The 61896-nt window shown below is 36.9% G+C and overlaps 7 protein-coding genes and 1 non-coding gene across 16 annotated transcripts; 3 read left to right on the forward strand and 5 right to left on the reverse strand.

Annotated features, from left to right (window-relative positions):
• Positions 1–1371: 1371 nt before the first annotated feature.
• On the reverse strand, positions 1372–13190 carry LOC133301527 (uncharacterized). Of its 4 annotated transcripts, none has more exons than XM_061501167.1 (17): positions 13083–13190; positions 12773–12887; positions 9935–9980; positions 9694–9851; positions 9397–9514; positions 9106–9188; positions 8083–8142; positions 7626–7868; positions 6909–7005; positions 6713–6763; positions 6544–6624; positions 4831–4902; positions 3298–3360; positions 2952–3104; positions 2011–2068; positions 1860–1912; positions 1372–1768 (listed from the first exon to the last, which is right to left on the reverse strand). In XM_061501167.1, the coding sequence occupies exons 2-17, from the start codon at positions 12871–12873 to the stop codon at positions 1691–1693; spliced, it is 1515 nt and encodes a 504-aa protein (XP_061357151.1). In that variant the 5' UTR covers positions 12874–12887; positions 13083–13190; the 3' UTR covers positions 1372–1690. The 4 variants fall into 4 exon arrangements, with proteins under 4 accessions (XP_061357151.1, XP_061357150.1, XP_061357153.1 ...); XM_061501166.1 differs by having other exon boundaries at positions 13005–13083; XM_061501169.1 differs by lacking the exon at positions 9935–9980 and having other exon boundaries at positions 9694–9727.
• Positions 13191–14245: 1055 nt separating this feature from the next.
• On the reverse strand, positions 14246–16372 carry LOC133301535 (pentatricopeptide repeat-containing protein At2g22410, mitochondrial-like). The gene has a single exon (XM_061501182.1). The coding sequence runs from the start codon at positions 16346–16348 to the stop codon at positions 14486–14488; it is 1863 nt and encodes a 620-aa protein (XP_061357166.1). The 5' UTR covers positions 16349–16372; the 3' UTR covers positions 14246–14485.
• Positions 16373–19590: 3218 nt separating this feature from the next.
• On the reverse strand, positions 19591–26406 carry LOC133301532 (uncharacterized). Of its 5 annotated transcripts, XM_061501179.1 has the most exons (6): positions 26321–26406; positions 25208–25348; positions 24220–24307; positions 20355–20421; positions 20212–20272; positions 19591–19797 (listed from the first exon to the last, which is right to left on the reverse strand). In XM_061501179.1, exons 2-5 carry the CDS (start codon positions 25314–25316, stop codon positions 20219–20221), a joined length of 318 nt encoding a protein of 105 aa, XP_061357163.1. In that variant the 5' UTR covers positions 25317–25348; positions 26321–26406; the 3' UTR covers positions 19591–19797; positions 20212–20218. The 5 variants fall into 5 exon arrangements, with proteins under 5 accessions (XP_061357163.1, XP_061357159.1, XP_061357161.1 ...); XM_061501175.1 differs by lacking the exon at positions 19591–19797 and having other exon boundaries at positions 19943–20272; XM_061501177.1 differs by lacking the exon at positions 19591–19797 and having other exon boundaries at positions 19943–20272; positions 25208–25351; positions 26321–26382.
• Positions 26407–39001: 12595 nt separating this feature from the next.
• Positions 39002–40359, reverse strand: LOC133301520 (uncharacterized). The gene is made up of 2 exons (XM_061501155.1): positions 39751–40359; positions 39002–39559 (listed from the first exon to the last, which is right to left on the reverse strand). The coding sequence occupies exons 1-2, from the start codon at positions 40357–40359 to the stop codon at positions 39002–39004; spliced, it is 1167 nt and encodes a 388-aa protein (XP_061357139.1).
• A 5437-nt stretch (positions 40360–45796) lies between these two features.
• Positions 45797–47127, forward strand: LOC133301529 (probable xyloglucan endotransglucosylase/hydrolase protein 32). The gene is made up of 4 exons (XM_061501171.1): positions 45797–45995; positions 46086–46186; positions 46294–46511; positions 46761–47127. Exons 1-4 carry the CDS (start codon positions 45797–45799, stop codon positions 47125–47127), a joined length of 885 nt encoding a protein of 294 aa, XP_061357155.1.
• Positions 47128–48588: 1461 nt separating this feature from the next.
• On the forward strand, positions 48589–48679 carry TRNAY-GUA (transfer RNA tyrosine (anticodon GUA)). Its single transcript is given in 2 exon segments — positions 48589–48625; positions 48644–48679. It is a non-coding gene; the product is annotated as a tRNA-Tyr (tRNA).
• LOC133301531 (uncharacterized) lies at positions 48667–52313 on the forward strand. 2 transcript variants are annotated; one of them, XM_061501174.1, is made up of 4 exons: positions 48667–48845; positions 48935–49012; positions 49131–49226; positions 51986–52313. In XM_061501174.1, exons 1-4 carry the CDS (start codon positions 48843–48845, stop codon positions 52055–52057), a joined length of 249 nt encoding a protein of 82 aa, XP_061357158.1. In that variant the 5' UTR covers positions 48667–48842; the 3' UTR covers positions 52058–52313. The 2 variants fall into 2 exon arrangements, with proteins under 2 accessions (XP_061357158.1, XP_061357157.1); XM_061501173.1 differs by having other exon boundaries at positions 48686–48845; positions 51983–52313.
• A 1699-nt stretch (positions 52314–54012) lies between these two features.
• Positions 54013–56344, reverse strand: LOC133301521 (NAC domain-containing protein 37-like). Its single transcript, XM_061501156.1, has 3 exons — positions 56266–56344; positions 55013–55340; positions 54013–54037 (listed from the first exon to the last, which is right to left on the reverse strand). Exons 1-3 carry the CDS (start codon positions 56342–56344, stop codon positions 54013–54015), a joined length of 432 nt encoding a protein of 143 aa, XP_061357140.1.
• Between the last annotated feature and the right edge of the window lie 5552 nt (positions 56345–61896).

Consider the following 61896-nt stretch of genomic DNA (forward strand, 5'->3'; position numbering starts at 1 on the left):
AGAATATGTACTGTAAATGATGCCTACTTGAAATTCAATATATGCATGCTTGTTATGTTTTAGGTTATTGAATTGGTTGGGCTGAGAATCAATTAGGTACCTTTTGTTTAAATTGGGAAACGTTGTGAAAACAAAGGTTATGCTGCCCAAATTCTAGCTAAATCTCATGAGGAGAGGTTGGATGAGTGCTAGGATTAAGTTTTGAGACATGAACAACTGGGGTTTGGATTGGGGATACATTTTCCCCTAGACTGGGACTTGAAAAATGAGGGTAATGGAATTCCCTGGCAGCGCGCTTTAGCGCCCTGCTGCCCATGTGAGAGCCAATGCTTTCGGCCTCCTCGCGCTGGAGCGCCCAGGGTTGCGCGCTTGAGCGCCCTTGGCCGCTGATGGAGGAGATGCTTCTGCCTCTGCGCGCTAAAATGTCCCAAATGGGGGCTTAAGCGCCCAAGACAGCACGCTTGAGCGCCCTGGTGCGCGCTTAAGCGCCCATTTATACTGAAAGACCTGATGCTCCCTGCCTCCGTGCGCTTAAGCGCCCAGATGGAGGCTTTAGCGCCCGATAACGCGCGCTTGAGCGCCCGGTAGCGCGCGGGGCCTGTGATCAACACTCTCTTGTGTTGCTTCAAATTGTCATAACTTGGGCTACAATGCTCCAAATGAGGAGCGGTTTGAAGCCACGCGTAGCTAATGAAGAGATCTACAATGTAGTAGAAGTTGGGAAATAAATAAGAACATGATGTTAAGCTTGATTTATCTAATTCCGCAAAGTAATATGGTTATAATCACGCAATTGGATATTTTAAATTCGGCGTCGTTTTAAAAAGAAAAATTTATCCGGATTTTTAATTGAGCCAATGTGATTGTAACTGCGCTTAATATCATAATGCGATGTTAACAAACCGGTTTTAGAACGGGGTGTTACACAATTACTCTGAACACAAATTTGTTTCAGAAAAACTTTTGTTCAAAAATAAAAAAGTGTGCTACTCCTGCATCCTTAATCAAAAAGCAAATGTACTCAGTCTTCAACAGCACAAGCCATGTCTCCGGTATTGAATGGTAAAAAAAAAAAAAAAACCTTTACTAAACGGTTCCAATTATCGTATAAAGTGAACAAATAAGCATGTGTTTATTCTTGAACTTCAGTACGTTAAGATTATATGCACTTTAAATTAAATCAAGAGTGAATACATTGTTACTCACTTTAGAGACAAGTTCCCTTTTAAAAGAATTTTGTCCTATGACATTTGGATTGCTGTTAGCCAATGCCAACCACAGTAAAGAATATTTCAATCAAAATCAGGGAAATAGCAGCCAAAATTGATTTAGTTTTTATCAGTTCAAAAGCCTATAAATTTGTAAACGGTTCTATAAATTCAGCTAATCAGATAACAATTTAATAACAATCAATTGGTTATCCAAGTCACTTGAAGCAGTTAAAACTACTGTGAAATCCATTCCCTATCACAAAAGAATTGAAGCTTCTGCCATCTATTTGTACCTTCGTTCTGTCTACTACTACCAAGATAGAAGCAAACTTGATTTTCTTCCTATACTATCTTCATCCCAATCATCAAGCGTCATTTATTTCTGGATTCCCCTAATGAGAATGATATTGTCCCAACAACTAAAATCTTGAATATGTTCTAATAATCCAGTAGAGAGGACCATGTTGTAGAATATCATACTAGCCCATCTCCATGAAAGAACCAGGTTGAAATTTATTGTGTAATGCTTTTATAGCGGATTCAATGCGAGCTTGGTCCTGTAACAAAATAAAAAAGGCTGGTCTCTAGTGGTAGAACTTACATGTGACTTATCAAAACAAAGTTTAGAATATGGAATTTTCATTGTACCTTTCCTTTGAAACATACTATAAGAGATCCATATCTGGATTTGCGGAAACACCCTTGATGTTCCAAAGAAGAAACAGTTTTTTTATATTAAAAAAAAACATGAATAATGAGTCATTTACTACTAAAAATCACTAATTCATAAACTTCATACCAATGTGAAGGTCTGGAAATTCTAGGCAAAGCTTTGAAAGAGGTGGAGCAATTTCAACCTGCAGTATAAATATCCCAATATGAAAATGAGATTGAGGCTATAGAGGGGAAGAAAATTAAAGAGAGAAGATGGCACACAAACCCTTAAATACCACCTAGAGAAAGCATGGAAAGAAAGTTAGTTTCACACAATGCGTAGTGATTCTGCTGTCTGCTGGGGTTTTGATTTCAAAACTGCCATCAACTTTCCATGCTTTCTCTGGGTACCATTAAGGAGCATTTTAGAAAGTCTTTTGCTGTGAATTTTTATTTTATTTTTTTTGGATTTCATGACCCTAATAATCCCTTTGGGGCGAGTTCAGTCCTCCGGATATCCTCACAACCCGAGCGGGGAAAGGGGCCTGCACGGGTACGTGACTAATTTTGAGTCAAGCAACATTGCAAATATCCAGTTCTGGCCCCAAAGGTTTTCTCCGCGATTCGAACCCGTTCTCTTTTGGCAGTTCATTTGTCCTGTGGCTCATATTGCCACTTAAGCTAAACTTCACGATTTTTGAAGATATTTTTCAACTTCGATATGAATTGCATCGAAGATTTAAGGGGAAAAAAAAAAGGCCTTATCATTACATCAGACTGCTAGTCATGAAATATTTGAATCCAAGAAATTTTTAACCACTGTATACATCATTTATGCTTCTGATAACATTTTTTATTTCATGAAAGTCACAAATAAAATGAAGCATACTTGCATAAATACATAACGAGTCTACCATATAGAAATATACACAAAGCTTACTTGAATTCATTATAAGTAAAATTTAAGCAACAGAAAGCATCATATTATAAGTATATAAAAGCAAAAATCTTCAAGCTGAAGGGAATAAAATCATGCCCGGTGCACAATCAGTGATAGTGGCATTGGAAATTAAATTTAACACATACATCTGAAAGATTTGTTGTCACAAGCTTTGATACATATGGTTCCAGCAATGCAAGCAGGTCAATAGATCTTGTTAATTCAATCAAACAGTCCCACTGCTTTTCTAGCTCCAACACATTTGTTGCACTAAGAATTATTACATTTTGGCACTTGATCTGCACAAAAAAGACATGAGATATCAAACATTTAACCAAAATACCTCAATCACATAATATACAACACAGAAATTGGTCAAAACAAAAAAATACAAATCAAACTTGTATAAGTTGCTCCTCAATGTGAAATTGAACTTCTGGCAAAATGAAACATGGGGAAATATAATTTTGTTGCTGAACTCCCGACACATACCAAAGGTACGGACAACTTGTTATGATGCAATAATTCAGTTATGCCCTCTGGCAGTTGAGCCATCTGAAAGGTGAAAGACAAGATGGATAAATTTCATACTATAACTGTCATCAGTCATCACAGATAAGTATATTATAAATGGCGAAATTTAATCGGAGTGTGCAAATTGGCCTATTTCACAGATACAAAACGAAGAAGCACTGGAATCACCATATAATGATGCCTTCAGATCTTTTTATTGGGATATAGGATTATGCTTCTGATAAAAAATAAATTCAGCCCCCCTCCCCCCACCCCGGGAATACGATATAATAATCCAGTAATTAAATCAATTTTTTGGTATATTCCAACCAGATAAACAGGCCACAGGTACCTGTTCTACAAGGGTTGGACCTTGTTAAAAAGTTATGATCTTGCAAATTTTGTGTGTGAGAAAATGATTGTGTTGAGATATATAGTCCCACATTGGTTGTATGAGCAACTAATATGGAGTTTATAAGGTCTTGGACACTCCCACCCTTTGAGCTAGTTTTTGGGATGGTGTATCCCAAGGTTCTTTACATGGTATCAAAGTCTCGCCGCCCCCAACTTTCTCTTGTGGCGTTTCTTAGCACAGGTAGGCTGGGCCTGTTGCATTGTCCCCTCTTCAAGCCCAATGGGCTCTCGTGTGAGGGGGCGTGTTGAGATATATAGTCCCACATTGGTTGTATGAGCAACTAATGTGGCCTTTATAACGCTTTGGGCACTCCCACCCTTTGAGCTAGCTTTTGGGATGGTGACCTCAAGGTTCTTAACAAGGTATCAGAGCGTTCGAAATCTCACCGCCTCCCACTTTTTTTGTAGTGGAATTTCCACATGTAGGTGGGCTTATATGTTGTCCACCCTTCAAGCCCAGTGGGCTCACGTGTGAGGAGGCGTGTTGAGAAATATAGTCCCACATTGGTTGTATGGGCAACTAATGTGAGGTTTATACGGTCTTGGGCACTCCCACCCTTTGAGCTAGCTTTTGGGGTGGTGTATCCCAAGGTTCTTTACATGGTATCAGAGCCTCATTAGGCTGGGCCTGTTGCATTGTCCACTCTTCAAGCCCAATGGGCTCTCGTGTGAGGGGACGTGTTGAGATATATAGTCCCATATTGGTTGTATGTGCAACTAATGTGGAGTTTATAAGGTCTTGGGCACTCCCACCCTTTGAGCTAGCTTTTGGAATGGTGTATCCCAAGGTTCTTTACAAATTGTAATTGGAGCAGAGATAAAGTTGCTCTTGTGCGATTGAAAGATTATGGGTTAGAATACAGGAAACAAGGATAAGACTGCATAGAATGATTTCTCTCTCCTACCAATAAAACAGCTGTTCAATACTTTACAAGGTTACTGTAAAACTATATTTAAAAAAATATAATATTTCTCACCTCTCTCCTTCAATTTATTAGAATAATCAAATGGTTCTCTCTTAATCACAAGATTCACAACACCATGACTTATAATTAAAAGCAAAGATAAGTTAAATAACTTGCTATTCTACAAAATAACCTCATTCTGGTCACCAGTACAGTGATCACCAATAGTATGCCTGAGATATTCTTCAAATTCTTCATCAGGAGCCTACATCAGAAACGGATAGGAAACTGATATAAGTTACTGTTATAAAATCAAAAGTAATTAATGACGAAAGGTATGCCATATACAAACAGCCCAGGTATAAAGTAAGATTGATTGCAAAAGGGTTCAGTCAAAAGCAAAGCATTGACTTCAATGAGATCTTTTCTCCATTTGTGAAAATGTCATCCATTTGAGTGGTTTTAGGCTTAGCTGCTAGCCTAGACTTAGAGATTGAGAAAATGGATGTGAGGACAACTTTTCTCCATGGTAACTTGGAAGAGGTGATTTATATAGATCAGCCAGAGGGTTTCATAGTGAAAGGAAAAAAAGACTATGTTTGCAAACTGAAAAAAAGTCTTTATGGCTTGAAGTTGAAGCAAGCACTAAGGCAATGATATAAGAAATTTGAGTCTGTTATGGGGGAGTAAAACTACCAAAAGACTAATTTTGATCATTGTGTATTCTTCCAAAATATTTCTGACGATGATTTCATTATTTTGTTGCTCTATGTTGATTATTGGTAGAATTTTTTCTAGAATTGGAACATTGAAGAAGCAATTGAGTGAGTACTTCGCTATGAAGGATTTAGGGCCAGAAAAAAAAAAAATCTTGGCATTTGAATTCATCGAGAGAGAAATGAGAAAAAGTTGTACTTGTCACAGGAGTAATACATCAAGAAGGTTTTTGATAGATTCAGTATGAGCAATGGTAAAGTGGTTAGTACGCCTTTTGCTAACCACTTAAGTTAAGTGCTCAACATAGCCCTTCTAGTGAATAAGGAGAAGGAAGATATGGCTAGAGTGCCATGTGCCTCAGCAGTAGGAAGTTTGATGTATGCTATGGTTTAACACCAGACTAGACATAGCCCATGAAGTTGGCGTTGTTAGCAAGTTCCTTTCTAATCCAAAAAAGAAGCATTGGAAAACGGTTAAGTGGATTATGAGGTATCTTCATGGCACTTCCAATTTGAGTCTCAGATTTGGGAATGGCAAGCTGGAGCTTATTGGTTACACGGATTCAGATATGGCAGGTCATATGGATACTCGCAAGTCTACTTTGGGGTATATGGTTACATTTGCACGAGGTCCCGTTTCTTGGCAATCAAGATTACAAAAGTGCATTGCACTTTCTACATCAGAGGCAGAGTTCATTACAGCAACCGAAGCTTGTAAAGAGTTGCTATGGATGAAGAAATTTCTGAGAGAATTTGGTTTCACTCAAAAGAGATATGTCTTACTTTGTGACAACCAAAGTGCCATACACCTGGCCAAGAACTCTACCTTCTATCAAAGATCCAAACATATTGATGCAAGGTATCATTGGATAAGAGATGTGCTAGAAGCCAAAGAAGTAGAGTTTGAGAAAGTGCACACCAGTGACAATGATTCGGATATGATGACAAAGGCATCTCCTAGAGAGAAGTTTGAATTTTGTTGGCTTGTTGCCGACATGGGTTCCACTTGATGATTGATACTAAGTCAGTTAAGTCAGCAGAAGCTTGACTAAAGTCAAATTTCATCCTTCAAGAAAGTCGGTCATACTACTTAACAACCAATAAATATGTGCAGGTGGATGCGGCATATCTTGGAAACGGTTATAATAACATTAAAATGAATAAGACAACAATTGAATGAAGCAACTCACCAAACGAACACCAAAAGCTTTTGCAACACCTGCTAAGGTCACATCTGAATGCAGCGGACCTACACCTCCATATATAAATACCTACAAGAACAAGGATAAATGAATAACCTGAGCTATCATTTGTCAAGAAATGTAATGCAAAGGACCTTCTAAGCAAATTAGTATTTACCATATCACTTGTAGATTTCTGTCTCTCAACTTCTTCTGCCACGGAATCTATCTGTATTAAAGATGCATGTCATGAACCAAAAAATCGTAATATGAGGTGCGCAAAGCTTAAATAAGAGTTTGAATATGATTTGTTATCTGCTGGTTCATAACAGTTGATATACGCTCAGTTAGGATTTTTTCAGAAATGAACTCACATTGTTGTGGACAACAGAAAGTTGTAATAGAGACCAACCAATGGAATGAAGCTTCCTAGACAACGAAGGTCCCAACTGATCCTCAACAATGCCAAACCTGAGCTATGGAACAGAGGAAAGGAAAAGGGGAGCATCACCAAAAACAGTTGAGAATAGGACCATAGAATTAATCAAGTGCAGTGCACTTCACAGCATGACTTAATTGCTGAAATTAATCTCCATGTCATTTTCATTTAATTTATTCTGTCCGCAAATGATTACTGAAATTAATTTCCATGTCATTTATTTCACATTTTAATAAATAATTTTACAAAGTTATAAAAAAATTAATAAAAGAGGTAACTTGAACTTCCAACACACATATCACACAGGCTTATAAATAATAGTTTCAACATTATCTGTAAGGCTAAATATATCAAGATTCAATATATAATATGGATACTTTGATAGGAAATTGCAAATAAAGATGATATTAACACGAATAACTTAATGAAACTGCAAGTCATTCAGCATACAATCAGGAAGTTCAGAAATAGGATAAACCATTTCATATTGAGACTCCAAAGCTCGAAAACCGGGTAAATAATCCAAATGTTTAATAAGTTGTGAAACCTCCCAATGGTAAATTATAACGCAAAAGACATTAGTTCATAAAGGATGCAATTTCCAATATAGCCCACATAATCCAATTATCCAAGCGATAAACAAGGTACTTACAGAATCTCATCTCCCACAGCAATGACCGATGCTGTGAGCATACTGTTGTGCAAATCCAAGTTACTCAAGCCATTGTTATCAGCAGGAAGTTGACCACAAGTAGAAGATAACTTTTTAACCCTTCCTGCCCTCTCTAATCTTCCATCAGCAAGCAAATATGCAGGTTTGAATTTATTGGAAGAATTGCTAATGCATAATAATGAATTGGGAACCGTGTCATATATGCTCCCAATTGAAGTATAACTGCAGAAATATAGAAATAATCATACACCAGATTTCTTGAATGAACACAAGCAAGTAGAACTTAATGTGAACTATGAAGGACCAGTAATTAAATGTTGCATCAGAGATACCATTGAGGTTATTCGGTTGAGTTATTTTATTCTGATAAAAAAAAAAATGGGCATGCAAATATGTTCAATCCAAGTTAAGGTTCAGCAGATCTACAGAATATTACCCTTGATCATAAAGACTGCAATATTTCACCTTGCAAGTTAAAAGGAAGGCCCACACATCTCTGCCATAAAAAAGTATAAGCCTGTCAGACCATCAAATTTGTTCTAGATTGAAATTAAATGAAGCAATTTACATTATTAAATTTGAAAGGCATAACATAAACAATCATGGAAAGAAAAACAATGTATTTCCATAAACAATCATGGAAAGAAAAACAATGTATTTCCTATTAAGAGTGCAATCAAATTAACACGCCTAGTGAATGAAGGGAACCAAATAATTTCCGCAATTTATTTAGCTACTTTGTAAAGAGGAGGTGTGAACAATTGACAGAGTTTTAGGGGAACACGAATTTAAAATTGAAGAATGCAGTAAAAAAATTTACCCTTTGAAAAAATTCTGACTACTGAAATTATAAAAAAAAAAAAAAAAAAAAAAAGACAGAGCAAGTTTTAAAAACTAAAATAAATAAAAATTTAGTTGTGATGCATCAACCAGCTATCGTTTGGCTTTTACTAATGATTTCCAGTTTTCTCAGTCTATTCAATTACAAGGTTAAACAAATACGTAAGCCATAACTTTATGCATCTAAGGACAGGATTAAACCAGAAATGCAGCTATGGCATTTTTCAAAAGGATGTGTTTAGATAGATAATTTGTGGTTGAAAGGGGGGGCTAAGAAATATATTTGGAAATAGGGTTGCGGCACTGCTCACACAACTCATAATCATAGGTTTTTTACCTCTGCTAACTACTTTAGGGACAATTAGCATCTTGTCCAACAAATAGAACACGTAAATGTGAAATTTATTTATTATCATTGGAAGAGTTCTTGGATAAGTTAGCACCAATATTTATGTATTTAAAAGAGAACTATATTTCTTCAGATCTTTATCATTTTTCGCAGTTAACCTGGTCAGATAAAACTCTAAAATAAATAGAGCAGGCACCAGATATAACTTCAGGTTATGATTCATTTCAACAAAAAGTAGTATGGAGAAACAGATATAACAAAGAAGTGAACCTGTATGACCAATCTAAAATGGGATTCACTCTCATAAAAGGTGGCCACCCAGGTGAACTTGGGGAGAATTGTTCTTGGCCAACCTGCAAGGTTGGAGCATACGTGTATGAATAGAAGTATCCAATATTCCAATTTTCATTAAACAACATGCAGTTTGGAAGAAAATTCACCGTTAAAAGAAAGGTATCTCATTTTAATTTTCATAAAACAACATTGAGTTTGGAAGAATAGCAGGTCACAAAACATGTATTGTCAAAAAACAGTCATCTCATGGTTAAGAAACAAGGATACCGCGGTAGGATCCCCAATTCGAACTCCAAGGAAAATAGCTCGAATTGGCTTATCCTTCAGCAAAGCCTCCAAGCCGGACTTGAAATCTGAGCGAATAATGTCAATTTGCAAACCATAGCTGCTCAAGCAAGATAATTAGTTAGTTGCTGCATCCTTCAGTGAGAACAAGCCTCAAAGTTTAAAATTATAAAAGAATTCAGAAAGAAAGGAGGAAAAAACATTTTTCCACGTTATCTAAACTGTGGTGACAATGAAGAATTAATTTAAATGTAAAAAGGTGTAAGAATTTTCACTCACGTGGCAGCTGCATCATACGTAAATGAGTTGATCTCTGCAAAAGCACAAGGACTCTCAAAATATATTGTTCGAATAGGAAAATCTTTTAGATTCTCATTGGCACTATTATCCCCCCTTTTATGCAAGAAATAGCCAGCCCTGAGTAGGTGCAACAAAACCTACAAGCCAAAGCTCAATGTTGCCATCAATGACCTTGAAGATACATACAGATACTAAAAGATTACACTCTGTTAAAACTTACCGTTGAATCCTTTCCACCATTAAAACTGAAGGCAACCTCCTCAATACTGTAGGAAAGAAATACATTTAATACATTTTTCCATAGATTGTAAATTCTTCTATATCATTCTTTCCAATTTATTTTCCTTGACTTTCCCCCTTTCTTCAGTTAAAACAAAGGCAATTGAGTTTGAGAAAACTGATAATCAGTTCATAAACTAAGATGTATATACAATTTGCATTTATAATTAATACAGGCATGACAATTAGAGCAAATGAAACAACAAAAATACCCCAAAAAGTAGGGAAAATCACTTTGCTAAAGATCTATGATCTTCTGCAGTCACTTGTTGAGAAATAGTGCTCCTAGGAAACATCAAAAGTGGTTAAGTTGTCTATAATAGATTGCCACTCAAAAAACAATGACAAATAGCCGCTCATAATGTCTTTCTTCAAAAACCAACACATTAATCTCAGCATAAAAGCAGTTTCTATTTTTCAGCCAATAGCACCATTAGTATAACACAGTTGAGGACTCCAACAACTTAGACCTAGTGAAACTTCATTTACAGGCTTCCTCATTTACATCTTTGTTCCAAGGGAATTTTCTGCAGTTATCTTCAACAAATCCAAACATATCTGGAAGGCATTGTAAGGATCAGAGTAACCACACACACAATCAAAAAGTAGAAAAAGGAGAGAAGAGTACGAGACACGATTTACCTTGATCTAGGAAGTCTATCACCATATTCTCCTCACCGCACTCATTACAAGAACTCAACTACAAGAGAATATAAATAGGCTCAGAAAACCCTAAGCCGCAACAACTATTCATGGACTTAATCCCAAACTACTAAACAAAGGGAATTACAAAGAAACCCGAGGCCCAAAGTGTACAATGCCTTTATAAGCACGAGGGCGCTACCCCCTGCACCCCCCTTTGAGGCGACCATTGGCTTTATCTGTGTCAGGGGGACATGAGTCGTCGACTAGATGCAAAGTAAGAGTCATATTAAACAAGCATTGCCTTGCCTTTAAAGCAGCAAACATATTGTTTTGAACTGGTGGTTTGGGCCCTTTATGCAGCACAATACAACTCACTGGACAAAATGTCCCGATCACCGATATCCTCTTAATTCACCCATATAACAACCTCCATCGATCCTTGCATGGTGCACATCCAAGCAATATTCACCTGAAACCACTCACTCATCACACACTCCAGAATATTCTCTATAACCTCCTATATATGCAATACTCGCGCCCTAGGATATGGACCTTCAACCTTTTACTTTATTCGGCCTCTTGCGAACACTAGCTAGAGCATTAAAAACACAACCACCTTTTTTCCACCACACCACCCCATTTTCCACCCTAACACACGACAAGGCACCCACTTAAGCACCTTGACCAAACACAAAGAAACTAGATTCAATCAGTATCCGGTCATTCCATCTCAAACTGTAAAGTAATTGAACTTGTATGGGCCATAGGTGGCAGTTCAGGTCGACACGACTCGATACAATATGACATGAATTCGACACGAACACGACTTACTTATTTTGCGAGTTGACTCAACACGACATGAATAACCCGCAAACTTATAGTGTATCGCTTATTACGCGGGTTGACACGATACAACATGACATAAATAACTATCAAACACAAATTGTGTTAGTTATTATGTGAGTTGACACAACATGATAAGACACGAATAACCTATTTATGACACGACACAACACGAATGACCTGTAAGAAAATTAATACGGGTCAATTTCGGATATGCCGGTTGACACGCTACACAACACAAAATTTTTCTGGTCAGTTTTTGAAAATGGGTGGGCCCGAACACAAACGAATTTTTTGTATCGTGTTCGTGTCGTGCAAGCAGGTCGTGTTGAAAATTGCCACCCCCATATGGGGGTAGGAAGATTGAAGTATATCAATGTAACATTGACTCGGTAATGCAATAGTATGAACTATAACTCAGTGGAGGTCACTGTGAAGGTCCCGTCTCACGCAAGCTGAGAATCAAGGAGCAGGTGTTTGAACAAGGTTATGGCTAGTGAAGAGTGATTTCAGCTGAGTAACAACAAGGTGAGCAATGGTTAAGAAGATGATCTCTCACAGGATGAATGTAGTTATATATAGTGAATGGAAAGGTTAAGCATGAGAAGTGTGAGGCCATAACCGTTTTCAGCCTAGTGGGTCCTATTGACGTGTGAGGCTGTGTGACTCCTCACAGTCATGTATGCGTTGGAGTGAGCGGGAAATCAGGTGTAAATGGACCATTTGTCCTTTGATGAGTTATTGGGTTGAGCCTGCCAGACTGTCCAATCATTTGGGGCTGAACAAATATCATTCAAATAGATCTGTTGAGATATATAAAATCATTAATGTAGCCTCACCCAATAGCTTAAGCTTTTGGGTTGAATTCGTTCTTTACATGGTATCAGAGCCTTGTGTCCCGGGTTCAAACCTCGCTGTCCCCCACTTTCTCTTGTGGAATTTCTTAGCACAGGTAGGCTGAGCCTGTTGCATCATCCACTCTTCAAGCCCAATGGGCTCTTGTGTGAGGGGGCATATTGAGATATATAATCCCACATTGGTTGTATGAGTAACTAATGTGGAGTTTATGAAACTTTGGGCATTCCTACCCTTTGAGCTAGCTTTTGGGGTGGTGTATCCCAAGGTTCTTTACAAGATCCAACATAACATTCTTTTTCCTCCTCCAATTCACACAAAGCAACAGAAAACTGAAAAATGAATTCGATTCCACATGCATTAAAGATTCAAAGGAGTTCATGCAAAGGTTTAAGACAGCAAAATATCCCACAAAAGTAGATAAAGACCAACTTACGAATACAAAGCCAAAGCTCTCTGAATAACATAGACAGCATTGATGTACTTGGTCTGGAGTCTTCGATCGTCACACTCTCTAATTGCTTTGTCGATCTCCATGTTACCCTGGCACCCTGCACACACAAAAATATAAGAAGAATGAACAAAAATAAATAAATAAATGAATTTGAAACCATGTCAAATGGGGTATATAAAAATTGCAAATTTATGTCGTTTTCCACAAACCCAACCTGGGTTTCGTCAAAAAGATTTTGCTTTCGAATTGGAAAGGGTATTGTGATGTGAGCAAGGAATTATCTGTAGTGTACCTAAAAGTGAAGTGCATTAAATGAAGGATTGTTATATCATTCAGGAATAGCTGCTTGTGTGTTTGGCGAAGGTGAGCTGAATGGTTAACCTTTTTTTCATTTATTTTTTTCTTAAAATCAAATGAATCTGTAAGAGATAATCATAATTTAATTTGGAACAATAGTTGGATAAGAAATTTAATGGCACAGGTGGTTATCAGAGCAACAGAGACCATTTGATTATGAAAATATAAATAGTCCTATTTAATTATTTCATAAATGATAGATTTGATACTTTTTAATTATATTAAAAAAAAATTAAATTCTCTTTTGTTTTCTTTTTTAAAACAAATTCTCACCCAATCATGCACTAAGAATATTTGCCCCCCTAAACATGCACTAAGTTTTAGCATTAAAGAATATTCGTAAAGGATTCTCAACTATTTTGAGGATTTTCTTCTTTCACGGAAACGTTACTCTTTTTTCCCCCACGTAATTTCAGAATAATGAACTTGACGAAGAAAACTAAGAGAGATAAAAGAGAAATAATAATGATGATGATAATGTTACATATGGAGAAAATTGTGTGAAAATAGCATAACTCTTTCAGTGTTAATTTGATTTATTTAAGGGATTAATGTTTTTCATATTATAAGAGATAATTTTATTTCTTAATATACATAAAAAAGTGTGGATGCATTTTTTTTTTTTCTTCATGAATCCTACACACTTTTATGTGTGTAGATGATGAAATTATCTCCTCCACACTTTTAAACTAGAGATTTAAAAGTTTATACGATTTCGGCTTGGACATGGATGGAACCTCCTCTTTCACACTAAATTCAATATATAATCATTTGAATACGGTAAGCTGCAACTTGTTTTTCCCCAAAAATAGGTCAACATCTCCATTGGCAAATTATTTGCTAATAACTCCAAAAAGTTTTGGATAGGATAATAAACTGATTAATGGATGTGCATTATTAGAATGAGCGTGTTATGTTGGGAGTAAAAAAGTAGCCTTCATCCTGATTATTGATCCAGAGAAAATGAATGGCCATTGCAAGAAGATCGAATGAAAGACCACTAATCAATTTAAATTTAGTTTTTTTAAGTGCTTTTTCCCTGCGATCAGTTTGTGTAACATTTCTATTTTCAGGAACCACCTTGGTAGGTATCTGAATATCAGCATCTCAAGAAAAGTCATCTGTTGATGATACTAACTCTGAGCAGCCTTGGAACTCCCCATCAGCAAATAAGCTTTCATTCTCTTTGCAATCATACTTCACATGATCTTGAGAAACCGTTTGGTCATATTCAGATGTTGGGTTCCACTCAATATTGCCTGAGGATAGACTCCTGAACCTTGTAATCTGTTTCTCAGAACAACCCAAAGTCATATTCCAACCCAAAACTTTCTCGAATTAATCTATATCAAACACCATTTTTGATGCACTGATAACATGGTCAAAAGATTTCAGTCCCATATTAATGTCTCTGAGCATCATCTCAGTGGCTTTGGCTGCTGGGTGAGACTTGTCGCCTGCCAGAAACTTGTGAAGAGCTCCATTCATTTCCACATAGCTCCAACCAGGTGGCTTCTGAATGCCAACATTATTTATTGCTTTTCTCACACTTGCAGCTTCGTCACGCTGATTTATGTCACTTAGCATATTAGATAGCATCACATAATGGGCTCCATGATCATTCTCCATCGCAAGAAGCTCTAGGCTAGCAAGTTTAGCCAATGCTATATCTCCATATACCTTGCAAGAACTTAACAATGCTCTCCATATCACAGCATTGGCCTTAAATGGCATGTTCAGAATTAAATGATATGCTTCATTCAGATGGCCAGCCCTTCCGAGAAGGTCAACCATGCAGCCATAATGCTCCATTTGAGGATCGATACCATAAACAGTCAACATGGATTCAAACAGCTTCTTGCCATCATCAACTAAACCACTATGACCACAAGCACATAAAAGTGCTACAAATGTGACCTCATCCGGTCCTAATCCTACTAACCCCATTTCTTCAAATAAAGCTATAGCGTATTCACCAAGGCCATGATGAGCAAGACCAGAGATAAGGGAATTATAGAGAAAAGTAGATTTTAGATCATTACTTGTTTTACTGAATATATCCAAAGCAGTATCTATGCTTCCACACTTAGCATACATATCAACAACAGCACAAGTGAATCCCCCGTTTTTACCACAAGGCCAATTCTCAGCAGCATACTTGTGGTGAATCCTTCTTCCTAACTCAAGGGCACCTAGTCGCGCACACGCAGAAAGAGCAGCAACTACAGCATACTCGTCTGGTTTTATACCCAAACCCTCCAACTGTACAAACAGATCCAATGCTTCCTGAAAATATCCAGCATGAGAGTAACCATTAATCATGGCTGTCCACAAAACTACATCCTTTTCATCGATTTGGTCAAACAATCTTCTAGCAACCTCAACTTCTCCGCGCGAAGCATATGCACTCAATACAGAAGTCCAAGCAGCAACAGCACTCTTGTCAGTTCTCAACCGACTCACAACTCTCTCTGCCGTCTCCAAGCACCCACATTTTGCATACATATCAACAAGCGCGTTCATCAACAAAACATTGGAACCTAAACAACCCAATTTCCTGTACACCAAGCTATGCACCTGCTTCCCAATGCTACGATCCTCCAAAGATGAACAAGCAGACAACAAAGCAACTAGCGTATACTCATCAGGCTGAATGCAAAACCCCCTCATCTCCCTAAAAACCCGCAGAGAACAACGAGCACGACCAGCATGCACAAACCCATTAATCATCGTGTTAAAGGAAACGCAATCTCTAACAGGAGTTTGTTCAAACACCTTGCACGCATTGTGGGCATCCCTGAAAACCCAATAAAAATGCAAGAGAGCATTCACAACATAGATATCCGACTCAAACCCACTTTTCGTAACGTGGCAATGAACCTGAAGACCGAGTTTAAGACGCGATAATTTGGCACACGACTTGAGGAGTAAGGGGAAGGTTAAGGTATCAGGGGATGCAGAGGAAGAGAGCATTGACTTGTAGATAGAAATGGCATGTTGGGGCGCGTGGCTGAGAGAGTAGGCCCTGATCATGGCATTGAACAAGCCCTTTGAAGAAGCCATAGCCAAAAAGGACATGAGTCCAGTCACCACCATTTGAGCATGGATTTGGAGGGTTTGTTGCACGCTTTTGCATGATGCTAAGAATTCTTTCAGCGATTCATTTCTTGATAATAATACTATATGGTTCCTCATCCTCATCGTAGCATAACTGGTTCAAAGTTGCTTTGCTCCTCAACGGGATCAATAATATTATTGGCTGCACAAACAATGAAGGTTATCAAGTATATATAATTTTAGATTTCTTGGTCCCTTCATCGAATAATCAACTAAACCCGAATAATCTGATTGGAATTCTGTGTGATTAATGTGAAAGGCGCTAATCAAATATATGGGTTATGATATAAGTTATGTCATCTTAAGAAAGAAATAGACAAAAAAAAAATAAAAATTATGGGAGAGAGAAAGTGGATGATTTTTTTAATTTAAATTTTAAATAATTTTTTTTATTTTGTGTCTATTCCTCTCTTAAAATTATGTCATTTAAAATGACAAACACTTTTCCCCAAATATATATATACATTTGTTGTGTATGACTTAAAATCCTTATTTTATATCAGATTTATTGATTTTCGTCTATTTAATGATTGTTATTTATTTAAAATTAATAGTTAATTAATTGATATAATTTAATAAATTATAATCGTTAGATAAAAAAAAAATCAATCGTTAAGATAGAGAGTAAAACTTCAAACCTTATACCGGAGTCAAAATATCTCTTCATATATATATGGGAAAAACATATATCTTTTTAAAGGATATAATTTTGTATCCTTTTAGATCTTAACTGTTGATTTCCGTCCATCAACGGTTATAATTTATTGGGCCAAATTTATTATTAATTAATTAATAATTTTAATCCAATAAATTATAACCGTTGATAGACAGAAATCACCGGTTAGGATCTAAAAGGATATAAGTTTATATCCTTTAAAAGGATAGATGTTATTCCCTATATATATATATATATGGGGAAAACGTTTGTCCTTTTTAAAGAATATAATTTTGTGTCATTTTAGATCCTAACCGTTAATTTATGTCAATTACCCGTTAGGATTTATTGAGTCAAATTTATTAATTAATTATTAATTAGCAATAAAATTCAATAAATCTTAACTGTTAATTGACAGAAATCAACGGTTAAGATCTAAAATAACACAAAGTTATATCCTTTAAAATGACAAATATTTTTCAATGTATATATATATATATATATATATATATATATATATATATATATGCGAAAAATATTTGTGTTTTAAAAGGAAGTAAGTTGTGTCATTTTAGTTTTTTACTCTATGTACTCCCGATAGTACATAGTTATAAAATGAAAAGTTACATTAAAAGGACACAACTTATATTCTTTTAAGGGGATATGTTTATTCTACCTACTATTTTTTCACCCACCTTTGCCTACTACCCTCCAACATAGTTAAATCAGAATCTTAACTAACATTTATCTTTCTCTCTCTTCTTGAGATTCTGATCTAACGATGTTGGAGAGTGGTAGACAAAGGTAGGCAGAAAAAATGATACGTATAATAACTTATCCCTTCTTTTAAAGCACAAATAGTTTTCGCATATATATATATAGGGAATTACTTTTCTTATGTTATATAAAAAAAAAAATTATCTCCTACACTCACATTTTTCAAATAGGTCCCACAAGATTTTTTTTCTCTCACCTCCAACTTTTTTCTAGATCCTAACTTTTGTTTGAGCATGAGATAATACTTCTCTTATGCAACATAAGAGAAGTATTACCCATATATATATATATATATATATATATATATATATATATATATATATATATATATGGGAAAAATATTTCTCAAGCAGCTTGAGATAAGTTTATCTCCGACCACCCCAAAACTATGTCATTTTATTTATTTATTTTCTTATATTAATTGATTTACCTTTGAATGGTTATAATTCTTTTTTTCTCTTTCTTCCTTTATTATCATTGATTCATTTTTGTACGGTTATGATTTAGTAGCTGGAGATAAAATTATCTCAAGCAGCTTGAGAAACGATAACTCTTATATATACAACTTCTTGGATTCACTTGTTTAGAAAAAAAAATTGAATCATAATTCGATACTATTCTAGAGAGACTAAAATATAGTAGCAAGCATTATCCGGAATGATTGGGCGTAAAACGTCTGAAGGTGGCTTAGAATTCAATTCAGATGTAAGATACCTATCCAGAAATTTTCGCAACTCAATCATGTATCATGGAATCATCAAAGAGTTGCTCTTTGGAGAGCACAGTACAATGAAAGTTGTAAGCTGTGTTCAGGGGTTGAATCATATAATTTTTGGATTTGTTCTTTCCAGTTCAAAGGTTGATGTGACATCCCACTAATATAAATTCTATTAGTGGATGGCCAAATAAGCCTTGTTCTTTGAAAGATCTATCTCGTGTCTGGTAGTTACCAAAGGATATACTAGCCGGGGGAAAAGAAGACCGTTTTAGCACATGCAGATTTCATCGAAATAAAATATATAAAATTGATTGAAAAATTAATATAACTTGACTCCTTAAATCAATAAAATGTGAGTTGAGGTTCTGATTCAACTTGAATTGAGCTAACTTCAAAGCATTTTGAGGACTAGTTTTTATTTTTATTTTTTAGTACGAATCCGAAAAAGTCAATCAAATTATCCTAATTTCATATTCAAATAATTTTACAGCAAGATAATTTTTTATTACTTTTAAGAACGCGAATCTAAATAGCTAATGTGTGTGGTGCAATGTGTAATCTCTAATCAGAAACTCTTAAAAGAGGTTCGTTCGGAAATCTACTAACCCCACCAAGAATTTTATGGAAAAAAAAAAAAACACTGATTTTAAGCAAGATCACTTTATCTCATAATTCTCACCTTTTTCTTTATATATTTCCAATTTATCTGTTATTTACTTAAATCAATTCACATATATTTTTTCTAACTTAATATGACTGATTGCCGGGATTCTATGTATTAAAATAACATTCCATGTCACCCTTTTCTTTTCTTTTGATTTTTTTTTTAAAAAAAAGCCCAAAAAACAATGCAATAGTATCCCCATAATAGAAAGGGAAATACTTGTCTTATATTGTAGGAAATTAATATCTCATATCATAGATACAAAATATGTAAAGCCCACTCATTTATTTATTTTTTTACTTTAAAAAAAAAAAAATGAATCTCACACACTTTGTGTCTATGACATGAGATACTAATCTCCTGAAATTAGTATTTCCCTAATAGAAAACAATGAGAATAATCAAGGAACAGTGTTGAAACTATTCATTAGAATTCAGAATATCTTAACAAAACTTAAATTTAATGCATAAATTTAACATCAAACTCTTACAAGAACAAATAGTTAGCTTCCAAAGCCAAGGTTTACATACTTAAATTTCTAAAATATTTTGGTCAATCCAAACCACTAATTAATCAGACAACTGCAAGGAGCGACGACACTAATTAGATTGTAAGCAACTCGTCAATAGCATTTACTCATTCAGACTTAAGTATCGGCAACCTGCGTCCATGGCTATGTATGCATCGTAAAGCCATTTATTTACCAGCAGGATTCAAGACTGAATGCATACAAATTATTATTTTGTAATAAGCCCACCGGCAATCATAACTATCATTTGTATAATTTGAATACAACTTTATTAAACAGCATTAAACTTTTGTTTCAAATTTCATTAAAACATATGTTGTGACTTGAGAGTGCCCAGTCAACAACATGAAGAATCCGTTCTGCTACAAAATTTTGGTTTGATAGTTAAATTCTTAACAGCATTAGCCACAATATGATTTATAGATCTTTAGGTATTTCAGATGTAAATTGCAATGAAGTTTGTTTGTATTTCCAAGGGAATCAACTACACTAAAATTTAATCGATCCTAAGGTAAATGGTCTGTCCACCAATGAGTTTGCCTCAGCATCAATCTGCACAAACAAAACCGGGCAAGATTCTTGCTGAAATTTACAATAGAATTACCTGTCATCTAATCATAGAGACCTTCCTCATGCCAAGAGTCCACTAAAAAATCCACCATCTCCTGCATTAGCATAATCCATCTTCTTTTCACATAATTTATCCCCAAATTTAAAAAGGAAGCCTGTGTATCTTAAAGAACTTACAGCTAATGGTATTGGTTGTTGAAAAGGTTCAGTAGATAAAAGCAGATCCTCATAGCTTGTTGCCAAACTGCAAGAGATGTTCAGATTACTGCTGGTAAACATAACAAGTATGTATATGGTTTCATAAACACTATAAGTATGCATATAGAACAACCGTATGAGGATGGATCACAAGCCAAAAACTATAAAGTTGCATATAGGACCTTCCCTTTATAAAACCAGGAGTTGGTGCCACTAGCCCACAAGACCAATGGATTATTGCTTACATTTACTAAAACAAAATAAGCATCACACATTTGTATATAAATTGTAACAGTTTCTATTCTAACATTGAAACCCCACAGTTAAAATCAAGATATACATGTGTAATGAAAATTTAGAGACATGGTATAAAGAATTGTCTTTCATTTGTCAAAATATGTAATAAAATCATAAAGGGGTCAATAAATTTGTTACAAACTTCCTCGTGATAGTTGTTTTTTGTCTATTTGGTGTCTATATTTCTGTAGCACAATGACATTCAACAGACTGGCATGCATAAAAGACTGAATACATTTGAATAGGTACCCAATCCTCTTCCCATATTAATATAAAGCTTCGAACTTGTATGTCAGATACATCACGAAACTTATATGCAAAAGGCCATGCCCATATATTTGACTCAACAATGCAAACAGCAGATAGGAAAGTCATTGAGTAATCATTTGCCCATGACCTACTCCATGATTAAGGGAAGAATTCAGTTGTTAATGACAAAATATATGACTCACCATAAAAGGACATATCAGGGTTCTGCCTCTAATTTTCTAACAAGGTAATACATCAATCAAAGTCAATCTTTTTCTTTTATTGTGTATATATTTTTTCATTAACATGATCATATTTGAATGGCAACAACACCTATTCATTTTTGGTTTTCCTTCTCTATAAAGAGTACATCTGCATAACTTATATTAAAGGTATAGAATTCTCTGATGGGATTTTAATTATTAATTATAAATGTGGGACATATGGCAGTGTCCTAATCCCTTGCCACAGCTCAATCAAACTGAGCTGTTAAAGTAGGATTTTAAGGTCTAGGTTGTCCACTCATAAAATTCAAAATGTCGATTTTCCAGCTAGGGAACTTTCTGCACATAGTAGCACTCAGCCAAGAGGCATATGTATTCATAATGAAGCTAGAAAGCTTCATTTGGATATTGGAAATTCTTAATCACTTCAAGATACAATTTCATCATCCAACCAATTACATATGCAACATCTACACCTTATCTATCCAAAGCTATTCATAAAATCTCTGTCATCAGGGAACTAACAGAGAATGGAGGTGGTTTCCAGTCCTCCCTCAAATTACAATAATTAGTTATCAACCCATTATGGGTTCAGAAGTTCAGTGTCTGGCAAACGGAAATGCTCATTCCTTTGTCCTTGAGCCTCATGATTCACTTATTGCCTCACCCCCAATCAAGGATTCAATTTGGGGCTAATCATTTCTTATGATTTTGTTAACTGCAATAAAAATAAACTGTTAGGATACCATCTCTTAAGCAATATTCTAGAAAGAAATGTAAAGAATCCGTCACTCAAGGCACTCATGCTGAGTCACCAAGGCAGTTAGAGGGACAATATTCTGGAAGGGAAATTCTGTTAGAGGTAATGAAGGGGAGTTACATGTGGAACACAGGAATGAGTAGCATAAATAGAAGGAAAAGAAGGGGAAGGAGGCTGGAAATTGGGACTATTTTGGGACTTGGGAGAGACCCAGAGCACTTTCAAATTTGCTCTGAACCTATCTTACTTTTTCTTCACTTTCTTGTATTTTCTTAGTTCTTTCATTACAGAGTTGTTACTGGTTATTTCTGTTATTTGATACTGTATCAAGCTTCCACATCGATATTAATTCCCTTCTGTTCGTTACAAATTTGTTTGGTGAAATGTTGATCCCTATCATAAACAAATAAGCACACCTAGTAAACATTAGCAATCCCAGTGAACTAGATATAGGACCAATTGCATACATGAAGCTTTTTTCTGCATGGATGGCCACAAGGTTTTATATAGATGCTACAGAGTGCCAGGGACACCGAGATATATTTATGAATTGTGTAACTTTGTAATAAGAATAGTGATACAACCCGGCCCAAGCCCAATCAGGCCTATAGGAGGGACGAACACAGAAGGATTTGGGCTTCAGCTAAAAGTGATCAAAGTCCAACCATCACTGAACCAATGGGTGACTCAGCAATTCTGTTGCAACAGAATTAGGGAGCGCGACACCACGTGAGCAAGGGAGGATAAAAGAACGTTGGTGATGAGAGAGAAGGTATCCAGAATCTAAAGAGTGAAATTGAGACTTTGGAAGAGAGTGGAGCCTCTCCAATTGCTTCCCATTATCTTTCTTTTTCTGCATCGTTTAGTTTCCATTGTTGCATTGTTTTTTGTATGTGAGAGGAGCTTAATTGACACTGTTCGTCAATTTGCCTCTGTAGTTATACTTGAAGTTGTCCTTGGAACTTATATTTCCTTATTGTAATACAGATACTGATAGTGTTTCATATATAAAATTGGATCTCGTTTCTTTCTTTTATTTGATTTCTTGTTAATTGTTGTTGGTCCGTATCAAATAGCTATCTAGTAAACCATTCAATAAAAGCTGTCTATTTGTTGTCTTCCTAATTTCGTCAACTTCAATTAACACAAAACAAAGAAAAAATTCTGCAACACATCCTTACATTCAACAAAACACGTACAATATAAACCTTTCCAAGGAGCATTCTCCTTCACTAACTTCCCTTACATAAACCATAACAGGGAGTAATTTATCCACTTATTACTATATAGTAACTGTCCTAAACTGCCCAGAAATCATAAACTACCCATAACTGCCTACAACTAACATAACACATTATTACAATATAGTAACTACACACTATACCTTCTAGTATAGACTATGAAAGGTTTAAGGCCACCAATTTTAATTCAGGAAGACACTAGTACAAACGATTGCAGGCATGCAAGCCCATGATAATGTCCTTGTTATCCACTCCTTTTGTGCTTCATAATCAATCAATCTATTATTCAACCACAAATTTCTCAGTACTTTTAGTTTTATAGTCTGAGCATAATTGAATTTATGCATGTTTTTTGGTAGAGTAGAGGGATCAAATTTTCTTAGTGCATAGTTAGCCCTGCTGATAGTATAATCTTCCACATTTTCAAGGAACACAATTCTACTGAAGATGAAGATGTATAGAACTTCAGTTCAACTTTCTTTACTATATCATCATTTATTGGATAACTTTACACAATAAGAGAAAAAAAAAAATCATAAGCAATACTCTACCCTTCTTAAATCCAATTAAAAAAGCATTCCCCGTCTTCCGACCACCATTATATATTTCCTTTCAGCCAGAAACTTAAATGACGTCAATTTATGTACATGCCCCAGTTTTACATATACAACATACACAGGGAAACTAGTATTGTAGCAACCCCTATCTAATATTATGAACACTTTTCTTTCCAAAAAAAAAGAATTCACATTTGATACACAATCAATCTGGGATAAAGGTGTCGTTAATGTTAATTTGATACACAGTTAGTGTATAACCATATACATTATCAGTAAACAAGACGGTGTAATATCATTGGACTAAACAGAATATTAAACTTTCAGTGAATGTTTCTAACTGTTTTTGAACATGTGGCACCGCATGGTTTGCTGATAGTGTAAATTTATACTGTGGATCATAATTATTTCCATAAAAAAATTATTATTACACCATTGACTAAGCAACACCCTTCCCTTTTTTTTTCTTTCCTAGCCATATCATCATAACAGATGAAATCAGAAGTATGCATATACCTCACAATTGGATCTTTAGGTGGTCTTTCCAATTTTTTAGACTGATTACCAACCCATTCTTTCCTCCTTTGATGCCAAGCTATCTCAGCTGCATGAGAACATAAATATCCTTGAGATCTTCTAACAAGAAGTGCTTAAGTGGATGGCATTTGATACCGCAGAAATCAATCACTAAAAAGAGTCTCACAACAGTCAACGTTCAAGGACAACAAATCTATTTTATATTTTCTAAAAGGTTTTAGGGACCTGAAAGAATTAGTGTCAAATAGGTTACCTAGATCTTTTGTTTACTTCTGTCTAAATTAATTATATAGATATTTTGCATGCATAATTTCTTAGTTTGTAATTTTGAAGGATATTAAATACAGACTAATAAAAACACATGCACAACTATTCCCCTCTATCAATTTTCACATTTTGTAATTCAAACTACATGGAAAAAATGAAACAAAATCTCAAACAAGCAACATCATGCTAAGAAATTATAACTTTCAAAAGACACGGGGTAAAGAAGGCAATATTTAGGGAGTTTTTTAATTCTTCCAAAAACATTCAAAACATGCTAAAACCATTAATTTAAAGTTTAAAAAGAATACATTAGTCTTGTAAAATAGCAGTCTTGGATCAATGTTTCAATACTAATTATGAATATTAAAGTTGTAAATATAAAAGGAATAATTATGTAATTACAGTAGATTGTTTTATTTTATTTTTAGGACAGTGTTTTGTTTCCTATTTGTTTCTTTACATTTCGCACTACTTTAGGTGAGTAATTGTTGATATAATATAAATACATTCTGTACATTGATCATCAGAAAATAATATTCAGAGTATTTCCATCTTTCCATCTTCCAAGTTTTCAAGTTTTAACCCGCATTACATGCACTTACAAGACACTTGAATAACTCAAACCATAGGAGAGATTTTGCAAGTTAGCTTCTTCTTTTTTATTCTAAATTAGAATTAAAAATGTAAGAAAAGGACATACCATGGTTTACAAAGACTTCTTTCTCAGTGGACTTCTCTTTGCTAGCATCACGTGAACCCTCTGAAGAGTGATTCTGATGGGCATTTGAACTGCTACCATTGAGTTCCATCTTCTATGGAGCAGTCAACCATGCCTTCTAAACTACTAATCCGCATGCAAGGGATATAGATAGAAGGCACTGTGTTAGAGCAAATCCTTTTACCAGTGATCAAGATAGAGTTTCTACCCAAACAATTGAAAAATGCAGGGCAATTTGGTCTTTGGGAACTAAAAATCTGTGCCGCTTCTAAATTCCACATTCAAAACTGAGAATTTTTCAAATGAGAAGTTCATATTTCTATGATTTTCAGCCAATCAACTAGGAAATTCTCGAAAACTTACCAAGTTACCAAAGGGTTTGTTTCAACCGTTTAGGGTTCATAAAAAGCATTATTTCCCTCTAAGGGGAAACAATAACCAAAATCAAAGAAAAAGATGAAACAATATCAGAATACATATTATTTGGACGATGCATCACTGATGAACCACTATGCTTAAATATCCTTTTAGGTTACAACGCATCAACTTGACTAATTCTCAATCAAAACATATACACCATAAACATAGCAAAACAGAAAGGAACAAAGAAACAGATAATAAGCACTTTCCCTTTGCTTCCATAATTTTAATTTTTCAATTGATTTTTGCATAAATGCTACGAACCAACTTAGACACGCCACAAAATCGAGCCATTAAAATTAAATAAAGTAGCAACATTGATTCATTGCATCAATTTTTCGTTCTAAGCCATCACCTCTGCTTCATTGGTGACAACAAATCTATCACTCTTTTCAGCAAATACACTATTCTTCAGTAAAATAAAATCGAAATCACTATCTATTTCACCGTTTGGGTAATACATTGAACAGTGAAGAGTTAATAATAAAGCAATATACTAATTAACAACCAGTTGAACAGCGAAGCTTAGACTCAAGCTCCTTGGGAAAAAAAAATCAGCATGGAGAAAACTCGTTACCACGGGATTTAAGATTTGAAGTACGATTTGATCTTCGGAAAAATCATATTGACGATTGAAAAGGATAATACAGAAGAAATGAGAGGAAAGTGGAAAACCTTTGTGTTGTACCGTACTGCGGAAGGAAAGAACAGCTTTTGGTGTTAGACTACGATGCAATTTGTTTCTATCGTTTAAAAAATTAATATTAGGGTTTATTGTGCATTTGATTTTTTTCAATTGTTTTTATATGGGTGATATATAATTTTAATAATTTTTTTATATGAAAAACATCAAATCTTTAATATTATTATATAATATGATAGGATTCTAATTATTTATTGTCAATCATTATGTTTTTAATTTTTTTAAATATTTTTTCTCATAATTTATTATGATTGTTTTACGTAATATGATATTAGATAATATATGAGATGATTCATTTTCAAAAAATTATAATCTTTATTATGTTAAATTGAGTCAAGATAAATTCAAAATATCAATTCATCCTAATTTCTTTTTTTCTTTTTTCTTTTTTCTTTTTTTTTTGGTACATTCTTTTTTTACTAATTCGTCTATTAGTTGATTATTTAAATTCAAAATCAATCGATCCATATGGTGATCTTTCTTTTCTTAATTCAAAATATATCAAATTTTCACCAAATATAAATATATATATATATATATATATATATATATATATATATCAAATTTTAGTTTTTATAACACTGTTATAATTCTATAATTAATGGGAGTTTTTGAGTATGAGGCACGTTGTGTGGTATATTTAATGTGCTTTCAACAAAATATTTTCAAAAGTTTGATGTTTTCGATAAGTTATCTACGTTCACTTCAAAAATAACGTTGTTTTGGGTTAAAAAAATTAAAAAGTATAATGATAAAGATAACCTTAAAATAAATTATAATTACAAAAATATTTTGATTTCTGCCCAAAATAATGTCGTTTTAGATTCAATAAAAATAATTTATCCGCATTCGGAGAAAACGAACACCTTCAATTTTACACTTGCATACCATTTTCACAACTTGATTTTTATGTAAAACTGGTTATAAAATGAAGCAGTGTTTCAATAGACTTTACTAGTGAATTACTCGTGCGATGCCCGAGGAAAAAAGAACAAAATCGATGTCGTCGTCGTTGGTTTGTCGTCTTACTGGTAAATGCACACGCTGATCTTGATATCAAGCTCTTAACAATAATATGGTAATAAAAAATAATTATATTATGTGCTAATTTTTAACTTGAAAAGGCTGTAGCATTCACAAAGATAAAAAAAGTAAAATAAAATTTTGTACGACAAAACATTTAATCGTATCGAGTAACCTTCACCTACAATTGCACAAGTGATAAAATTTATTCTTCTTCAGAGCGAAGAGAAAGTGAAACATGTCTAGCTGGTTTAAGTTTGAAAACAACATTATATGTCAAAGGCATTATTTCATAAAATACCATAAAGAAGCAACACTAAATACAATAACACTATTTTGCATGACAACAAAAATAAAATTTTGAAAACCTAGTACATTCATGAATTACGAACAACACCAAAAAAAATAAACCAAAAAATATTAAAAAATTCATTTATTTCATTATTTGCAGCACAATATTCACATGTAATATAATTATTATCGTCATCTTCGTCTCGGTCGAATTCTAATTGCTTGCTTGAAACCTTTTCATGGTTGCATGTTTTGGAATTGCACCAAGATTTGTCATGATTTTGAACAGGATGTTTACGCACCCACAAACTTTGGATAACAGATCTGACGCGCTCTTTGATTTGATTGAACTCAGTCATCTTTTTCAAAGCACGTAAAATTTCTAATCCAACATTTTGTTCATTCTGATCGTTGCCAAACATCATAAGCATACAATAAACGTACTTGGCTTCATCGTGACCATTCTGCGCTGCAGTGTTAAAATTTTCAAAAGCCACCTTATCGCGCAAAGAACAGCAACTCTGTTGGTAATATTGTACTATTCCTTCACGGTACAAAATTTTCTGAGTTGATACGACAGATCTGAGTCCACAAGAACCTCATCAGCGTCTTGGGACATGGGTGTACGTGACCGACGGTGATAAACCTGGAGAGGGAGGTCTGGTGTTGGGACATATGGAGAAGTGACAGTAGGCGGTGGTGGTGAGGGATCTGGTGCCGGGACATATTAAAATGGAACAGAGGGTAAAAGTAACTATGTATCGACAGAGTCACTAGGAACGGAGGTGGAGCCAAAAAATGGAACAGACTCAAAGAAAGTAACATCCGTCGAGACAAAAGAGCGACGGAGACTGGGAGAGTAACACCGATAATCTTTTTGTGTTCGGGTGTAACCGAGGAACACATATTTGTGGGATTTGGCAGACAACTTGTCACGATTGGGGCCGAGTTCTTGGACAAAATAAGTAAAACCAAAAATACGAAGGGGTAAGAAATGTAAAGGCTTATGGGAAAACAAGATAGAGTACGGTAACTAGTTATCAAGGATAGTGGAGGGCGTGCGATTAATGAGATAGCATGCGGTGAGAACAACATTCTCCCAAAACCTGGTAGGAACATTCCCATGAATTAAGAGTGTCCGAGCTGTTTCAATAAGATGACGATTTTTTTCTTTCAGTAACCCCATTTTGTTGGGGGGGTGCGCACATGATGTGTGGTGAAGAATGCCGTGAGAGGCCATGAATGATTAAAATGGTTGAGACAAATACTCACGAGCATTATCACTATGAAAAGTGAAAATAAGAATACTAAATTAAGTAAGAATTTCTAGATAAAACTGCTGGAATATGGAGAACAACTCAATGCAATTTTTCAGTAAAAGCAACCAGGTGTTCTGAGAATAATCATCAATAAAGGTAACAAAATATCTAAACCCCCAAGTTGATTCAATACGACTGGGTCCCCAAACATCAGAGTGAACCAAACTAAAAGGAGAGGAGGCACGACTACTGACTCTACCAGAAAAATAATTGCGAGTATGTTTTCCGAATTGACATGATTCACACTGTAAAGTAGACAATTTAGACAGAAGTGGCACCATTTTTTGGAGCTTTGTAAGACTAGGATAACCCAACTAAACATGAACAGTGAGTGGAGTCTAATACAGAGTGAGCATAAGAGGAGCTGGAGAGCAGGTAAAGGCCATTGGACTCAAATTCGTTGCCAATTGTCCTCCTTGAACTTTGGTCCTGTAAAACAACATAATTTTTGGTAAAAGAGATGAGACAATCAAGAGAAAATATTAAATGGCTAATGGAAATAAGATTAAAGGGTGAACTAGGGACATAAAGCACATTAGAAATAGTGTGAGAGGGAGAAATATGTATTGTTCCAATCCCACGAGACTGAACTTGGGAACCATTAGCCATAGTAACAATAGGCATGTAACCAGAGGTAGAAAGATAGGAGAACAAATACTTATTACCAGAAATGCGATCAGAGGCACCGAAATCAAGAATCCAATGACCAAAAGATGAATTTTGAGTGAAATCAGCAAAGTTATTACTCGCATGCACAAAGTAGCAGTGGATCCGGGAACCATGAGCTAAGAAATATTCTGAGAAAGGATAAATGAGTGAGAATCAGTCATGGGTCAGATTGAAACAGAACAGCTCCGTGTGAGCTATGACAACCCTTGTTAAGAAATCTTGAAACTATAAAATGATTATAAAGTTGATTACTAGTTTACACTGACTTTGGAATAAGCAAGCTTTTGATGTGAGTTTTGTTGAGTAAATGAATGAATTGACATGATAAATATTATGGTGATATAATTTATGTCAAGTAAGGTAAATTGGAACCAAATGAGAATATTGATAAAGTTTAGGGGTCAAAGTATAAATATGTGAAAGTATAGGGACTAATTTGCAAATAAGAAAAATAATGACTTGAGCTTAATTTTGATTGTGTAAATAAATTCTCTATGGAATTTTAAAGACTATAAGTGGTCTTAGATTGATCTAATCATATTTAGATTAATTTATAAAGTTAAGTCAAAGCTTAGTAAATTAAAAGTCAAAGGTATGTTAAATTGATTGGAAAATCAAATAATATAAGCAAAGTTGACTAGTTTGATAATCTAGTCTTATTTTTTACTAAATGGTTGATTGTATGCATTTTTCAGTCCTTAACATAGTTGAAAATATATGTTTAAAGATGGACCAATCATATAAATTTAAATGGATGACCAAGTCAAAAGGGAAGAAAAGTTAGTAAATTATTAGTTAAATTAACTTGTTGAATTTCCCATGTGTACTGGTTGTTTTCTTTCTCCATGGATGCAACGCACTTTTGTCTTCCATGTGGACTGAATATATATGAAAAGAAATGGACAATAAGATTAAAGATGCAAGTGTTGAACGTCAAAAATAATAGGCTAGTTGGAAAAGTTATAAACTAAGTAACTTTGTAAAAATATCTAATTGTCAATTTGGTTGCTTTCTTTTATGTTGTACGCATCATGCATCCTTCTTCCCTATGTGTGTGCAGCAAATTATTTATGTGAAGTAAAGATAACCAATAGAAACTCATATAATGTTGACCGGTATGAAACTAGGAAGATAAGTTTTGAAATTGACAACTAAGCTAACTTGTAGAAAGTTCTATAAATAATTTTGGGTTGTTTCTTCTTCCTTATTTCTCCTACGAACTCTTTCTTTTTCTTGTCTCCATGGCCAAAGCATGTTCTTGAAGAAAGACAAGCTTGTAACTCACAAACTAAACACTTTTAGGGTTAGGTTTCTACATGAAACTTATAGTTTGAGAGCTTGTGATCATGAATACATGTATAGTTCTTTAAGAGAGACTATATAAAGGGTGTTTTATCCTCTCCAAATTCTTGAAGGTATGGCTGCCATGTGTTGAAAAGATGAGATTTTTTGTGGTTTAAAGTGTGGAAATTAATCTAGTGTTGCTTTGGAAGCTATATAAGATAACATACTTGAATTATAGTGATTTATTCTTAAGATTTCATATATGCTCTTCTTACTTTAAGGTTGAACAGATGATGTTATACTCTTGAACATTTAATGGGGTTTGAAGCCTAAGTGTTAGGTCCTGGATAGACCGTATTGCTATACCGTAGGGTATGCGCTCAGAGATAGTGTATATCAACTGTATACTAGGCTTATAGCCAAGGTCCCAATCACTGCGCACAAGCAATAGGCTTATAGCCAAGAGGTGGGTGTGTGCACAGCATGTGCAGAAGTAGTAAATGAATTCTGAGTGTTTACCTGGGGTCCTTAGGCTCTTATTTATAGGATTACCTTCCTAGGCTTGGGCCTTTTGAGTTCCCCAAATTGTAGTAGGATTCAACTCCCCTTCTGTTGGGATGTGATCCTTATCTGGTGCTCTTTGGCTGTTTGGAGTTGTTGAGATGTTGATGGCTCTGTATCTCACAAAATATTCTGATAGGTAGTTGGGATATAATATTCATATCCATAACAGTTACCCCCCAGCTTGGTATTCTGAGGTTCGGGATGTCGAGGTGTTGTTATGTTACCTCAAATTTGTTTTGTCCGAGTTCGTTGACCCCGACGCTCTAACTCAGAGTTGCTTTCGTCAAGATCGTACGCGTTATGCCCCTTGATCTTCCTTGATGTTTGTATGTATAGTTGAGTGGGGGTATGTCGGATGCGACTTGAGCTCATTTTGAGATTTTGGATATCGTTGTTCCGAATTTTAATTCCGTTGTGCTGGACCGAGTTGACATTTTCGGACATGTTGAAACCTTTGGCTATGATCTTTTGGTCGACCTTTATTTGATTTGAGACGTCATGGCGCAATTGGAGCTCGGAAGTCGGGGCTTGGCCTTATCACTTCATCCTGACCTTTTGTATCACGCTTGCTGTGACGGTTACGACGATCCACGTGTTTTGTGCTCATTGGCGGTTCGTGCATCGTGCAGGGTGCACCGTCTTGTCTTTGTGCATGTTATGATGGGATGCATTTAATGTGCGTAGTGAAGTGTCCTTATTGCCCCTTGTTCGTCAACCGTTTTGAGGCTCTTTGTCTTCGCGCCCAAGAGTTTTGGGTTTCCTATAAATTCCTCATTTCGGTTTGTTCATAACCTTTTTACTGCGTGTGGCGTTTATTCAGAGCTCCTCTCTCTGTATTGAGCTTCTACCCTGCACCTCTCTTGTCAAGCTTCTTTTGGTTTTTCTGCTCTCTTTGTGGCCAAGTATCTTCCTGCTTTGGTTTATTTTCTCCAGTTACTTCATCATCTCAACTATTTGCTTGGTGCATGTTTTACCGTTTGTTGGCCACATAATCTTTAAGACTCTAGGGCACATGGTTTCGCTTCATACTAGACTTGCATTTGTCGAAGCATTTTGTTCTTGGGGGTCCTCTGTAGCTTGTTTGAGGGTTTCTTATGGACGCCCCTGGTTCTTCTTCCGGTCCAGTTTCTGGCCGAGGTGATGAAGTAAGTGAGGAGGTAGTAAGGCAATTGCCTAGGTCGGTCCAATACTGGCTCTTTAATAAAGAATATACTGAGGAGGAGAAGCTTCAACTGCTTCTCCATGGTCATAAGGGAGGTCATCAGAGATCTCACCCAGGCCGCGGCAGGAGAGGGAGAGGTCGTCAGGGTCGGCTCAATTTTAGCCCAGTCAGCCCTTCTTTAGCGAATCCTTCAGCTCATGGGTCAAATTCTTTTGCCGACCCTGTCCCTCTGTCTTATATCTTACTTTCCTCCCAGGTAACTCCTGGTCCGAGGTCCGTGCTTGACCAGATTCCTCCTCTGGGTTTGAGCAATAGCTCCTTCAGTTTTTCTTCGTTCGAGCTAGGTTTTCCTGAATCGGTCATCTTTGGCCCGGATGATACTGCTTCAAGTCGGGTACCGCTCGTTGACCTTGTCAGCAGTTCGGATATCTCCCTTCCTCTTTCTTGGAGTCCGTCGTCGTTACCCTACGACTCTGGGAGTTCGAGGTCAAATTTAATTGAGATGTGTACTGACCCTTGTCCTTCATATTCCAGGGCTGAAATTATGGACGGGTCCGATAGTCAAGATTGGGTTCTTCTTGAAGTCTTACAACTGCGGTCCACCATGTCTCCTGCCGACATTGCCCAGCTTCCGGTTGGGAATCCCAACGGGGTTGATCTTGTTTCCCCAGGTGATTTCCCAGTATGTTCAGGTCCCATACTGGATGAGCCTCATTTCTTTTATTTTTATCGAGACCTCATAACGAAGCTGGGAATTCTGTTTCCTTTTTCCGAGTTCCAACTGGCTGTGATCCGCCGACTTAGGGTTGCACCCTCGCACCTTCACCCAAATTCTTGGGCCTTTATCCGGGGTTTTGAGCAAGTGTGTGCCTACCTCTGTCTCCCTTGTACAGTTTCTCTTTTCTTCTTTTTCTTTGATGTATATACTTCTCGGACGGGGGCCGAGGCCAAAGAAAGGAGAGGGTGGGTAACCCTTCGAGGTACTCCAGGAAGGGGTATCTTCATTTCGTATTCCCAATCCTTTAAAGGCTTCAAGGATGCCTACTTTAGGGTGGCATCTCACTCTGATTCTCTTCTCTGGTTTGCCGACAAGTGGCTGGATGAAGGGGGTATATCATCTCGGTTTGAATTATACTGGACGCATAAACATTACCAAAGACGTCCAAAGGATTATGCTACCCCTCTATCCGCTCTTTCCAGCTCGGAACTTTTGGCAGTCCGAGTTCTTATTGAATACACCGATGAGTTCGGCGTCATTGACTTAAGCCGGATTGTAGATAAGTTTGGAGATGATGCCCTTTATGAGCTTGGTAGGTAATCAGGGTTGTTGTTATAGTTTAATCTTTCTCGTAGATTATAAACTGTATTCTGATTTCCGTATCTCTTTTTGCAGTCAGCATGACCTCTGCTGAATACAAGAAATTTCTTCCTAAGAAGACTGGTAGAGGGAAATCGAAGGAGGGTGCCCCTCATGAGTCTGATGCTCCTAAAAGAAGGCGGATTGGCACCATACTCGACGGAAGCTCAGCCAACGCTGAGGTGGTTATGATTGATGCTCAAACTCCACCCTCTTCTCCGCTTCCAGCTCCCCTCACTGCCTCTCAAGGGAATTTAATTAGCCTCGAGCTTGGGGAGTTGTGGAGGTCGGGGGTCTCAGATCGTCTTCGGGCCGCCCTTAAACCTCCCCCTGAGCTTATTAGAGGCTCGGGTTTGAATGCAACTGCGAGGTCTTTGGTGGCGCGGTTGGAAGAGGATACTTTGAAGGCGACCTCATTGCTTCAAACTTTCCAAGACCTCACTCAAATGCTCGATTTGTCTGCTGCTTCCAATACTTCACTCACCATTAAGGTGGAGGAGCTCAGCAAGTCTAGATCCGATCTGGAGATCAAAGTTCAGGAGCTGTCTTCCGACCTGGAGAAAACCAAGGGGGACTTGGAGTTGGCTTCCGTTAAAGCGGATGGTTTGATTGCTGAGTAGGAGTCCTTCTCGAAATGCATGGCTGACAAGGATGCCCAACTTGACCAACTACAGATCGACTTTAAAGAGGCGAAAGCCGTGGTCGCGAGAGCCGTTATCCAAGCCTTTGACAATGCTATTGCTCAGGCCCAAGTTTTGAACCCTGACATGGTTGTTGATGGCATGGATGTGGCGTACGAGGTTAAAGATGACACCATTGTTCCTGGTACTCCTGACTCCGGGTCTACTGATGAGGGAGAGATTGGAGCCGAGATGCAAGCCGTTTCACCTCGTGCTGCTGAATGAAAGGGTCGGAATGCCGTCCTTTATTTTGTAATCAGCTTTTGGGGCCTTTGAGCCGCTTTTTTATTTTATTTGAACATAATTGCCGCTTTGGCTTGGCTTTACAACTTATGATTTTAATGCTTTCATTTACTTGAGATCGTTGCTTTACTTTCTCGCATTATTTTTTTGTTCGAGGTTCGCTTTCGATCTCATTTTACTCGACTTGTGATTCGCCGAGGTTTTTGTTTGCCGATCTAGGATTATCTTTTGTTCGTCAACAAAAAATTTTATTCCTTTAATTGATCGTGAAGCTCTTTGGGCTTCAATTACTTGAATGGAAATCGGTATGCATGGATGACAGGAATTAAATGACTGATCATTTTATTTGCATTTCAAACGAAATATCTTTACAAGGTCGAGTTTAGAAGCTCGTTTTTATTTTCTTAAAAATAAATCTACCTACTGACTGGGCTTGATAGCTCATCTTATTTGCGTAGAAGTAAATCTAACTATTGGCCGAGCTTAATTGCTCGTCTTATCGCCTCGAACGTCGGATTTGAGCCTAATAGTAGTAGACTTTTAACTTGTCCGCGTTCCAAGTCCTCTTTACTGGTTTCTTGGAGATAGTTTCCAAGGTGTAGGCTCCATTTCCCAGATTATCCTTGATCTTGTAGGGGCCTTCCCAGTTTGCAGTGAGCTTCCCATCTTTGGCATTCTTGTTGCCGATATCTGCTCTCCTCAAGACTAAGTCGCCGCTCTGAAATGACCGAGGTCTGACCTTCTTATTGAATCTAGCAGTTACCAAGCGCTTTGCCATCATGTTTCTATATCTGGCATTTTCCCTGCATTCATCAACTAGGTCGAGTTCCACAAGGAGTGCTTCCTTGTTTTGGCCTTCGGTTCCTTGCAACCTCTGCACCCTCCTCCAAGACGGCTCGCCGATTTCCACTGGAATCATGGCCTCGCATCCGTTTGTCAGCTTGAAGGGGGTTTCTTCCGTGGCAGATTGGGCACTAGTCCTGTAACCCCATAGGACGAGGTGTAGTTGCTGGACCCAATTGCCTTTGGCTTCACAGAGCCTTTTGCTTTAGCCCGTTGATGATCACCTTGTTGGTAGACTCGGCTTGTCCGTTAGTCTGAGGGTGTTCAACTGATGCAAACCAATGTGTGATTTTGAGGTCGGTCATCAACTCTTGGAACTTTTTGTCAGAGAACTGTGTTCCGTTATCTGTGATGATCTCAGCACGAAGCCCAAATCGGCTGATGAGGTTTCTTTCAAAGAATCTTCGTATTCTTGCCGAGGTAATGGTGGTGAGGGGTTCAACCTCGATCCACTTGGTGAAGTAGTCGACAGTCACTATCAACCACTTGAGTTGTCCTTCAGCCGCAGTAAGAGGTCCTAGTAGGTCCATTCCCCATTTGAAGAACGGCCATGGTGCCGAGATAGTTTGCAGCTCTTCTGGGGGTGCGCGAAGGATCAGCGCATGCTTCTGACATTGTTCGCATCTTTTGACATGCTCCTTCGCATCCGCCTCCATAGTTGGCCAGTAGTATCCTGCTCTTAGTGCCTTTCTGGCCAAGGCTTTTCCTCCCCTGTGATGCCCATTTATGCCCTCATGAATCTCGGCCAGCACGTACTCGACCTCGTTCTTGCCTAGGCACTTCAGTATGGGTGTGTAGAAACCTTTCTTGTAGAGTTGCCCTTCTACAATGGTGAAACAGGCCGAGCTCCTCACGAGTTTTCTGGCCTCTTGTGTTTCGTCTGGCAGGATCCCTTTTTCCAGATAGGCCACTATTGGCCTTTTCCAATCCTCAGTCTCGGTTATCACCATGACGCACGTCGGCTCCAGGATGTTTTGTTGTATCACAATGCGATGACTTCCTGAGCCCTTTGAGCTGGCAAGTTTGGATAAGATGTCGGCCTTATTATTTTCGTTCTGAGGTATATATTGGATTATTACCTCGTCAAACTCGGCTAGCAGCTCCTTCACTTGTTGGAGGTACTTCATCATAAGGGGACCCTTGGCTTGATATTTTCCCTCAACTTGTGAGGTAACCAGCTGCGAATCACTCATGTTTTTTATTTTTCTAGCCTCGTGTTCTTTCGCTTGTACGATCCCGACAATGAACGCCTCGTACTAAGCTTGGTTGTTGGAGGTCGGAAATGCCAGGTGAAGTGAATGCTCAATGGACACTCCTTCCGGGGTCTCGATGATCACTCCTGCTCTGCTCCCCTTAGAGTTCGAGGATCCATCAACATGTATTGTCCAGAGATCTTCATTCCCTTTTCCCTTTTCATTGGACGAGGTTAGCTCCAAGATGAAGTCGGCCAGTGCTTGGAACTTAATCGCCTGCCGAGGCTCATATGATATGTCGAACTCAGAGAGCTCGACGGCCCAGTTGATCGTTCTTCCCGCTAGGTCCAGCTTGTGAAGTACTTGCCTGATAGGCTGATTTGTTCGCACAATGACTCGGTGACTCTGGAAGTAAGGTCGGAGCCTCCTTGCTGTGGTAAGTAGGGCGAATGCGACTTTTTCGAGCTTCTGGAAACGAAGCTCAGGTCCTTGCAAGGTTCGACCTACAAAGTAGATCGGCTGTTGTGATTTGTCTGTCTCCCGTACCAAGGCGGCACTGATGGCCTCTTCCCCCACTGATAAGTACAAGATCAGCGTTTCTCCGGGCTCTGGTTTTAACAGTACAGGAGGGGTGGCCAGGCAACTCTTAATATTGTCGAATGCGTTTTTCCATTCTTCCTCCCATCCGAACTCGGCTTCCTTTTTGAGGAGCTTGAAGAAAGGCAAAGCCTTCTCTGCCGATTTAGGCAAAAATCTGGTCAGGGCCGCATGACGTCCTGTGAGCTGTTGGATTTCTTTCTTACTTTCAGGCTGCTTCATTTCGAGGACGGCCTTGCATTTGTCGGGGTCTACTCTTATTCCTCGATTGGTAAGCATGAAGCCCAGGAATTTTCTAGCTGGTACCCCAAAAGCGCATTTCGCCGAGTTCAGCCTGATCCTGCGAGCTCTCAGTCGCTCAAAAGTTTCCCTGAGGTCGGTTATGTGTGCAAATATGTGCACCGACTTGACAATCATGTCGTCGATGTATACCTCTAGGTTTCTCGTAATTTGCCATTGAAAAACGCGGTTCATCATCCGCTGATATGTCGCCCCTGCATTTTTGAGACCGAAAGACATGACGTTGTAGCAAAAATTTCCCTTTTCATAGATGAAGGCAGTTTTTTCGTGGTTGTCAGGGTGTAGTGGGATTTGGTTGTACCCAGAGTACGTGTCCATAAATGACAGCTGAAATCCTGACGAATTGTCAACTAGCTGGTCGATGCTCGGCATGGGGTATGAGTCCTTTGGGCAGACCTTATTGAGGTCGGTGTAATCCACGCATATCCTCCATCTCCCACTTGGTTTATTTACCATCACCACGTTAGACAGCCAAGTGGTATACTGTATTTCCCTGATGAATCTGGCTTCTAGCAGCTCATCGACGTGCTCATTCAAGGCTTGACGTCGGTCGGATCCTATCTTCCTATTCTTTTGGGACACTGGCTGTGATCCGGGGTACATGGAGAGTTTGTGGCAGCAGAAAGTTGGGTCTATTCCTGGGATCTCCGAGGCTTTCCATGCAAATACGTCGCGGTTTTCCTTTAGGAAGGAAACCAGTTCCTCTTTGAAGTCAACATCTAGGCCTTTCCCCAGCTTAGTGTGCCCTTTGCCATTCTCCGCAATATCAACATCCTCCAGCTCCCCTTGGGGTTCTGGACAAGGTGCTAGGAGCTTCTCTCTCACGTCGAGTTCTACCAAGTTGACCTCTCTTCCACATGCCTTCAGTGATTGGTCCTTAACTCCTCCCTCTTTAAGCCGAGGTGGAGATTATGGACCTCCATGATGGACTCGTAAAGTCTCATAGTAGCACTTTCTTGATTCTTCTTGATCACCTCTTATGGTGACGATCTCGTTGTTCATCCCAGACATTTTCAATGCTTGATGTTTTGTGGAGATCAGCATGTCCCATTCATGGATTGCAGGCCGACCAATGATCACGTTGAAGGAAGACGAGGTGTCCACCACGACGAAACAAACCCTTCCAGCTCAGAACGAGTCCTTCGTGCCCAAGGTCAAATTTAGGTCGATGTAGCCTTTTGAAGGGGACGCCGCTCCGTTGAACCCGACCAGCTCGGTGACGCATGGTTTCAAGTCCTTCTCATCCAGGTTCATCCTCTGGAAAGCATCCCATAGAATTATGTCAGCTGAGCTTCCGTGGTCAATAAAGATTCTCTTCACTCGGCAATTGACTAGCACTCCGGTGATCACCAATCCGTCAGTGTGTCCAGGTACGACCATTGCTAGTTCCTCCTGAGTGAAGAACAGTATCAGGGGAGCAGGTTTGTTGTCTTTCCCTTTGAATGTCGGCACGTCTCTTACAGATATGACCTCTTTTAGGTACTTTCTTCTGGCATTTGCGGAGTCTCCTCCCCCACCTAGAGCTCCACTTATCACGTTGCATTCGAATTCGGATTCAGGAAGAGCTTCGTCCTTTTCGTCGACCTTTTTGCCTTTGGCAGGTCGGTCTTGTCTTTGATCCTTTCGATCCTCTCTCTTTGGGCTTCGACTTCGGCTTCTTTGCTTTCGCTTATTATTTTTCTTGCCCTGTGTTCGGATGATATATTGCTTCAATTTTCCCTCTCTGACGTGCTTTTCAATTGCATCTCGGAGGTCCAGCAATCATCCGTAAAGTGACCGTTTTGGTCGTGGAAGGCGCAATATTTGTTTCTATCTAATCCGAACTTGGCTTTGAGGGGTCGAGGTCTCTCGACATGGCGCATCTCGGTCTGAGCTACCTCTTTCCATATCTTGGATCTGGACACGTTCAAAGGTGTATAATCGTCATACTTCCTCCTTGGTGATCGGTTTTTCGACCTCTTATCACGAGTGTCCTTTGCTTTTTTGGATTCTTTATGGTCCCGGTCTTTGTTGTTTTTCTTACTCGGGCTCCGACGTGTAGGGCTTCGTCCTCGTGATTCGACGTAGATCTTTTGCATGTCCTCCATGTCAATGTATTTGTCCGACCTTCTCCTGAACTCCTCCAGATTGTTCACCGGGTTCTTATTGATAGACCTCGCCAATGGGGAGTCGCCATCCAATCCCGAAATGATTAAGTGGAGGTGCACTGCTTCAGTTAACCCTCGTACCTTGAGGGCGGCATCCTTGAATCGATCGAGGTACTTCCTCAGCGATTCGTTCTCCTTCTGCCTGATTCTTCCCAAAGCATAGGTTGACATCAGATGCACCTTGCTTGTTGCAAAGTTAAGTCGGAAAGTCTGAGCTAGGTCCTCAAATGAGTCAATTGAGTTCCTAGGGAGCCTGGTTATCCAGGTCATTGCTTGACCAGTCAATGTCGTCGCAAAGATCCTGGCCTTAATAGGTCCAGTGATCCCGTTGAATAACATCTCGGTTTTGAAATCCTCTAAATGGGCTTCTGGGTCCTAACTTCCGTCGTATGGAGGTATCCTGGTGCTCTTGAATCTCGGCGGTATGGCCAAGTTCATGAGCCTCCCAGTGAATGGGCTATCATTAGCCTCTTCATCCTCCAGATAATTTTCGTCCTGGTTGTCGTTCGGACCTCCACCATTCCGGTTGTTGCCGAGATTAAGGTTCTTCACATTCTGCGCGTTTCCTTCGACTGTAGCCGCGTTCTGCTGCCGCGGACCTCCATCACCAGCATAGCCGCGCCTTCTAGGTCGATCTTCAACGTTTTGATGCTGGAGGTCTTCAGCATTCTAATGTTGGACGCCTTCAGCGTTCTGATGAGTTACGCCTTCGGCGTTCTGATGTTGTACTCCTTCGGCATGTTGCTGCTGAGGTCGGCCATTTACGACATGCTCGGCTCCCCTAGGCTGGCCTTCCGCGTTCAAGGTCCTCAGCTCGGCCTCCAATGTCGCCATCTTTTGGGCATCCATACGCTGCTGGGTCAGGAATCTGTTTTCCATTTCTTGCAACCTTTGAAGGATTGCGCCCATAGCCATGTTTGTCACGTCTGGTGGCTCATTGTGTGGAGGTGGACGAACTGCAGCCATCGCTGCATTCGGCTGGGGTCTGGGAGTCGGTCCTTGTGTGCCGACCTCGCTGACCTGTACCTCTACCAGCACCGGGTTTGCTTCCGGTTGGAGCTATTCTGGGGCAGATTGGTGTTGAGGCATGCCATAAGGCTGAGGCTGAGATTGATGCGGCGACATTTGGGAAGTGCTAGATGTCGAATGAGTGTTCGTCATCGTGGAATGGGAGTCGAAATTTATCGACTCCCACAGACGGCGCCAATGTTAGGTCCTGGATAGACCGTATTGCTATACCGTAGGGTATGCGCTCAGAGATAGTGTATATCAACTGTATACTAGGCTTATAGCCGAGGTCCCAATCACTGCGCACAAGCAATAGGCTTATAGCCAAGAGGTGGGTGTGTGCACAACGTGGGCAGAAGTAGTAAATGAATTATGAGTGTTTACCTGGGGTCCTTAGGCTCTTATTTATAGGATTACCTTCTTAGGCTTGGGCCTTTTGAGATTCCCCAATTGTAGTAGGATTCAACTCCTCTTCTGTTGGGATGTGATCCTTATCTGGTGCTCTTTAGCTGTTTGGAGTTGTTGAGATGTTGATGGCTCTGTATCTCACAAAATATTCTGATAGGTAGTTGGGATATGATATTCATATCCATAACACTAAGATTGGTTGTTGGTTGGTTTAAAGTGAAACTAAGCTCCAAAGACTAATAAAAATGCAAGATGGATGGCTAAAAATCACGCTAGGGTTTCAGCCAACACTTGATAAATAAGTGTTCCACGTGTTTGATGTTATGTTTAAATGAAAATATGATCATTGGTGAATTCAAACCGCTCCCGATGCTTCAAAGCATGAAATACGTGTTTCTCTCTCCAAATAGGATTTGCTCTTCTCAATTGTTCAGAAGCTCCCTTCTTTCTGAATGTGCCACCTTTTTATAGTGATGAAACCATATCTTTTAATTTTTCATAATATCTTCAATGGAATCTTTACTATAATTTCCAATCATATTTTTAATCAAATCATTAAAATCTTCTCTTTTATATTTAAAGGAAACAATTTCCTTAAAAGTATTCAAGAGAATCTTCAATAAGATCTTCAATCAATTATATAATTCAAAAATTCAAAACAAATCCACTTGAGCTCTCCAATTTATCTTTTTATTAAGCTGAAAATTACTGCAAGATATAATAATTTTTATGAGAATATTACTGAGAATAAAATAAAACTTTAATTATAATTCTCATAACTTTTAATTACTTTTAAATCAATTTCATGCTCATATTAACCCTTAATACATAATGAATTGGAGACTTATCAGAACTATTATGATACTTTATAGGAATTCTTCTGCTATTTAACAAATTAAGTGCACATCTGTACTGTAAGTGTGTAACACTTTGTGTTGTGAAAACAGGGTGTTACATGAGCAGTGTTAGTTCTGCCAGAAAATTTGCCGAAAAAAATGTTGGAGTTGTAGATAATTACTATGGAGGTCTTTGAACCCTAAACCACTATGAAAAACTTGAATTTAAGAATAAGAGGCGTCAGATCGTGGCAAAGGAACTGCAGTAGCAACAAACACCAATAAGGGCGCAAACCATGCAAAGGTTGATACCGGAACAGGGACAATCACAGACAAATAGGAACTCCAGCAACTAAGTAACGACTGATGCAGATCCACGCGAATAGGGACAGATTGGTTCGGTGATGCAGGTGCAGAACAAACTCGCGAGCAGTAACCATGTGAACAGGGACAATGATGTCCGTGGAGATTACACACCTGCGACTCAAACGATTTCTGTCGAACAAGGTGAAGGCAAATATGGATAGAGGACAGTAGGGCAACTTTGTCTGGGAGACAGTGCGTGGAGACTCCGATGACGGTAGGTCCTCCGATGTTAGGTAGATTAGCTCCTTCTGATTCCGTTGACGTGTGGCCAGAAACTGACAACGGTTACAGTTTCTGGGAAAATTTTTACTCGGTGGACAGTGGGTCGACTGAAAAGATGCAGATCAAGATTTCTCTTGTTAAGCTCTAGATACCATGTCAAATGAGAATAAGACAAGAGATATATAATGGAATCCATGTGTTTCAACTACACAACGGAAACTCTATTATATAACTGAAAAGAAAGAAAATACAAAGATATATAGATGATGTGGGAGTTCTATATTACTATTTACAACAATTATTATTATTGTCATAGAATAATTGCACTATTAAAAATTTAAACTCAAAAGCATTAATTGTTGTTTTATGATGGAGTACCCCATAATTCCGAGCTCTAGCCAGTATATAATGGTCTAATTCAGGATCATATGAGTAACTTCAACTTTTTGAGTGATCCTATGGATCAGCACTCCACAGAGCAGATGAACCAATTCAGGTCTCTTATGAGCTTCGTAATTTGTCGGCTAAGGAAAGGTGTCCCTACTCCCTACTGCCATCCCCATCACGCCCTCCACACTCGTTTATCTCTCTTCCTCTGTGTGTGACCGACAAAACAGTGATGTTTCAAATCGTGTGTATTTGTCTACATATATAGGTCAAGAAAAGAAGCTCTTGCAAGTTGTAATTGAAAATCCAGGGCACACAAGTCTCTATAAGCATTTTTCTCGTCACATCTATTATTTGCATAATTATAGGTTGTATTTGTATTGTTTTCGATTCTATATTTGGGGTTATTGTTTTTAAAATTGCGTAACGGTGGTTGTAGCTAGAGCGCTCACTAATGCCCTCTAGATCTGTATCTTACGATTTTGTTGTTTGCATCTTGGGAAACCATGCCTTAAGTTCTTGTACTTTTGGCATCTAAGACTTAAATATTGTGTTTGATTCGTGGGACAGTGTTCGGTTCTCTACAATGTCAAATGTTTGAAAGAGGTGCTAACTTACCTGTTTTTGTATTTTAATTTTCAAAAATGGCTCATAATATATTAGAGAATATAATATAAATCATTAAAAAGGCCTTCACCCAAGCCTTAAGATTTTGGTTTTGGTTGAAGTGGTTCTTTAGCATGGTATCAGAGCTTCAATGACCATGAGATCACGAGTTCGATCCTCATCGCCCTCCACTTTCAGGTGGAATTAAGAAAAGCACAAGGCAGACCAAAAAATGGGCTTGTGCAGCATAAGACACAAGACAAACCAATAATAGGCTTGTGTCATATCCACGTTTCAAGCCTAAAGGGCTCTTGAGTGATGAGGTGTGTTAGAGAAGCTTCAAGCCTAAAGGCTCTTGCGTGAGGGAGTGTGTTAGAGAATATAATATAAATTATTAAAAAGACCTTCACCCAACACCTTAAGGTTTTGGGTTGAAGTGATTCTTTAACGTAATATTTCACAAAATCTAGTTGACCGCTTATTTTGGGGGTTCTACCATTTTGCTTTGAAAAGTTGTTTAAACCAGTTGTAGCCAAATATGGTAAGCACAAATGCATTTCTCTCGCCAAATAAGAGAAAAATTGAGACCACTTAACGTTAATTGTCATTTGTCTCCCTAAATCCCATAGCACCCTAAACGTTGAATTACATGAAACATTTTATTCTCTGGAATGTGTCTATGGTATGTTGTGCATATAGCTAATGTGGTTGACTGCAATCTATAAGGACTCTTTTTAATTATCGTAAGATTATGAATCATAAATACAAGGGTTATTCTACGAGTCAATCAGCCATGCGTGTGTGCCCCCTCACATCAAGCTTTGGGGACCATTAATGAATAGTTCCTGACCCACTCCATTCATGAAGTTTTCGCAGGTTCAAATACACCAACACTCACTTAAGATTCATGCACGAGAATTGACTATATCACAATCTGGTCCACACTTCTTTCCTATTTAACTTTTCATTTGTTTAATTATTTATTACGTTGTCTATTTTGGCCTCCACGTACAATTATGCTTCATTGAATAGTAACAGACACAATGAAGAGGGACATGGTATGGTGAAAAGCACAAAAAATTGGGTTAATCCAGCAACAGCTTTCAGAACTCCGACACACATATTATAAAGGTTTTTGTTATTTGCACGCCAAATTTCATACTCCTTTTTAACACTTTTTGTCTTTCAAAAAACAAAGAGACACATACACTAAGATATTAGGGCACAAAGGATGAACAATGTACAAATTTCACCTATTTATGCTAAAAATTTACATAATATTTATGTTTGTATTAGTAGAATGGACATTAAGGATCAAACTCAGGTCACGAGTTCTCTAATTCATGTAAAGAATTAATTTTATATTATATTTATCTGATATACATATAGAGACAATGTATTAAATTGTGTTATTTTACTTTATTATTGAGCAAATAACATTATTGTATTAGAGAGCCATGCAACATTGCACAATTTCACATAGCCACATTTAAGACACCCCACCTACCCTCTTGTGCATGCCATCATCTTTTCTAAGCCTTCCAACGAAGCTAAAAGGTTTTCTGACATTAATAGTAAGAAAGAAAGTAGTTGCATTGGGAAAAAGAAAATGACATAATTTCAGTGACCCTGCAAAGTGTAATTGAATTTAATCCAACAATTAAAAGACCTTATCTTTTGTCTGTAATGATCTATAATTAATTATTGGAATACTTAATCTTCTAATCCCTCTTCGATTCTCCTCAGTTTCACCATTAATTCTTTGTGCAGGGGACCCACTAATTTTTTTTAATTTATATCAAACTGTACTGCCATACTCTTCTTTCCATATATGCACTTTTCTTTGAGTAGTCCCTCTCTCTCTTTCACTCTCACACCCTGCATTTTTACACAGCAGCACCATTCTACTTTCTGCTAACACTTTAGCTTACTCACTTTTCTTCATGGCTCTGATATTTCTCTTTGCTATTTTGTTCTTTATGGCCCCTTCAAGCAATGCCTACTGGCCACCTTCACCTGGCTACTGGCCAAGTTCCAAATTCAGGTCTATGAGCTTTTACAAAGGGTTTAGAAATCTTTGGGGCCCTCAGCACCAAAGCTTAGACCAAAATGCATTAACAATTTGGCTTGATAGAACCTCAGGTCTGAGTCTGATTAGTTTCAATTCACATTACACGTTTTATCTACTATATATGATTGAAATGAAACACATTTTTTGTTTCTGGTTAACAGGAAGTGGCTTCAAGTCAATTAGTCCATTTCGATCCGGGTACTTTGGTGCTTCCATTAAGCTCCATCCTGGTTATACCGCAGGAGTTATAACAGCTTTCTATGTAAGATATGTTCAAATGATTTGACAAAAGAATATGTTAATTGATGGAAGCTTACACATTTATGTTTGGTGTCCCTAATGAATTACTAATGATTTGATTAATGGCAGCTTTCTAACAATGAAGCACATCCTGGCTTCCATGATGAAGTGGACATTGAGTTTCTTGGGACAACATTTGGAAAGCCTTATACTTTACAAACCAATGTTTATATAAGAGGAAGTGGGGATGGGAAAATTATAGGCAGAGAGATGAAGTTCCATCTCTGGTTTGATCCTACCAAAGATTTTCATCACTATGCTATTATGTGGAGTCCTAAGGAATTAATGTAAGTCACTATACATTTTCACAATATATGTGTATTTTTCTGTTTGAAATGCATAGATTTTTTAGTATAGTGCAGAATATAATCTGATGACTCAAGCAAAAAGAGGTAACATTAATTTAGTGATCTACTTGTGTTTTTTATAGAATTGGTCCCATTATAACTTTATACAATCGCAGCCATATTAAAAGTGATTTTTATTAACTGGTTTTATATATTTGCTTTTATTGACACAATTAAACAATGTCTCAGATTCCTTGTGGATGATGTGCCCATAAGGAGGTACCCAAGGAAGAGTGCTGCAACATTTCCACTGAGGCCAATGTGGCTTTATGGTTCAATATGGGATGCTTCATCATGGGCAACTGAAGATGGAAAGTACAAAGCTGATTACAGATACCAACCTTTTGTTGCAAGGTACACAAACTTCAAGGCTAGTGGTTGTTCAGCCTATGCCCCTAGTTGGTGCCATCCAGTCTCAGCCTCACCATATGGGTCTGGTGGGTTGACTAGACAACAACACAGGGCCATGAGATGGGTGCAAAGATACCACATGGTTTATAACTATTGCCGAGACCCCAAAAGAGACCATAGACTAACACCTGAGTGTTGGGGTTAAAACTTAAAAGTGAAGAAATGGGGATGCTTAGAGAAGATAAATAACAATGATGAAAACATAGTGCCAATATTATAAGCACATTCTTCATTTTGTATTGTTATTGTCATTTTAATGATGAAAATGAGAATTTCTTTTTTGTGTTAAAGTACACGTTCTTGTCCTTGATTCATGCGATGACACTAGTTCGTTATCGGTGTATAATTGTTCGTGGTGGAACAATGTACAAGTGGATGGATCTTATGACCACTTTTAGTTTATGCAATGTCTTTTAGTCAAAGAAATTAATAGTGTCAGTAATTCTGAAAATTTAATTGGTTCTATTAATTTATTGCAAGGAATCTTCTATAGCGTTTCAGCAGATTTTCTTTAATGATCAAGGATAATAAAGTCCGCTACAATAAATGTATAGTGAATTACTTTTTTGTTCTTTATTATTCGTGCTTATTGCACAACTTTTTAATTTCGAAAATTCGGACAAATTTCTCATCTAGCTTTCGAACCATTCATAGAGTGAAAAAGATTGAATTGTTTCCCAAACAAGCAGATATGATTAAGCAATATTGATGATAATCATTAATCCCCTTCTCTTTCTCCTTTCATCTCTGAATTTGTCAATTTTTTAAGGGTTTGATGATTGATGTGAGATGTTCTGTCATTTGAGTTTGAGTGGTTACAAAAATGATGTCGGCTCAGACGGATACACAACTTGAACGCATCAGAATGCATTTAGATAAGCAAAGTTTTGTAATTCGTCATTTAAGGAATAATGTAATTGTGAAAGGTTTCTTGGAAACATCTACTCTCTTTTTTTGTTTATTTTTTAACTATCAAATTACTGATTTTGTTATAAGCAAGTTTATTTCACATTTCCAAAAGTAAATTAAATAATTTTCTTCCGTTTTAATAACTCAAAGTGGACAGATGTATTTTTGTTGATTATTAATTCAAGAGGGAGGTTATACTATAAGTTACCGAAAAAATATCTGTGAAAAGAAACGTATAAGAAATTATTTTTCTTCAAAACTAAATATGGACCGTTTGGCTGAATTAAAAAAAATATTTATGCATTATTTTTTTGAATTAATTTTAAAATTAAAGTTGTTTTGCTTTTTGATTAATATACTTTAAGTAATTTTTTTTTCAAAGTTATAAATCTTGGTTTTTTTTTACAGAAATTACATCTACACACACATCAGATGAAAAATATTTGTATTTTAAATAACAACAGCTTGTTAAGTAAAAATAAAAATACATCAATCTAAATTGAATTGCTTCAGCTTTAGTTGGAGATTCAACTCAATCGTTTAGTGAATACAACAATCTTAATTAACTCGATCAGTTTGTCAGAGGATGACATCTCATCTAATTCTATGCTCTCATTTGGCTTAGGGGAATAATAAGTGCCATGTATTTACTATAACATAATAAACTATATATCTTATACGAGATCGATTGCACAAGCCGACCTTAGCTCAGTTGGTAGAGCGGAGGACTGTAGTGGGTAATCCAACAGATAATCCTTAGGTCGCTGGTTCGAATCCGGCAGGTCGGACTTTTTTTTCCTTTTCTTTTTAATTTTTTTTTTTTTTTTTTTAAATTGTCATATCTATTGGCCTCGCTTGAAAATTACCGCACGATCTCGCTTTCCCTAACCTCACCTGGGTTCGTCAATTGCTGTGACAGCCAACTGAATCAACTGTTCTCGCAATCTCAACATGGTATCGCCTTTGATTTTCTCATTCCATTCCTGTGATCAATCTTTTATTTTCTTGTTTATTTTAAAAAAAAAAAATTGAATGTGAATTAGGTTTGTTTGGCTTGTTTGCTGCCCCTCTTTCTGGTGCCGATCGTCAACATCCTCCCTCTTCTCTTCGATTTTCTTCTGGTAATCGAAATTGTCCATTCTATTTTGGTTTTTGAAGGTTGATTTTCCACGCAAACTCGAACAAATCTGATCTATTTTCGTTCATTGTTGAATGTTAATAAGTTTTCTGTTTTTCAAGGGAAAATTGTATCGGGTTTTTGGTTGGGAGTACAGGAAACCGGAGAGGGTTCCTCCAGCATGTCCATACAAGCCTCCAACTAACAGGGATAGTAAAGTAAGTGAATGACTTAGTTCTATATTTATTCATACAACCAGCTTCTATTTAAGCTCATTCTTTTCTCCTCCATTTCTGAACTTCTCTAATGATTTGTTCTCACTAATTATTAATAATTACAAGAATGATTCCTTGTTTTTTAATAATTTGCAAAGGAAATTGTGAAACCAATAAACAAACCAAACGCACCATTGAAGAAGTGTTTTTCTTGAACCTAGGACCTCTAATTGTGGATCTAGGTTATCAAATCGCAATTCAAATTGTGAATCTCCGATTTTGAATCTCGATTCAAATTGCGCTCCTTTAGTTCATTTTCATTTAACAATTTAATCGTATTTGACTTTTTCAATTTCTTTTTTTGAGAATTGAAGCAAAAAAAAGAAAATTAATTAATGAATCATTTGAATCGTGCAATTTGTATCAGTGATATGGAATCACACTGGTTCATGCATGAATTACACGATTTTAAGCTAACTCCAATTCATTACATGATATGAATTGCTGGCTTGCCGAGTTGCGAGATTCGGATAGTGAATCGTGAGATTCTAACAACTGTACTGTGGATTAATCCATGATTTCATCCTGATCAATAAGAGAGATTATTTGCTTTTAGATTATAGGAAATAACCAATATGATGCTGGGGTGGGAATCCCTTATTGGCAGTGTGTGAGACAACTCTTTCCTATCTGATGGAATTGGTGAATGTGAGTCTCATGTAGCTGTGTGTGGGACATCGAACTCCCTTTTGAAGTGGAGGATCTCCCCACTTAACAACTTACTTTTAGGAGTGGGCTTTCCTCTAAATCAAAATGTATCATCTTCTGGGATCTCTTAGGAGCATCAACCATCCCACATTTAACAGTATGTGGTTGTAACACAGCTTTGTGCAGTAGCTGGCAACTATGTGGCTTTTGGGGATCTTGATGAACATTGTGGGTTAATCATGGATGTCAAAACACGGCTAAGCTTATTAGAGAAGCAATGAGAAACTGCAGAGATTTGAGGTTTTCTTAGATAACTCAAAGCACATTACAAATCCATTAGATCAACTAATGCCTTCCTAAATGATTATGAATAAGCATTTTGTTGAACCTCAAGGTGCTTAAGTCAGTTGAGATTTTCTGTCAATAAAAAAAATTTAAACCAAGTAGGATATGACGTGATGCACGTTGCAATATGGACAGTTTTTCATGAGTGTAAGACTATATCGAACGGAACACAAGTATTAATCCTCTCAAATATCTTTTTGTAGAAGTCTTTATTGGAGGCATAATATCGTGGAACAGCATTTGACAAAAATAATATTTCGTCTTCTGCTAGCAATCTCATCACTCTGAGCTTTTTTAGTTTTCCATATGACCATTTTGTGCCAATTTACATGATAGAAATTGATGTTGCCACTGTTCTGTAGGATGATACTGAGATCTGGTTCCAAATCTTATGATCCTATTAGCATTTAAGTGACCCTTTCTTTTCTTGGGCTTCTTTTTTTTTTTTTTAATTCTTCTATTCTTGGTGACTTGTTCTGGAAGCTGTCAATTCTGTAAAATTTGAACATTGGTGCCTTTACCATTCTGTGCCACTTCCAACTGTAAATGGTGTCTCAGATTCAAAGAAGTTCAACATTGTGTCTAAAAATTAGGAAAGGAGGAAAACCTAATCCTAATAAATTGATAGAATGATTGATGTGTAATTCCTGGAGTGTCTGTAGGATTCCGTGGCCAGGGCACTTATTTTTATTTGGGTTTGATTGCAAGAAAAATTAATAAATAATAAAGAATAATTGGTTGTATTATTTTCAACTTTTTAGTTGTTGTACTTTATTATAATTAATACTACTTAATTTATTTTGATGGATAATGAAGTATAATTGGTGATATTAACGAGGAAAGTTTTGAATTAGAAGTGAGGTCTGAATCCTGCTACCTTTTATGCAATATTACCTGATACATGATCGTTGGCTGTTGGTTGTTGATGGAACTAAATGTATATTATTAAGAAGTAATGGAGACTAGCTCCTTATAGGGATTCAGAAACAGAAAATGGTGTATGACATAAACAGAAAATTGCCGAAAAACAAAGAAAACTGGAGAGATCTGTCAACTCATTATCTCTAGACCCTTCCTAACCCTCTTTTTACTTAATTTATGACTACCATGCACTACATATCGTTTCCACTTATATTCTCATTTTTCCCTAACTGAATCCCACCTCCCACTATTCCTTGCTAGGTTAGCATTCAGTTATGCTCTAGACTTAACTGTCAAATATTTCCTTTTTTTTTTTCTTTCTATTTTGTCTTTCTCAGCCTTGTGTGTTTATCCTTCTACTTCTCATCCCTCTTCTTATTGCATATGCCTTGGTAAAGGGGTCTATCAGTCTTTTTATAAAGACTATCATCCCGGGAATAATTTGAGCGTTGTTCAAATGTCTGTTGTCCAGCATGATATTTGGTTTAGCTGACAAGGGATTGTGTTACCGATGATCACATACATCTCTCTATTGAGAAGAAATCTATTCGTTGTCCTTTTGTTTTATCTTTGTTAAAGATGGATTATGTATAAAGGAGTGATCCTTTAAACAACCATTTAGTGACCCTTCAGTTGTCCTGGTTGAGTATTGCTGCTCTACATGACTTGATGATGGATACTGTTATGGGCGTTTGCATCATACTTTTGTTTTGACGTATGTGCATGCTTATAAACAATTTTGTGTTTTGTAAATATAAACTGAAGTACAAATCTCAATGTTATAGCAGGCTGAGGCACATGCTGAACCAGCGCCAACAGAACCTGATAAACCTGGAAGTGCAGACGTGAAGCAAGAATAATCTGCGGTAGCTACTCTACAAGGTTTTCTACGAGGGAAAAAGTACGATAACATCTGATGGTTTATATCTATAACTTCTATTATTAGTACTATAATAGTGCCTGAGATCGTTTATAATGTAAGTTGGTAATTTGGTATAATAAGATGGGAATTGGAGTTTTTCTTGTGGTATGAAAGGGTAAGGCTGTCAATGTAAAGTCAATTATACTTTTGTTTTTTGGGTTTTTTGGAAACTAAAGTCAATTATACTTTTGTTCCTTGACTTTGCCATAAAAAATTCTAATACTGTGCTTTGATCTTCGCGTTCATGAACGTGCAAGGCCCAAAAGAGGGAAGTTTGGCAACTTTATAGAGAATATGTGGTGTGAATAACAAACGTCTTTGAGTTCAACTTCTTACGAATGTAAAAAAAAAATTATTCTTTGGGACATCTAGACTATCATATGTGAATGTTTTCGGCTCGAACATGATTGTCTTGTATGGTTTATTCAAAAAAATAACAGCACGATTTTGTTTTTTTTTTAAAGATGTTTTGTTTTGACAGATACATCCCAAAATAATTACTAAATTTATAACATAAAATGCGTTGGGCAAGAATTCTTAGGTACATTTGTTTTTTAAAATGAAATTTTGGTAAGAGATTTTGTTTTGTTCCTTTTCATGCATTAGGGGTTTATTTGTATTTAACATTCCAGTGTCGTTTTTTCTTTCTTTCTAAATTAGGCATAAAAAAACCGGAACCCGATCACTTATCGGTCCTGTGTAGTCATTAGATCGTTTGTGATATCAAATCGGTGATTCACTTATAAACTCTGGTTGGTTTTTCAAATGTTGTCTAAATCATTGAGATTTGATTTCCTGGGATCGAATCCATGATGAACGTATGCAGCATTTATCGCAAGCTATATATGTATGTTAAAATGCTTCTATTATTTTATGTATTATATAATTTATATAAATTTAATTTAATCAATTGAATGGTAATCCACCGGTTAAATTATTCATCTAGTACTTTGGTTGAGTTGATCGGCTTGAGATTAATAATATTGATTTATAGCAAGCTTTAAAATCAAACTCCATAGCCAAATGATATGAACATTACCCATAAACTCATAACGATGTGATTAATGATCCGTGGTTCGTTAATGGTTCATGGCTCTTAAGCTCAAATCTATTTTTTTCTCTTTTAATATATTTTTCTTACATTTTATTCGAATCAATTAACTATGTTTTCTTTATAATTATTAATGTTTTTCACTGTAATTTATGATTTTAAAATTTTATTTAAATTCAAAAAAATCGTGTAATGTACTAGTTGTTACATTAAAAACTGATTTATGAATTTATTTATTGATAAAATACTTTTTAAATTTCTATAGCTTTATTAATTTTTTTTTAATTATCTAAAATTTAGAAATTATAAATGAAGAACCAATATTTTTTCAATTTTTAAAATAAGTCCCTATTCAATATCATACGTTTTTGTTAAATTTTAAGAACCTGTTTAATGATTAAAAATTTTAAATGGGTCATGGCTCTATTAAAAACTTTCAAAATTATAACGATTTATTTAAAAACTTAATAAAGTTAAAAGGATCCATAAAATAATTTAATCTTCTTTATTCAATTTTGATCCTCTTACTAAACTAACCTATGGCATAATTTAGTTGGATTATGGGAATTTCGGTAAGGCATCACTTAGACAATGTCATTTTCACACTTTTTAGCCTCATAACTCCCAAGGCTTGTTTTGTTACACAGGTGCACAGCTTTTTTTTTCAATTTGCTAGTATAATGGCAGCGTTGTATATGAATAACATGTTTACGTAATAATATAGAAGTTAAGGAGTAAATTTTCCGGTACATATTCTGCTATTAAAATTAAAAATGATAGGATATTTTATTTATCTTTTTCTATGCGTACCTTAGCTACTTATGTCATCCCTAGATTAGAATCTAAACTAATTTTTCTCTTGATATTCTGATTCAATTGTATTGGAGATGAGTAGGCATAAAAAAAGATATAAATAATATCGTATCTCAATTAAAAATATGTAGTGTATGATTTAGGACATGTTTGGATGAATTCTTTTTCAAAATAAACTTTTTTTTCACTTTGCATTTATATTTGAATGCAACTTTTAAAAAAAATTAAAAGTCAGAAAAAAATAAAATAATATTTTTTAAAAAAATAAATTTCTAAAAAAGTCATAATATTATTTTTTTATTAATTTTTTTTTAGATATTGATAAAAAAATAAAATAGTTCTGACTTTAAAAAATATAATGCATAAATTTGTTTATATAAAAAAATAAAATACATCCAAAAAGAGAAGTATATATTTGGTGCTATGTACTCTGAGTTACTCCTTTTTTCTTTTTTCTTTTTGTAAATGAGTTACTCCTTTTAGTAAAAGTAGAAAATCGTGGGATTTAAAAAGTAATAAATCATACAAAAATGGATAAAATAAGAAATGATAAATATATTATTATTATTTTTATTTAATAAAAGAACCACACACACAGAAAAAGAAGAACCACCAAGATATTTTACAAACAGTGCCATGATTCATTTTTATGATATGATATGATAGCAATGTAGGCTATGCTACGAGACGACGGGTCCCGTGATCCGAAACTTATTCTCTTTTTGTGAAAAGCCGAATCCTTGGAAGATATTCTATCGGGCTTTTTGACTCTTATAATTTTTTATTAATAATTAATTATTAAATTAATTTTTATTATAAATTATTTCAAAAATTTAATCTCTCTAAAAAATATAACACCAATATGTTTCTATTTGACCGTTAACCACCAAGTCTATCCGGGTAAACCTCTCCCTACTCGGGTATTTTTTGAAATTTTATGCATACCCGGGTAGGGAGGGTGTATCCAGATATATTTCTTGCGATATGAAAAATTACTTAAATTATTTATCCGGATAAGAAAAGATGTACCTGGATAAATCTCGACCAATGATATATAAAAACCCTGCCATGTATATGCTTGCCTGTGGAGTTCCATTATCGTCAGATTCTAGCCTATACTCGTGAATGATCCAATCAGTTTTTCGTCCATTAGGAGCTCTTCCTGCATAGAAAACGAGGGTCTTCCTCATGCCAATGAGTTTTGTTCGTTCATACACTGACTTGTCTCTTCCTGTTGCCTTCGAGAACCCTGCCATGGTGGTGGCTCTATTGGTTCTCGTTCCTCTTGGATATTTCTTATCTTTGTGGCTAAAGAAATACCACTCATTCTGCTCCTTATTCCCAATCCCGCATCTCTCTGTCAAATCATTCACAACCATGTTTAAAAAAAAAACAAAAAAACGAAAACAGAAACCCATTGATATTGGGGTTCTGGCAGAGATTTATCCGAGTACACCACTTCTTATCCAGATAAATAATTCAAGCAATTTATCAGATCTCAAGAAATATACTCGGGTACATCTCTCCCTAACTGGGTAGACATAAAATTTCAAAAAATACCCGGGTAGGGAAGGGGCCTACCCGGGTAGGCTTGGTGGTCAATGGCCAAACAGGGACAAATTAGTGTTATGTTTTTTTGGGAGGTTAAATTTTTGAAACAGTTTATAATGAAAGTCAATTTGATAATTAATTATTAATAATGGGTTATAATGGTCAAAAAGCCTATTCTATGGAGCCTTTACCTTAACTCGAGATTAAGATAATCACTCATCATCATCAACACTATTTCAAGAAAACCTATCTGCTGTGTCTACAATTGAAAGCACAGCCAGTTTCTAGAAAATGACATAGGGTGCGTATCACAACCTTCCCAGAATCAATTCTTTTTTAATTTCTGTTCCCGGGAACAGAAATGGATAGGAAACTCGTTTGGTAAAATCAATTTATTTTTTTGTTCCCGGGATGAACCGGTTTAATTATTGTGCTGGGGAACAGAAAGAAGAATCAACTTTTTTTTTTGTTTTTTTGTTCCCGAGCTCAAAATGAGAAACACTTATCTCTCTCAATCACTCTCCACCTCTACCATCATCACCACCACCACCATAATCCCGACACGACTGTTGCCACCATCGTCGCCGCCGCCATCGTACCACTAGCGCAGGCGCCACCACCACGATGTCACCGCCACCATTACCACCACCTCCACCCATCACTACCACCATGCCACCACCACCACAACTACCATCGCCGCCACCGCAACCACCACTATCACCGCCATCAACCATCACCACCATCATTGCAACCATTGTCGTCACCGCCACCATCGCCATCACACGCGAGTGCCACCACCCCCATCGCCATCACTACCATCACCACGACGCCACCACTACCATCACCACCACTGTCACCACCCACCACTACCATTGCCGCAACCACTACCGTCTTCACCACCACCATCGTCGCCACCGCCGCCACCAACCACCACCACCATCGTCACAGCCATTACCGGCATCACCACCATCATCGCCACCGTTACACCAATGCCACCACTACCATCACCAAGCCATCGCCACCATCACCAACACCACCACTGTCACCTACCACCAATGCCGCAGCCACTGCCACCACCACCACCACCATGATGCCTTCACAACCACCACCACCATGTCACTGCTACCATTGTTGTCGCCATCAACCACCATACCCACCACCATTGTCGCTGCCACTGCTGTCACCTCCTCCACCACCATCCCCACCACTACCACCGCCGTTGCCACCATTATCACCGTCATCGTCGCAGCCACTGCCGTCACAACCACCACCACTATCTTCACAACGTCACTGTTACCACCACTACCGTACCGCCGCCGCCACCACCACCACAACCACACCATATGGAAAGGAAAGAGTTGATCCGAAATTTTTTTATATTTAATAAGAATTATTTTTTATTATATTATTTGTTGTGTTATCAAACACAATTCTCATTCTCGGAATAAAAACGGAACATGTTATCAAACACATTTTTTTTTCTCAGAAACTATTCTAAGGCACAGAAATAAAAAAGAATTGTTTCTATTTAGAAACAGTGCTCGGAAATAGAATGGTTGTCATACACACTCATAATCACTATGACTTATGTCTCAAATTCTAATGGACTCAATTAATTCAATTTTAGGTTCGAGTATTTTTGCCAATTTAGGAATTGTAATTTTCAGGAATGAATTCATTACTTTTTACTTTTTGGACATGTCAAATCTTTGAGACATCATTATACCAATAACTCTTGGAACCAAATTTTGTTGTCTTTAAACATTTATTTTCGTAAGCATTAAATAACTCATCTATTTATGGCTATAAGTTACCAAAAAAGAGATATGTAAATGACATCATTACAATTGGAAAAAATATGAAAAAAATACAATGATATTTATATAATTTAAATATTTAAAAAAATAAAAAGATTTAATTTATTGTCCTATAATTTGTAGAAGTTAGTGTGCATTTCATAAACTAGAGCATTGTTGCATAGAGTCGAATATTCGAATCCCTTGCTAATATATCTTCATCCCACGTTGAACCCAACTACCCTAATAAATTAAAAATAAATTATGTCACTGGACTTAATTGCTTTACTTGGCTGCCAAGGAATAAAATTATATAGAAAGTTAAAAGTATAAGCTCCACATATAAATGATCTAATCGAACATGGTGTAATTATTTAAAATTATTTGTGTCTTCATCACTCTCATAAACATTCTTACGATATGCAATAACAGAAAATGATCCATATCTATATCTTAACTACTCTTCCTAAAATGATATGATATACTTGCTTAGTTGTTTTACCGAGTGGGTCAATCTTGACTGTGACTGAAATTGCTTGCGAGGAGAGTCAATTGTAAAGCACATTTTACTTGTGCAGCCGTGTGAGTTATCATATGAACCACTAAATGTCACAGTAGAAAATAAAATTGATTTACAAAATAATTGACCCTGCTTGCTTGTTTTTTTCTTCTTTGTGTTAGGTCTATGTAAAGAACCAATTCAACCCAAAATCTTAAGTTTTTGGATGAGGGCTTTTTAATGGTTTTATATATCTCAACACGCCCCTTCACACGAGAGCCCACTGGGCTTGAAGGGTGGACAATGTACTGGCCCACCTACCTGTGCGTACAAAGAAATTCCACTTGAAAGAAAGTGGATGACGGTGAGGATCGAACCCGGGACACGAGACTCTAATACCATATTAGAAACTGATATAATTGAATTGCTTGAATTCATTGATGAAACTGAAGTCTTTAAATAAAGACTTTGAAACCGTAACAAAATAACAAATTACAGCAAAAACAAACTAAACAATCAGCAGCTACAAGCTGATCCAAAAATCTCCTAGAAATCGTAACAAACTAACTACATGCTAAGGATACAAAATAATATAGAATAAAATACAAATAAATAGAAACTAACAAAGACTAAATTGAATTACAGTTACAACTTTTATAGCTTTCCTAATACTCCCCCTCAAGTTGGAGCATGGAGAGATGAAATGCCCAACTTGGACTTTAGACATTGGAACTGTTTTCGCCCAAGTGCCTTAGTGAGAATATTTGCTGGCTGGACATCAGTTCGAATGTGAGCTGTGCAGATGTTTTTGGACATAATATGCTCCCTAATAAAATGACAATCCAACTCGATGTGCTTTATCCGTTCATGAAAAACGGGATTCGAAGCAATATGAAGAGCAGATTGGCTATCACAGAATAATTGCATGGGGCGCTGATGATGAACACCAAGGGATTGTAAAAATGATTTGAGCCATAACAGTTATGCGGTTGCACTTGCCATAGATCTATATTCTGCTTCAGCGGAAGAACGAGACACGGTATGTTGTTTCTTTGTCTTCCAAGAGATAGGAGAGGAACCTAGAGTGACAAAGTAACCAGTAACAGACCGCCTAGTAATTGGACAGGTTGCCCAATCTGAGTCACAATGAGCACGAAGCTGAAGATCACAGTTTCTATTTAGAAGAAGTCCTTGACCAGGATTACCCTTGATATAGCGAATAACACGAATGACAACATCATAATGGAGCTGTTTTGGATGTTGCATGAATTGAGATAAACAGTGAACAACATAACTGAGCTCCGGACGTGTAATAGGAAGATAAATAAGTCGTCCTACTAACCTTCTATAGCGTGTAGGATCAGAATATTCAGGTCCATCTGCTTTTGCTAATTGAACATTTGGCTCCATTGGAAATTCCACAGGCTTACAGCCAAGAAGACCGCACTCTTTGAGAATATCAAGTGCAAATTTGCGTTGACAAAGAAACAGGCCAGAGGAGCTTCGACCTATTTCAATGCCAAAGAAAATATTTGAGTTTACCAAAGTCCTTGATCTTGAACCATGTGTGAAGATGATTCTTTACCTTAGCGCATAGAGAAGAACTATTGCCAGCTAATATAATGTCATCCACATATATGAGAACAACAACAAAAAATTCAGCAGTAGAGTATGTGAACAAAGTATAGTCAGCTTTTGATTGTTGGAAACCAAAAGAAAGAAGAAAAGAACGTAATTTAGCAAACCAGTTTCAGGGAGATTGTTTTAAGCCATATAGCGACTTCTGCAGCTTATAAGCATAGCCAGGTGATCCATGAGAAAATCCAGGAGGAAATCGCATATATACCTCTTCAGCCAAATCGCCATGAAGAAATGCATTTTGAACATCAAGTTGGTGAAGCTCCCAACCCTTTGCAATAGCTACAGACAAGAAAGTACGTACGCTAACCATCTTAGCAACCGGCGTAAATGTTTCAGTGGTATTAGGAATTGGGCATAAAATATTATATGATTATATTATATTTTTCTCATATCTATTCTATCTATTCATCTTCAATACTATTTGATCAAAATCTCAAGAGGAAAGAAAAGTAGTGAAAATTAGTTGATATTCTAATCTAACAGTATTCATAATAAGTAAGTAAAGTAGGTATGAATAAAAGATATATAGAATATCATATCCTTAGGAATTGACCAAATTCGATTCAATATGTTTGTCTTGAATTACTTTGTTGGGTTTAGCCCACTTGAAATGCCCTAAAAAATCAAATGTAAGTGAACGCTGGGCACATGAATGTTTTAGTGATGAAATTAGGTTTTAAAAGGCTCAACTTCTCTTCTTCCTTATAGCCGCTAACTTGAGTAGAAAAGAGCATGATAGATTTGTCGCTTTCATGAGAGATTGTATGCCACAATTTATGGTGTTATGACGGGTAGACAAAATTCGTGAGCCATGATTTTCTTATGATTGAATGTTTTGTTTTGGTGAAAACTATTTTGTGTGTTGATATTTTGGATTTGTGAGAGATATCTTAAGATTATTGATTGTAATTGTTAACCAAAAATTAATGAATTGAGTAATGATATCATGTATATAAACTTAAAAATTCATTTTACATTATTAATAACTATTGATTCAAGTGATAAGAAATTATTAATTTTTGTATATATGAATCTAACAATATTCCAATCGAATATTTTTCATGAATTAGTTGTCAAAAAAATCATTTCATGACAAAAAATATTGTGTGCTTATATTTACCCATTTCTTTTATTTTTTATTTTTTTTTTAATTGAGGGTGTGGGGAATTTCTTTGATTTTTTATGTTGATCAAACTCTTTTATTTATGCTACATGTTTTACTTTTCTTTCTTTTCGTACAAAGGCCAATACCCAGAAGAGCATTAATCTTTTTTTTTTTTTTTGGTAACTACATGGGGCATAGCCCCACAAGACAGCAAAAAGAAACTAACAGCAAACTAAGAAAGCAGTAAAAACAGAACAGAAAAGACACCACTGATAGCCATAACAGGTCAGCAGCAGTGACTAGAACTCAGCTGGGACTTGTCCAGGATCAAGAAGGTCCGCAGCAAGAAGGTTGAGCAGCTCACTTTGAGGGGATGAGATGGTGACAAGGCCAAAGGAATCATCTAAGACTTTTTTGGCAATCCAATCCGCACAAGTATTGCAGCTCCTTGGAACATGTTTCAAAGAGACAGCCCAGTCTCTAATAAGAACAGCTCGAATCCTAGCCACCAGAGTTGGCTTTCGAGTTTCATTACCTGAATTGGTAAGATAGCATAAAGCTTGAACATAATCTGACTCCAAAGTAATGTTCTTCCAACCATAACTCCAAGCAAACTCCAATCCATGAAAGATAGCCCAAAGTTCAGCTTGTAAGGGGGAACATGAACCAATAAAAGTAGAAAATCCACTAATCCAAATTCCATTCCAATCTCTTAAAAGACCTCCACAAGCCGCTCCATCCACTGTTGCTGCATCCACATTCAATTTGAGAATACCTTGATCAGGGACAATCCATCTAGCAGGGGAAGGGTGCACAATAATTTTGGGATCATGCTACAGCTTTCGGTCTCTTCTACAACTGCTATTTTCCCCAACTAACGCAGCAAGAACACAAGCTGGATCAGCTGGACGTTTTGCTATTATATCGTGGAGCTCTTTATTTCTCCAAGACCACACAAAGTTGCAGGAAGTAAAGAAGAAGTCCCTCCAGTCTTTATCACTTTTAATCCCCTGATTCAAGTTAAATTGAATCCACTCTTTGAAGGAACTAGAGTTGAAGAACCAATTGGAAACGGTTGGAAGATGGGTGATAACCAAACATGTTTTGCTTTAGGACAGTCCCTAAAAGCATAAAGGCTTGTCTCCACTAAATCTGGACACGAAGGGCAATTATTTGAAGAACCACTCCATCTGCTAATGTATTCTTTGGTTAGCATCCTCTCATGAAGCATCTTCCACATGAGAATTTTGATACTCTCTTTTCCTTTCCAGCTCCAAACTCTATCCCAATTGTCATGGCTATAATTATTGGCATTTCTAAT

The sequence above is a fragment of the Gastrolobium bilobum genome, unplaced genomic scaffold (assembly GCF_033153095.1).
Source record: "Gastrolobium bilobum isolate Gb01-03AN ecotype WA unplaced genomic scaffold, APGP_CSIRO_Gbil_v1 utg16620, whole genome shotgun sequence".
Taxonomy (NCBI): domain Eukaryota; kingdom Viridiplantae; phylum Streptophyta; class Magnoliopsida; order Fabales; family Fabaceae; genus Gastrolobium; species Gastrolobium bilobum.

Excerpts from the sequence above, each read along its gene's own strand:
- LOC133301527 (XM_061501167.1), bottom strand. The coding sequence starts at position 12,873 with ATGGAGATCGACAAAGCAATTAGAGAGTGTGACGATCGAAGACTCCAG. Across the intron at positions 9,981-12,772 it reads AGAGCTTTGGCTTTGTATTC|TATTGAGGAGGTTGCCTTCA; the intron begins GTAAGTTGGTCT and ends TCTTTCCTACAG. Across the intron at positions 9,852-9,934 it reads ATGGTGGAAAGGATTCAACG|GTTTTGTTGCACCTACTCAG; the intron begins GTAAGTTTTAAC and ends TTTGGCTTGTAG.
- LOC133301535 (XM_061501182.1), bottom strand. The coding sequence starts at position 16,348 with ATGAGGATGAGGAACCATATAGTATTATTATCAAGAAATGAATCGCTG.
- LOC133301532 (XM_061501179.1), bottom strand. The coding sequence starts at position 25,316 with ATGGAACTCAATGGTAGCAGTTCAAATGCCCATCAGAATCACTCTTCA. Across the intron at positions 20,422-24,219 it reads CCTAAAGATCCAATTGTGAG|TTTGGCAACAAGCTATGAGG; the intron begins GTATATGCATAC and ends CATCTCTTGCAG. Across the intron at positions 20,273-20,354 it reads AACAACCAATACCATTAGCT|GAGATGGTGGATTTTTTAGT; the intron begins GTAAGTTCTTTA and ends ATGCTAATGCAG.
- LOC133301520 (XM_061501155.1), bottom strand. The coding sequence starts at position 40,359 with ATGTTATTCAACGGGATCACTGGACCTATTAAGGCCAGGATCTTTGCG. Across the intron at positions 39,560-39,750 it reads GATCCAAGATATGGAAAGAG|GGCAAGAAAAATAATAAGCG; the intron begins GTAGCTCAGACC and ends ATCCGAACACAG.
- LOC133301529 (XM_061501171.1), top strand. The coding sequence starts at position 45,797 with ATGGCTCTGATATTTCTCTTTGCTATTTTGTTCTTTATGGCCCCTTCA. Across the intron at positions 45,996-46,085 it reads TTGGCTTGATAGAACCTCAG|GAAGTGGCTTCAAGTCAATT; the intron begins GTCTGAGTCTGA and ends TCTGGTTAACAG. Across the intron at positions 46,187-46,293 it reads GAGTTATAACAGCTTTCTAT|CTTTCTAACAATGAAGCACA; the intron begins GTAAGATATGTT and ends GATTAATGGCAG.
- LOC133301531 (XM_061501173.1), top strand. Across the intron at positions 49,013-49,130 it reads TTCTCTTCGATTTTCTTCTG|GGAAAATTGTATCGGGTTTT; the intron begins GTAATCGAAATT and ends CTGTTTTTCAAG. Across the intron at positions 49,227-51,982 it reads CAACTAACAGGGATAGTAAA|CAGGCTGAGGCACATGCTGA; the intron begins GTAAGTGAATGA and ends TCAATGTTATAG.
- LOC133301521 (XM_061501156.1), bottom strand. The coding sequence starts at position 56,344 with ATGGCGATGGGGGTGGTGGCACTCGCGTGTGATGGCGATGGTGGCGGT. Across the intron at positions 55,341-56,265 it reads TTGCAATGATGGTGGTGATG|AGAGATGCGGGATTGGGAAT; the intron begins GTTGATGGCGGT and ends ATGATTTGACAG. Across the intron at positions 54,038-55,012 it reads ATTGGTCGAGATTTATCCAG|AATATCAAGAGAAAAATTAG; the intron begins GTACATCTTTTC and ends CAATTGAATCAG.